Below are 72,089 nucleotides of genomic sequence, written 5' to 3' on the forward strand. Positions count from 1 at the left end.
AGTCAAAATCATTCATGAAGTGGACACTTTATTAGGTACACCTGTTCAATTGCTTGGTAACACAAATTACTAATCAGCCAATCACATGGCAGCAACTCAATTCATTTAGGCATCTAGATGTGGTGAAGACGACTTGCTGAAGTTCAAACCAAGCATCAGAATGGGGGAAGAAAGGGGATTTAAGTGACTTTGAATGTGGAATGGTTGTTGGTGCCAGACGGGCGGGTCTGAGTATTTCAAAAACTGCTGATCTACTGGGATTTTCACAAACAATCCCTAGGGTTTACAGAGAATGGTCCGAAAAAGAGAAAATATCCAGTGAGCGGCAGTTGTGTGGACCACCATGTTCAGGCTGGTGGTGGTGGTGTAATGGTGTGGGGGATATTTTCTTGGCACACTTTGGGCCCCTTAGTACCAATTGAGCATCATTTAAACGCCACAGCCTACCTGAGTATTGCTGCTGACCATGTCCATCCCTTTATGACTACAGTGTACCCATCTTCTGATGGCTACTTCCAGCAGGATATGCACCATGTCACAAAGCTCAAATCATCTCAGACTGGTTTCTTGTACATGACAATGAGTTCACTTTACTCAAATGGCCTCCACAGTCACTAGATCTCAATCCAATAGAGCACCTTTGGGATGTGGTGGAACGAGAGATTCACATCATGGATGTGCAGCCGACAAATCTGCAGCAACTGCGTGATGCTATCAAGCAATGACATCTTTATTCCAAAGACCATCTAGATCAGGAGAATACACAGGAGACAAGTTAACAGCAGTGTTAGCAACAACAGGAAAAGGGTCAACAGGGTCAGGCTGAGACTTAACACCATCTCTACTAATGTAAGCCTTAAGCATGTTAATGTGGCACACACGAGTCTTACGCTTGCGATCGGGAGTAGAAACTGCATAATTTGTGTCATTCAACTTCTTCTCAATCTGATAAGGTCCAGAAAATCTTGCCTGCATGGGTGAACCAGGCAGAGGAAGCAGTACTAAGACCTTATCACCAGGCTGGAAATTACGCTGAAGACTACCCTTGTCATAGCGAAATTTAATTTTGGACTGGGCTTCAGCAAGATGAACTCTAGCTAACTCCCACGCTTTGTGTAGATGCTCCCGTACAGTACTCACATAGTCTAGCACAGACTTACGAGGAGATTCCTTAGCTAGAAACTGCTCACTTAGGAGTTTTAATGGGCCACGAACTGAATGACCAGCTCAGCAGGGCTAAATCCCAGGGATTCTTGGACGGTTCCCCTCACAGCAAACATCAAAAACGGCAAACCCTCCACCACCCAGTCTTTACCAGTCTCCATGCAGTATATACGCAAAAGAGACTTCAGAGTTTGGTGGAACCGCTCCAGAGCTCCCTGTGTCTCTGGATGATATGCGGTGGACAACTGGTGCTCTTTCTGGTGTAACTCTTTCGTTACCTCCTTAAATAGTTTAGAGGTAAAATTGGACCCCTGGTCACTTTGGATGACTCTCGGCAAGCCAAAAACTGAACAGAACTTAATGAGCTCACGAGCTACAGTTTTAGCTTGGATAGTCCGCAGAGGAACAGCTTCAGGATAACGAGTACTAGCACACATAATCGTTAAAAGATATTGATGTCCCATTTTAGCTTTAGGCAATGGTCTCATCTGTAGCACGTGGACCAAAATCTCTGAGGAATGTTTCCAACATCTTGTTGAATCTATGCCACAAAGAATTAAGACAGTTCTGAAGACAAGGGGGTCCAACCCGGTACTAGCAAGGTGTAACTAATAAAGTGGCTAGTATCACATATTGGTTTCCCCTTGGCCTATATGATAAGAAAAAAAATCCCTTTCTTCTTATATTACTTTTTTTTTTTTTCATTAAAAATTATCTCGTAATTCTGAGATAATTAAGTCATTAATTCAGAAAAACAGAGCAAAAACTTTTTTCATGAAAAATTATCTCGTAATTCTGAGATAATTAACTCGTTAATTCAGAAAAACAGTAGATTTTTTTTCCTCAAGTGAATGCAATACGCTTCCGTACTACAATACGATTTAACTTCTACTGTTAATAAAATGTTGGTAGGCTAGCCTACTATGAGATGGTTATACTATTCAGATGGGCTCCCTGTTATTATGGTATGTCAAAAAGTGTATATTTTTAAATGTGGTTGTTGGTACATTTTACCAGTATTTACCATACTTTCAAAACAAAAATTAAAATAGGAAGAATATGCAATATGAAATAATAATAAAAAAAAATTTTTGGTTTTCAAAAAGTATTTTTCCAAAAGGTAGCTACATCTGGAAAACCGGGGGTCGTTTTATAATCGGTCAGTACTGTAGTTTTCAAATAAGCCTAAAGGACACCCCTGGCCTAGGTTATAGTGACAGTGTGAATACAGTGCAGTTGTTAAATAGTTTTTCCGACAATGATCGCTATTTAAAGTTTTCTGTCAGTATGATTTCTTTTCATATATGGTAAAAAAAAAAAAAATTGTATGATAACATTGAAAAAATGTGTCTTGAAAATACCAACCCTAAAATATTTGCAGTGCATTTCAGCTTTTATTTAATCGCGTTTATTGTGTATGAGTTTGACCTCGCTCCTCTCGGCTTGCCGTACCGACCGCGCTCAGCTGGAAAGTGTTTGCGGAAGTTTGACTTCATTGCTCGGGCTGAGATTGAGCCGCACCTGCATTCTCGGTTTCAGCGAACTTGGTTTAATTAAAGAGAGATCATGGATTTAAACTCGGAATCTGTGAAGAAAGTTATCTCTAAGGTGAGTAACTCGTGCTCGCTCTCCTAATCTGAACTTTAATGCTGATGATAGACACTGGTTAAACCTGTTTGAGAAGTTGAGTCACTGTTCACTGCCCAGCCTTTACATATGGATTATTTGTTTTCTTACCAGTATAAATTTCGTGATGTTGCCATTGAAGAGCTACAGAAAGTGTCTCGCCTTCATCCTGATATGAAATTAATATCTGGGACATACAGTAAGTCATTCTGATGATGAAACTAATTAATCTGGTTTACCCAGAGAGAGTCCTTCCATTTTATATTAAAATACTGCATCAAATATATTAGCTTATGATTTTATATAATATAGATTATTGTATGCATCATTTGTGATCATTTAATTCTGTTTAGTCATTTTTGCAATGTATTTTACAGCATCTAGTGACAGTTTCCAGAAGGATCTGCTCAAACTGGTTGGTAACATCCCAGTCGGGTATCACGGTGAGACGCTATGCATGTCTGGTTTATTTGAACCATGCTAGAAATACAGTACCGTAGTTGGTAATTGCTCAGAAGAGCCTTGATTTCTATGTGTGTGTGTGGTAATGTATTCACAGGGCGTGCTTATAACCTGCCCATCCTGCTGTGGCTCTTGGATTCCTTTCCTTTCACGCCTCCCATCTGCTTCCTGAGACCCACGTCCAGCATGCTTATACGGGAGGGTAAACACGTCGACTCGAAGGGCAGAATACACCTGCCGGGCCTGCACAACTGGGACCATGTGAGACAACCTCAAGCCCTTCTTGATTGAAATGATTTACAGCATATGCAAAATAGTTTAGATTCAGTTAATTGATTATCTAATTCCAAAAATATTGTTTAATTAAATTGAATTTAAAAAAAGTAATACATTTATTGTGAATTTATTTAAATCATATTTTTATAGATATTTTTTATTTTATTTATAGATAAATATAAATTAACTTTTTTTATGCTCACCAAGACTGCATTTGTTTGATTAAAAATACAGTAAAAACAGCAATATTGTTAAATATTATTACAATAATAATGCAAAAACATTTTCTGTTTTAATATATTTTCAAATGTAATTTGTTTATGAACTGAATTTTTCAGAAATAATTCTAATATGATGATTTTCTGCTCAATTGTTATGTTACTTTTGGTACTTAATTATGATGAATAGTTCTTATTATTAAAATTATAACCAGTTTTTGCAGCTTAATATTTTTGTGGAAACCATATTTTTTGAAAACGGTGTTTATTCAAAATAGAAGTCTTTTGTAACATTATGATGTCACGTGATTAATATAATGTGAATACAATTATTAATTTCTTTAAATTTTTTTTATTCTTTTCCAAAAACTGAATGATTTCCACAAAAACAATTAAGTAGCAAAAACAGTTTTAAACTTTAAAAATAATATGAACCTTATAATAAGCAGCAAATCAGTATATTATTATGATTTCTGAAGGATCATGTGACACTGAAGACTGGAGTAATGATGCTGAAAATTCAGCTTTGATCACAGGAATAAATTACATAGAAAACAGTTACTTTAAATTATTATAATATTTAAGAATATTGCTGTATTTACTGCATTTTTGATCAAATAAATGCAGCCTTGTTGAGCAAAAATATGAATTATTGCACACTTGTGACTTGTTAGTGTATAAATAAAACAAATAATAGTAAAAAAAATGAATGTGTTGTAGCCAAAGTCATCTGTGAACGGGCTCCTGGCAGAGATGATCACTAAGTTTGAGGAGGAACCTCCACTGGGCACCAAATCTTCAGCACAGGGCAACGATCCCAACAATCTGCTGGCCTACGTGTCAAATCTCACCCTTAACGAAGGTTGGACATGAAAATATGCAGCTGCGCATGTAGAGGACTGCTTTAATGAATTCAGATCATAATTGATCTGCAATTGCTCTTATAGGTGGAAATCCGCTTGATCAGGAGGTTAAGGTCTCAGTGATTGGCGGAGGAGATTTGGCAATCGCTGCTGTGTTGAGTATTATGGCAAAAGTAACTACGTATATGCCTTTTGTTTGCTAGAAATAGCTTATGGCTATGAAATTGCTTTTTTTTTTTTTTTGGCCAAGCTGTAACGTCAAACTTTCCGTCATAGGCCTGTGTTGATAAACTGGTTTTGATTGACATGCCTGAGAGTTCAACCAAAAGTGGCACAATGGATTTGGAGATCTTCAGTTTACCAAAGGTCGAGGTCTCAAAAGGTGCATTTCTTTACCACTTTTAACACATTACCACACTTGCAAAATATCCTCAATTTTACTATGGAAAGTTTACTTCTGAATTATTAAATCTTAATCAAGGGTGAATCTCACAATATATGTCCACGTCTGGGTCATATTTCACCCCAAAATTAAAGGAAACAATACAGTGCATAAGAAGATTTTTATTTATTTATTTTTTGCATTATGATGATCATTTTCATGACACTTAGACATTTTCAAATTCCCATTAGTGTTATTTTAGTATTATTTATATACAGTTTTTTTAATACAGTTAATTAGCTTTTATTTGTATATTTTTACTTTTATTTTTTTTATTTTTTAGTAATTGCTTATTTATTTTTAAAAAATTTAGATTACAATAATATAAAATTATATTTAGATTTTGTTTTATTTTTATTTCAGTTTTAGTTTTTAATCTAATATTTCTATTTTATATGCATATACATATATATTAATTTTATTTAGTGGTAACTTCACTGTTTCTCATTAAAATATTACAGACAATATTTATTATTTTCTTAAAATTTTTAAGAATTTTTTTATATCAAAATTACATTAATATCCAAATTACACTCTAGAAATAATATATTAATTTTAGCACTCCATGATTTTAAGATTAATAGTAATGTATTAGATATATTATTATAGTTTGTTTATATTTAGAATTTCATTTTATTTTAAGTTTTTTTTTTAATTAAATTTAAAAGTTTAGGAATTTTGTGTTTTGTAATTTGTTATATTATAAAAAGAGGTAGTAAAAATGACAAAACAAATAAATAAATTCTAGGTTTTATGATTTATTTGTTAGATTTAGTACTTAAATTTAAAGGAAGTTAATAAATGTTGCCTTAACAGTCAGATGATTTTTTTGAGAATATATTTTTTATATATTTCAGCTAATTATTTTAAAGCAAAAAAGTCACATTTTAATAGTTTGTTTTTGTTAATGATAATAGCCTATATGATCCCAGATGAAGATACAGATGTCACCACAAAGTCTTTACATATATGCAGCTCATACTCAAGCTCTCACACACAGCAGCTGGTGACGGTGTGTTTCTTCTTCATGTCATAGACCTGTCGGCCTCGGCAGACTCTAAGGTGGTGGTGATCACAGCGAATGCCTGGAGTGATGAGCAGTCATATTTGAGTGTAGTTCAGACTAATGTGGACATGTACAGAGGCATCATCCCTCATCTCGCCCAGCTGAGCCCGAAAGCCGTGCTGCTCATCGCCTCTCAACCAGGTTCGCAAACACAAACTCATCATCTGCTCGCTCATCTTCTGCTTAAAGACGACAGGAATTCAGAATTGGCCCTATTTATTTCCTTTATTAATAGTTCTGTTCTTATAGTGAATGTTTCACAATTTAATAAGCAATCTAAAATCGAACAGACAGCAAAGTCTTGCTTTGTAGTCCATGTATGTGACCTCTTGACCTCTCTGTCCACAGTGGACATCATGACACATGTTGCCTGGAGACAGAGTCATCTTCTGCCCACTCAGGTTATCGGTGTGGGCTGTAATCTGGACTCGGAGAGACTGTCTCATATCATCAACATTTCACTGGTGGCGAATAGCACAGGCAAGCAGGCCTGGGTCATTGGAGAACTCTCTGAGAACAAGGGTGAGTCGATCACAAGCACATTCAAATATCTGAACAAACTCCGTTCCTGCTGGTCTTAAACTCTTAATTTGCCCTTCCTCAAATCAAAGTCTTAAAGTAGGAGCAGAAAGTCTTAAATCGATAAATTCTAGGCATTTAATGTGACATGCATGAATATCAGCGTGTAAACGTGTTTGACACAACATGAGGTCGTAGTTATTTTTTAACGTGCGAATATTTACATTTAGTCATTTAGCAGACGCTTGTATCCAAACGACTTACAAATGAGGACAATAGAAGCCATCAAAAGAGCAACAACATGCAAGCGCTATGAAGTCTCGGTTAGCCTAACGCAGTACACGTAGAAAGGTTGTTTTTTTTATCAAAGAAGAAAAGTACAATAGAGAAAAAAATAAAATAAATTTGGACGGAAATTTCAGACTCGGTGTGCAATGACCTTCATTCTAGATAAAAGTTGTTAAATTGCTAACAATTTGTATCATGGTCATATTGATAGTTTTCACATGACGTCACCCTTATGACGGGAAAAACGAAGCTTTGCTCCACTGACCGCCAGCTATTTTTACGCAGATTGCGTATCAAGTAATAATAGTAAAATGCAGATATTAAAAGGCGAGATTCAGTGGACACCTTATTGATGTATATTTTGTACAGGCAAGAGGATGAAGCTAGAACATAAACGCAATGTGCAAAGTTTCACATTAAATGGTTTCCAAGCATTAAACGGAAAACACTGAACCGTTTAACGGACTGCGTTCATGTTCCGGCCTCATCTGCGTGCCTGTGTAAACTATGCTTCATTAATGTGGTGATTACCGAATTTGATCTTTTAATATTACTGTTTTAAATATATTAAGGCACTTTAAGTGCTTTTACAATGTTTTGTCACACTGTTTATGATTGAGCGGGTGCTTAATATGGAGTACAAATGGACAAATACCTCAGAAATACCTTTGTTTTATTCTTTTGAGAGCTGATCTAAATATTTGCGGCTCAAGTGTGCATTCATGTTCTGAGGTCAGAGTCTGGGTTTAAACATGAAATGTGACGGCTCTCTCTGCTTGTGTACCAGTGGCATTGTGGGGTAATATGGAGCCGGGAACTGACCAGCTACAAGCGTTAAGTCCAGTGTCCAACTCCACCAAACCATTAATGGACAGGTATGGGTTTAAATGATCAGCATCCAGATATTTTTCATATTTCAAAGAATGAATTGTTAGTTTGAGATTTGTTACTGCATTATGAATTGTGAACTGTTTGATATGTTCTCAGGGCGTTAGAGATGCTCAAAGGCAGAGGTCAGAGGTCATGGTCAGTCGGGTTGTCCATTGCTGACATTATTCACAGCATTGTAACAGACAAAAAGAAGATACACTCTGTCACAACGCTGGCTGAGGTAAGTTTATAGAATATGTATTCAGTAAGTATGTGTGTTTAGAGGAGTGTTTCTCAGCCAGAGCAACGCAGGATGAATTCAAGTGATTTTCTATTCAAATATCACTTAAATTAAGTTATAAAATTAATTTTTATAAACAGACAACATCGCAACATGTAAATGTTGTTGTTGTTGCTTTATCACAGAACATAGTTCTTGAAATGTCTTGAAAGTAATTTAATATATTATGTTAATAATAAAAACTTAGACATTAAAATGTCCATTATTGCTGAAGTGAAAAATGAACGTATTAAAACGATGATCGAGAACAGTGGTTCCCAACCTTTTTTTCAGGGGACCCCCATAACATGTATAAGTTTTAAAATGATAAACCTTACATTTCAAACTTAAAACCATTTATAAGAAAAGAGATGAGCCAAAATGATGAATGATTATATTATTTAATCTAATTTTTAGAACATTAGGTCATTTTTATCAACCGGTTAAATTTACAAATGTGCATTAACAATTTGGTCTGACTTTTGCGTCGATTTGAACAATAACAGGAAACAGGCCAAAGTGGGCGAAGATAAAAATCTTTGTCATCATTTCTTTCTTATTAAAAAATAAGAACAAAGATACACATTATAAATACACATAATATACAAATAAAACAAACAGTGCTTTATTTTCAGGTACAATAGGTGTATTTAGCAGAGCATTCAAGAAACTGTATGAACAAGTATAAAAATAAAACACTATATAGACTGATTCATAAAGCAACTGTATTAAAAGTTTTTCAGTCAAGAATAGCGAGGGATTTTTCTCTTTGCGTTTTGTTAACGTTAAATGAATAGTTCCCCCAAAAATAGGTTGGGAACCACTGATCTAGAAGTTAGTTTACTGTAATATAAATGTACTGTATTTATTTATATATATATATATATATATCTTTTTTTTTTTGAATCTACAATTACTATAAAATGAATTCCATATGTTTAAAGTTATGCCAAATCTGAAGTTGTTATAACAAAAATTTTGTATCCTATAAAGTTGTATTTAGGCATTATACCAAAAATAACCACTGGGTGACACCCAAACTACATTGATTTATTTAATATGTATAGATTTCTGTCAAAATATTACTCGTCACAAAATAACCACCAAATATGGAACCTTGAGCCTCAGACATTTCCAATGATATTTTTATGATTATAGAAAGACTTGATTGTAAAATAGTAAACTTTGTAATATTACACTTGACTAGGGGGAGGAGCCTGTTATAATATTTATAGTATCATTTCTATTGTAACACAATGTTAGACTTTAAAACGGTTTTCAGAGGATGAATTTGGAGTGTTTAAGCTTTCAAATGATGATTAATAAAATATTTGATGGGTAAAAAAGAGCAGACAGTTGAGTTAAAGCATTAAAATGCAACTAACATTTGAAAAGATTTTGAAATTTTAGATTAAAATGTCTAGATTGACAATCAAATTTTATAAATGCAAACCCTTTAAATCAGTAATAGCATAGGAGCCACTGAAACAGACATGAACATATCAAAGAGGTTGTGAAAATAAAACACTTTTTGTAACTTAAACCATTTTGATTTTGAGATCATCTAAATGCAAGCCTCTGTTGTCTCCAACATGTGTGCATTTCCTTCTTTCAGGGTTGGGGTGGAATCGGTTCCAAAGTGTTCCTCAGCTTGCCTTGCGTCCTCGGGGAAAACGGCTCTACCCGATTACCAGGGGTGGCCATGGGTTCAGAGGATGAAATGAAGCTGAGGGAGAGTGTGGCGTGTCAGGTCAACCTCTTCATGCAGCTGAGATTGTAACTTGGGTACTAGATGAAACCGCATCTCCGCTACAAGCGGTGCATTTTCTCTGCAAGCTCTGTTACAGTCGCAGCTTTAAGACACACTATCAATTTCTCACGGAAGGTAAAGATGCACTTTAGTCCTTCCTGCAATACTTGCTTATCTTATATTCTCACAGCAGCCCCTGTGAAGTGACAGTCCTCCATCTGACAGCAATAGCACTGAAGACTTTCTCTTGGCTTCCTGTGAAGCATTATGCATATTATTATTGCACTTGTTTACAATACAATCTATGTATATGCAATCCTGTTTGTTATATGACTTATAAGTGGTTATCTGTGAGAATAATGCATCATTGGTGCCTTTATGAAGGTTAAATTATGGTAGAAAGGTAAAATGAATGGCTTCAAGTGATTGTTAAATGCTGTTACCAATCAGGTAGATCTGTGATGTAGGTTTGCTTTTAAATCAATTAAAGGGCATGGGTTACTGATGTGCTTTCATGCAAGTGAATTTATATTAATTTATAAAGAAATATACCTCTGAATGTGAAATTAGAATTGACAACAGCAATAATGTAAATATTAAAATAAACACTCCACTTTATGTATTGTCTCATTGTTGCAACAAGGAAATCAAAAAAAAAAAAAAAATATCAAATGAGCATGGAGTTCAAATAGTTCAAACATTAAACTAGGTTTCAACATACTGAACATCAAGACCATTTAACCTGAGAAGCATAATATAAATGCAATTAAATATAAGCTCTTAATACAAACAAAAAAAGTGCAAATCAAACCTGTTCTATTTACAATTACACAAAGCCATAAAATGACCTTGAATATACAGTTTCTTCATTTTAACATTCAGTGTGGTGGCTGTTATTCCCAGTATATAATTTTTGACCAAGCTGTGCTTCGTTATCTTCCACAAGATGGTGCGAGAGGGCAGTACACAGCACTAAGGTTTACAGTTAGAGGAATTTCTTTTTTGAGCAAATCTGAGACCACTGAAAGGGCATTTTTCAATGAAATCAGGGAACTTATGTCAGTGTGGAAAGATCCTTATTTACATTTCCACAACATCTTCATATTTAATGTGCATCGTTAGATGCATTTTCATAATAAAACCTAAAAGAAACTTAAAGAAAACAAAATTGCACCAACCAATAAAACAAAGAAATAACAACTGATCTAATTGCGTGGGACATAATATCTCCCAGAAAACACAAAATAATGGTGACTGGCACGTTTTCTGTGGTGACCAGTGGAAATATCAGTAACTCAAATACTAAACATAGTAAAGATATAATAACTGGTTGCTCCATTAGCTAAATGGTTATTCAGATAACTGCTACAACTATAGATGCTTCACCTTAGAAAAGGGGATTCCAGTACATAAAATTTGCATGGTACACTGATAAAACACACATTCTAGCATCCTGTTTAGATCTGTCATATATAACACGCATTGCAACATAGGAAATATTTGCAACACCTATAAGATTGAAAAATGTTCACTTGATATCATCGAAGCACAAAAGTCCAAACGACGGAAACATGCCTTCAGTTCACACTACTTAAATGTGACTCCAGCAACTAATGACTTGAAACATGCATTGGATAGAAGTCTGAATCAGAGTGTACAGGAGAGAGGTTTGTGGGTCGGGATTTTTTGGGCGGTAGTCTTGGGAGCTGTGACCGAGTCCTATCTTGTTCAGTCTGGTTTGGAACCACCTGATTGCATGAGACTGAAGATACGAGGTTGGGTTTATCTGCAAAGTCAGAAGGAGGTTGGGGAAAAATGCAGTCTGGACTCATCCAACTGTTTGCCTCCTCAATGCGTGGAGGGAGTGGTGAAGAGTCAGGCGTGTAGAAGAACATAGATGGGGGTGGTAGAGGAAGAGACATGGCATCTTCTGGGGGAAAGGGAAGGGTGGTGTTCATGAGACCCAAGTTTGGGTTTGGCGGCAATGTGGCCGCCATCTCCAGCAGCATCTCCACAGACAGATCCTCCTCTTCCGAGAGGTTGTCGTAATGCGAGGTGTTGGACGGTCTCCGGTCACCTGATGACGGCGGGACATACAGGTTGACCGGAAACTTGCTTAGCTGCCGATAGGATCTATACGAGGAAGGTGACGAAGATGGATCTTCTAAGATGAGATCCAAAGGTTGGGTAATTGGTGGTGGAGGTGGAGGAAGGCAGAATAGGACATCCTCTTCTGAAGGTGAAAGCTCGACCCCTTCTTCGGTACAGGGAAGAGGTGGAGGAGGTAATTCTTGGAAATTCAAAGAGTGGAGACTGGAAGAATCTGTTATGGGTGGCTGGTACGGAGGAGGCCAATCTTCAGACACCGCTGATAGGGGTCTACTAACACATTCATTCTTCAACGATAGAGTCTCTGCTGAAAACAGTGCAGATTCTGGGTGTAGTAGATGATCTGGTCTTTGCACAGGTGCACTGTCTTCATTCTTCACCGTGGTCCCTGGTTCTTCAGGTGTAGGTTGTGACAGTAAAGAGGTGGAAGTTGAGTGGGTGTGCTTTGAAAGAGGGGAAGATGAGGTAATGGTAGGGATGTGTTTTTCTTTGCTCTGCTTGTGGGTGGTGGTGTCTTCCGTCTGAAGCTTGGTTGAGGTTTGACTGTTGTATGCTGATGGTGGTAAGGGTACGCACTCAGTCTTGATTACTGGAAGCAGAATCATTGGACGCTCCTCGCCCAGGGGTATCTTTGGGAACTCATCTCTCTTGGCTACAAGTCAAACCCAGAAATGAGAGTTGTTATAACAGTCTAGAACTGCATAAATCCACAGTACACTCTTTAGAAGAAAGTTTCTTTCAAGGTTCAGCAAAGAACACTCTTTTAATCAAGGACCATTTTTGTTGTTGAGTTGGCCATATGGGTCTTAATGTTACATTATAGCAGGGGTCATCAACTCTGGACCTCAAGATCCACTTTCCTGCAGAGTTTAGCTCCAACCTGGATTAAACACACGTACCTGCAACTTTGTAATAATCAAGAAGACCTTGATTAGCTCATTTGTTAGTGTGTTATTAGGATTGGGGCTAAACTCTGCAGGAAAGTGGACCTCGGGACCAGAGTTGGTCCACACTTTGCAGACTCCATAATAAAGAATAAAGGCCTCCTGTAGTGAATCGATGCGTTATAAAATAAAAATAAAATAAAAATACTCATCTAAAACGATATAAACAGTTTCGAGTAACTTCTACTATCTGTCATACACGTGTTCATGAGAGACTGTCTTTTCGGCGGATGACGTAGGACGCCGGCGCAGTGCATGCACGTTTGAGTCTCGCAAAAACCAACATTTGTTTACAGGAGCAAAGGAAGCAGAGTTTCCTTACTTTACCAAAGGAAAACCAGTCTCCTTTTGGCTTATATTGAAATCCTCCGTCATTTTTCATTAATCTTTAATCGTCGTTTTGTGCTTCTAATTCGTGACCGGCGTTTTGTTTTGTTTTCTCTCCTCATTCGTCACTAATCATGCAACGCCGATGTCTTACGTCATCCGCCGCTTATGACAGTTAGATGAAGTGAGAGAGAGATGTAGATTACATTTGAAATATGGATATTTTTCTTACAAAAACGCATGGATTCGCAACAGGAGGCCTTTATTCATCCCCCGGGGCCTTGTGAGGCTTTTTTTTTTTATGGATTCGCACACTTTATTTTACGTGTTTTGGACTGTGTAACAAACACCCGCTTACTGCAATGATAGAGCTTAAAAGTGCCAGGACAATTTTTAATATAACTCCAATTGTATTTGTCCGAAAGAAGAAAGTCATATACACAGAGGATGGTTTGAGGGTGAGTAAATAACAGGGTAAATTTCATTTTTGGGTGAACTAACCCCTTTAATTATTCTCTCTGGTATTTGCTCAGAATGTTCTCATTTACAAGAAAACACATTCTGTATTTTACCTGGAGGAGGGAGGTCAAGCTTCATCCTGCGGAGTTCTGACATAGACGACTGTAGGTGCTCAATAACTGCATCATCGCTCATGCTGAAGGAAGAAACAATACGCTCCTGCAGGAACTCCCTCAGGTCCTCCAGACACATCTTCAGAAGATGCTCTGACAGGAAAAGAATTAGGCTTTAGACTTAATAAGCTTCTAATTAAACTCATCTACACTACCCAAACATGAATATTAAAGAACTTCTGGCTGATAGAAATCTAGGCAGCTGATTTACAACCACAACAGGTTTTGAGCGCTACGGCCCAGTTTAAACAGTTTTAACATTTTACCAGAAACTCCCCTTTAAAATGTATAACCATAGAAAATTACTTCCTAGTCAATTAGTTGACGCTTCTATCCCAAATGAATGGCAATACACTTAATCCAGTGAATGTATCTTGAATAACCCTAAGTTAAATTTCTTGCTCAAGGGTGAAATGGTGATAATTTATATATCACCCTATGTGGCATCTGCACCTACAAGCTTTCAGGAACCTGATCTTTAACCACTATATGGTTCTATGCTGTACCTACTGGACATGGTGACAGCTCATGTTGGTCTTCAGCGATCCAGAGTGGGATTCTTACTTACTTTTGTGCAATTTGAGGAGCGTATAGGCCATGGCGGTTAGAACTTTTTCTCCTTCTAATATGTAGATGTCCCAAAGGCGCAGGGTGAGTGTAAAGGGTGTCTATATAGTAGAAACACAACAGACTCAAATCATCAACCAGCTAAGCAGAGCTCCCATATGAATAAAACATTGACTCAGGATTCTCTAAAGGGTTCAGCCCAACCATATGAAACTTTTAGCAGATGATGTTTCCAGTCTTTTTCACATGAAAACTCACTGTATGCGAATAACGTAATTCTAAGTAGCAAAATTTGGACTCTATTTGGATTCGACTGGTGAAAAATTATGTTCTGTCGAGGCAAGGCCACTGATAGGGTGGTAAACAAAACCTTCTGTCCAAGGCTTGGACTGGATCAAAGCGAGGTGGTCCAGAAAGAGCACAATTTCATAATTTACCTACACCTAAAAGGTCCATATTTTAGAGTAGTAATAGGTGTCCTTACAGTACCACTATGAACATTTTAGGGGTAAATAAGCTACAAAGATGTCTCTTTAAGGGTACTTCTCCAGTGACAAGCTGCTTAATCCCTAAATATACAATATTTGCAATTTTTGGAGAGTACAAGGATCCAACATTGATTTGTTGAGGTTGCATTGTGGCACTTTTGTCAGGGACTGGAAAACCAGTTCGGACAGACCTGTCTCTTATATTCATACAGGACAAAGTGAATGTTTGTAACATTTTATATTTCATTATGATTTAATTGAGACCTTTTACTAGTGATATAAAAACAGTGAAAATGAAAATGATGCCTCACCCTGTCAATAAAACACTGAAGGAACCATTTGGTTGTGTAGATACCAGTGGACATCTGTTCCTTATCCTGAGTTGAAGAAAACATTGGAAAAACTGAGAAAGTGTTTATATTTTGTTAAAGTCAAACAACCTGAGGTTAAAATAAGAAATCTAACCAAGTGTTTCCTGAGTTTGGGAAGGAGTTTGGACAGTATTTGATCATGATGAACCTGAAAACGTAGGAGTTTGGGAAACCCTGGGATGAAGAATCCTTTAAGAATCCACAGAAGAAGACAGAGATGTATCACCAATTACAGAGTGTACTACAAAAACAAAGATATCTATTCATCTACACAGAGTGAGAGAGAATTACTCACCATGCATGGCATGTTTCTGATTGGTCAGTAGCTGTGATAAGGCCCAGAATGCATCTTCCTCATTCATGTACATGAGCAGAATGGCAGCGATCTGACTCATGCCCTGACAGTAGCTCACCTCCTACACAAAACCACATAACCAGATAGACTAAGTACACATTTTCACAAACTACTCAACATTCAGATATAAATAAAGAATGGCCGAAGGATTAATAGTGCTGGTTTCACCAATTACAAAACAATAACTTCAGTACTTTTCTTGTCAAGAAAAAGAATATAAGATGAAAGTGGTAAAATTCAAAGTCCCCTGCTTCTCTCCATCTCTCTCGCTCACTCAATCTCTCCTTCCCCCCTCCATCGCCCTCCTCTTGCCCAGTTGACCCACTTTCTACTAGACAACATCAGGAAGGAAAAGGAATATGGTACCATTTCCCGTCTCTTTGAGACCGACACACTCCTTTTTTTTACAAACAATGAAATTTATGTGCATGTGTCCCAGCGGTTTTGACAAACATCCTGTCAAACTATTATAAAAAAAAAAACATCTCTTCCATTTGTCTTGTCCATCTTCTATATCACCTATGTTTAGGGTTAATTCCCAGTAGGTTCCCAATAAATAAATTAAATAGCATATCATGCAATTAGCACTGGACAGATGGCCTCTGTTACTGTCTAAAAGACCCTGGTCACCCATAACCAGTGGGCAACATCAGAGTCACTGTCTCTGGATTAGTCTGTCTCCAAACCAGATACTGCGCACACTAGGCATATTGTTTCCAAACCTAGTGAGCTGCCTCGCTGTCTACTGCCTATATAGGCAGCTAACTTCTAAAGCAGCATATTAAGCCATTGATGAAATCTCATAAGTGATGATTTACTATAGGCAGCACACACAAATCTCCACAGTAAATTCAACTTGCAATTTTCAACAGTTTGAAGTTAGCATGTTGCCAAGCTAACAATAAGCATTAGTCTATTGCACAATACTCCAACAGGCAAAGATACAGCATAAACAAGTATAGGATTAAATAGTGCAGTTTTGCTGTTTTGAGAAGTGTAATATTCTGTGAATATTGAAAGTGTTGAATGAAATCAATATTCTTATCAATAATGTTAGAGAAGGCCTATGATGGTTTGCTGGTCTTCCAGTCAGGTCAAACTGAGGACAATTTCATAAACTTAGCCACCATGACTGTCTTGTACCAACTAGCATTTGCCAAGGGGTTATAAGTCTTACTTTTCCAATACAAATAAGACCAATCTACCTTTTCTTAACTTTATTAAAAAACGTTATGACTAGTCTCGAAGAAAAAGGCTAGTCAGAAACAGACTATGATTCCATCTAGTTGATGGATATTCTAATACATGCATTGTTTTTATTTGTTTCCTTGCAATGAGGCACATGTTTCTGTGCGAGTCTGTGTTCAGAAAGACTTGAAGTTTGGTATTTTGTGAAAGATCTTCAGTCGTTTAGTGTATAATGCCCAGATTTTCTCTGTAACTATTTACAAAGTCGCCAAGTGTATGATGCCTAGTGTTTTACAACCAAGTTTTAAAAGACGTGTAATCCATTCTAGCTTTAAGTTTATTCCATTATTAACTTTAAGCACATACATTTACAAACAAAAGGTATTATGGGCAATTTAACTCAAAAACCACACATGCACAGTCTATCATCCGGGTTTATAGTACCTACTATTTTTAACTTGACACAATTATCCTAATCTTAACCTTTTATACAGTACAGATGGTATTCAAATTGGCATGCAGCCATGTCTTTATTCACTGATACAAATACAAGTTTTATTTTCGGGTTAAGGTCTATAGTCATTATATTTAGCTTAACGTAAGAACAATAGAAGTCGATGGGAAGTCCCCATTAGTGCAGTAATTGTGCGTGTGTGTTGACAGGGTGGGACACCGGACGGCCCTTCTTCCCCTCTGCCCTGGTTCATCCAGCACATGCCGTTCTGAGTTACATAACACATTTACACACAAACATCCAAACTCCATCGGTCTCTTACCGTGTTGTAGACCGAATACGCTGCCAGCACATGGAACAGGGCTTGCTGCCTGTAAAGGACAAAAAACACAGGTCAAACAAACTGTTTCCAATATATTACATGATGGCTATAATTAGGATTTCAGTGTATGCAGTAACCAGGTCAATGACATGACGCTAATATGTCTGTGACTGGATCTAGTAATTTATTGAGAAATACATTAAAAGCCCACTTGAATCTTGAATGAGACTCTATAAAAAAGTTGTTTTCAATTTCTAAATTACACTATTTTATGATTTTTTTTGTAAGCGCATAATGTCAAAGATGGTATAATCATTGTAATACTATGGAAGCTTGCTTGCTAATGAATAAAAAAAGGCAATTGTGACTTTTTACACAATAAACGATTTGTCTATTAAGTAGTTTTTCCAACTTTTAGATGTCATAAGAAATATTAATAATAATAATATTAATATTTTAAAAAATTATTTGTGAAAACAGTGTGGTATAACTCGTGGCAAGTCGGCAAGGTCTCTTTAAAAAGGGTCAGATTAATTGTATCTTTTCATGAGATGGCAAGACAACTTCACGATATTCATGCTAATGTTGTTTATGCCAACAGAAATTACGAAACAAATGCTATTTATGTAGTACATCTTTGATCACTAATGAGTCAATAAATAAATATATTTTGGCTAAAAATCTGTAATCTTTTTCAAAAATATACGAACCCAACATGAATTCAGAGATTAAAACGGTTAAAAATTTGTCCTTTTTTTCCTATAATGGATCCATCTTTGTCATTAACCCAACAACATTTTGTCCAAAAAGCACTGAGGGTCCAACCCAAATCAGCAGAGAAACCAGCTCACAGTAGCAGTAAGAGTCCATTCATGCATAATCAGGAAATGCACGTTAATAATTCATAACGTCTGCAGATTTGAGAAGATTGAGAAACCCTTCATAACAGACCAGAGGAAAGCAGAATTGTGACTTGCGTGTTGTAGAAACTAATTTAAGAGCAACGCAAACACAAACAACAGATGTGTTCCTCTTATTAGCTGTGCAGCGCTAATATAAGTGTAGAAGTCATTGCTCAGAGCTTCCATCCGCCAGATACCCTATGCAGAGAGGCTGGTGGTTGATCTACGTCTCTTCTGGGTGTGCTGCCCATGCAAACCACATGGCTGAAACCTCTTCATGCACTTTGGTCTACAAGCCTCTTTCAATTTGTTAAGCAAGTGGGATGACACTATTAAATGAGGGGCATCTGGTTGACATTTTGTAAAAAAAAAAAAAATAATCATGTACTCATTTGCTGTCAAATTGGCGGTTTAAAAACAGACAAATAACCTAAATGTTTCTGACGTCTGTCCATTTTTAAGAGGATATACAATCCCAAGTAGATCTTTATGATTGTCCTGTACAAAAGGAAATCTTTTTTTTGTTTTTTTTTCTCATGACACCGTGGGAGAACTTTAGTTGTTATGGACAACATCAAAGTATATATTTATTCTAGGCATAGTGGTAACGAGTCACCGGTTGTGTCATTTCCTGTGAGGCTGCTCACAGTAACAGGAAGTCGAACAAAAACTCAGGTCACAAAGAGGAAGTAGCTCTTGTTTTGGTTAAGTTTACAAGGTCTGATCACTTCATTTCAGAACCATCTCAACTCGAAACTCTTTATATTATTTTGACTCAAAGTCTGCTTGCCAAACAAACCTAGAGTCAAATGAAGATAAGAAGGGCTTGTGTATGCAGGAATTTGTGAAATATCTTACTTGACCCCAAAGCGTTCCATGAACATGATATGGTTTCTGAAGGTCCTGTTGACATCCAGATCAATCTGCTTAATTTCTGTTGAATACTTCTTGGCTTGTTCCTTCATTTTCTGCAACAGCATTAAAACATTTTTTTTGTTTTTGCATCAGCCGCACCGGAATCGTAAAAAATAAAAATAAATCCCAAACACTCCCCTATCTGCCATTGGTCCCACCCCAAACTCCTGACACTGCTCAAACAAGTGGAGTAAATATAGAAATATACTCAGAAAGTAGGGATGCACCGAATGTTCGGCAACCGAAATTCGGCCGAAAAAAGCAAAAAAAAAAAAAAAAAAGTAAAAATACCAAATAAATTGTACTGAACAATGACGTGATGCAAATAGAGGCGCACACTAATGCAGCAAACATGACGGCAGTGTGGAAGCATTTAAAACTGTCAGAGAAAGAGGCAAAAATCATTACAAGTACCAACAGCGAGAGACTGTTAAGTACTGCATCGCATGTCTTCGATGAGACGAGGAAGGGGTGATTGTTGCTGGCTACTGTATGATGACTGAAATAGCAAAATGGCCTTAAACAATTAGTAAATAAACTGCAGAATGTTGTTTTCTAATACACGCACGGATTGCATGCATTAAAGCGCTGCACAAACTCACGGCGCCACGGTTCAAACTCCAAAGAGCGAAGAAAATCTGCACTGAAACCGTTTTACTCGTCAGTTGCTCAGTAACATTTTTATGAATTTTTACAAAGCAAAACTTTTCTGCTCAGCAAGGCCACATTTTTTTGTACAGTAAAAATTGCATGCCTGATTCAAGAAGGGAGTCTCAAAAAAATGGCCAAAAAATATTATTTTACTTAATAAATATTTTACTTTTATCAATTTTATTGTATTATTTTATTTAATTAAAAAGTTTAAGTTAAATTGTGCTTTGTTGGTATAATGTCTGCTATAATGTTAAAAAAATATTCAGTGTTAAGTAAATATTTTTAAATTGTTGTTTTGTAATTGATTTTTTCTTTGAAAAGCAAGACGGGATAGCAAAAAGCACATTTTGGCTATTTAATTTATGCGATGGTGAAAAAATTGGCAAAATGCATGGGGGAAAATGCATGTTCGGGATTTGGTATTCTGCCTTCCACCTGTGTTTCATTTTGTTTGGTTTTAGCTTTGGCCTCGGCAAAGAATTTTAATTTCGGCACATCCCTATCAGAAAGTCAAACTACAAATGGCTTACTAATGGTTATCTCCACATATTTATTTATTTGTGTTAACATTGTCACTATAAACTGTTGTACAGATAGAGCTGCATTAACTTTTCACAGGAAAAAAACAACAGTATATAAAGTACATAAGGTTGGAACAACCAAAATTATCATTTGGGATGAACTACCGTTCTCGTTCTAATTAAATCCACAGTGAAAGTTTTTAAAACAATGCATGTACAATAAGGGTGATTTTACTTCTGTATATTTAGAAAATTAGTAGGTGACTGATTGAGTGCACACTGCATATCGCTGTTACTTGAACTATAGTGCATCTAAACCAAACCATCAAAGCTGCATCTAAATTTTCATTCCGGAACCTTGATAGCTACTGGTTTCCATTTAAGCGCTACACTTCGGCTATTTACATTCGTCAGAGCAGCAAACAAGTTATAAATATTGCAGCAGCACCAAGATATATTTAGAAATTCAGATACAGATACACGTTCAGTTATAAATAAAACTCTTGAGCTCTAAAGATTCAGAAATGACTGAAAACAAATATAAGTTCTGGTACCATGGTAATAGAAAGTAAACAAGATGGTCATTCAAAAGTTTGGAATCCGTAAGATTTAAAAAAAAAAATGTTTTTAAAGTTTTTTTTTTGTCTCCTATGCATTTATTGGCTCAAAAATACAGTAACGGTAATATTGTGAAATATTAATTTAAAATTGTTCTCTATTTTCATATATTGTAAAATGAAATTTATTCTTGAGATCAAAGCTGTATTTTCAGCATCATTTACTCCATTCTTCTGTTTCACATGATCCTTCAGAAACCATCCTAATATGCTGATTTGTGGGGAAGTCGTGGCCTAATGGTTAGAGTCGGACTCGTAATCGAAAGGTTGCGGGTTCGAGTCCCCGGCCGGCAGGAATTGTAGGTGGGGGGAGTGAATGTCCAGCGCTCTCTCCACCCTCAATACCACGACTGAGGTGCCCTTGAGCAAGGCACCGAACCCCCAACTGCTCCCCGGGCGCCGCAGCATGGCTGCCCACTGCTCCGGGTGTGTGTTCACGGTGTGTGTGTGTGTGCATTTGTTCACTACTCACTGCTGTGTGTGTGCCACTTGGATGGGTTAAACGCAGAGCACCAATTTCGAGTATGGGTCACCATACTTGACAATACATCACGACTTAACGACTTAACCTTACTGCTCAAAAAACATTTCTGATTATTATCAATGTTGAATTGTATTTACAATATTATCAGTGTTTTATTAAAGATCCTTTGATGAATAGAAGTTCAAAAGAACAGCATTATTTGAAAAAACTAATTAACATTATACATGTCTTTACAGTCACTTTTAAGCAATTTAATGTGTCCTTGCTGAATAAAACTATTAATTTCTTTATTGAATTTTTCAGAAAAATTGCTTCCCCCAAACCTTTGAACGCTATATATTTCAGTTAATCAGACTTTTGGTTTGCGATATAAAGACTGTTCAACTTATTGCAGCTTATTCTAGCAACTTTTATTGCATTTTTTTATGTAATACCTTGGATCTTATGCAATAATTGTCAGCAGAAAACAAAACACGTCTGGCTAATTTAAACCCAAACAATCACACAGGACAAACCAAAACCCAAACAAGCGAGCCACTGAATAAATGGACATCACACAGCCACTTTTTCATTCAAAAGACCAAATGGAGCCCAAACACATCTCACAAACATGATTCCTGCAAAGCTCCTACCTCGTACTTCCTGTAATTCGCTTCTTTCACCTTTTCCACGTCCAGCAGCAGAGCCCAGGCCTGACCGCGCAGCTTCAAGGGAATCCCCTTGTATACCCGCTTCATCATCTGAAAAATGCACATGGGAAGAGGAAACAAACATATGGAGAGATTTATTTTTGGGTTTCCAAGTTTCCGGATGTGTGGGCCCAAAAAACCCCTGTAACACACAGCAGCCTTGAGTGGCATATTATGGGAATACAATGGCAGCAACAGCATTATGATAAGAGACAACAATATTCAGTTACTCGATATGTTAATGATAATAAAATACACTATTTAATATAGTTCATCAGCCAAACTATTTTAAAATGGCTTCAAATGTGCCTCGTCCAGTTAAAACTGGAACGATCACATTTATGTTACCTTTTCACTCCTGCAGTACTTATCCCAACTCTTCACCATCTTAACCCATTTTTCCTCTCTTTCAACCTCCTGGAGTTTGTACTAGGGAAACAGCACACTGAATGTTAGCCTTAAATCTAAAATATTCGTAAAACAAAGAGGACATTCAGCAAGAACACCATAATTCAATGGGCTAATTTCTCTAAACTGTATTTTGCCATTAAAATATTTGACAGTAATTTCATGTGCAATGAAAGCTGATAGCCTAAAGTCACCTTCTCCTCCGCCGCGGTCGGTATTGGCAGTTCCGCTTCACTGGAAAAACAAATTACAAAGGGGAAATGATTGTTTAACCTGTTCAAGCATTACGTGAATCAGAAGCTTCATTCAAATAACATGAGATTTTACTGTGGATTTATGAAAAATAATCCTGACAACACTGTTCTAGCAGTCACAGTCGACTATTACCCAAAATACACATAAAAGCCATATTATTCATAACAAAGTTCACACATATTCTCTTATGAAACTGTTGAGCGTTTAACATCTTCAACTGAAGACAGAGGCCATCGTCTCGCTAATCTAAGTGTTAAAACTGTCAAGACAGGCGAGACTTACTGCAGGAAACCGAAGCGGTCCGTGACCTTGTAGATGCTGTAGTCGGCATCCTCCCAGGGCTTAATGTGCACACCCTCCTGCCTGCCCTGCAACCAGCCCAACAAACAAACTGAGAAACTGGAGCAAAGGCAAAAGACCTTCAAACCAAGAGATGACTGGAACTCTTAAAGGAATAGTTCACCAAATTTTCTCCAGTCCAAAAAGTTGTCTTGTACGAATTAGGAGAGAAATATGCTCATAAAGCACAGTTTATAAGTGAAAACAAGTCTAAATCAGTTCTGATATGGATTTTGGACTTTTTCACTGAAGGAAACATTATTATGGATTATTATGGCCAGAAGTGATGGTTTAAAGTTAAAATGCCTTAATTGTTGATTTGCTTCTTACAAATATGCAGCTTTACACTTCACAAAATGTTAATTAATGGACTGGAGTCTGAATTACTTGTGGATTATTGTGATGTTTTTATCAGCTGTTTGGACTCTCATTCTGACGGCACCCATTCACTGCAGAGGATCCTTTGGTGAGCAGGTGATATAATGCTAAATTTATCTAACTCCGTTACCATGAAAAATCTTTGAGGAGTACATTTTCAGCAAATTTTTATTTTGGGTTAACTATTCCCTTTAAGGAAAAACATTTGAAAACACCCGACTTCTTGTATAGAACAATTCAGATCTCCAAAATAAATAGAGATGACACAAGAAACCCCCAGAATCTACAATTTCTGCTAACAGAGTATATTTCTGTCTATCCCGAACATCTTATCTAAGTTCCACAGCCTTATCTAAAGGTATCTGAAGTACGCTGAGAACTTCCAAGTATGCAGACTGTAGTCAGTATTTGAGTGTAGCAGCACTGTTAGCATGACATCCAGCTGTTGTCTGTCAAAACACTTCCTCCTCAGATTTTGGCTGTGTCCGAAAGCTAAAACTTTCTGGTTTTGCAAGCTGTATGCATGAAGGCACAAAGGGCTGTCCAATGTTCACACAACATCCTGTCTACTAAGATCTGGCCTTCCTCTGGGTAAGTTTTTGAGAATGCACTTATTGCTTCAGAAAAATCTAGTTAAGGTTAAATGGTATATTCAAGTTTTGCATAAACTTTAATATATTGAGCAACCTTAACTAGATTTTTCTGAGGCAATATGTTTTCATGATTTCTTCAAGTAACGTTAACATATAGAATTGTACAGTGTGCAGCACAGATGTACCTTCATTGTCCCACAACCCACATGTGCAGTTTACACACAATAAAAATGGTGAAGCGATTAAGAGCAGAAGAAACTAATACAGAGGTGACGACATTGTAGTCACAAGATATTTACATTTGAACTTGGTCTTATCTAAATCCCATTTTAATTAGTTTCAGATGAAGGCCATCTAAACCTGTTTCTGGAGAGCCACTGTTCTGCAGAGTTTCGTTCCAACCCTAATTAAACAAACCTGAACCAGCTAATTAAGGTCCTCACTGGAGACTTCCAGGTAAGTGGGTTGGAGCCACACTCTGGATACTGGCCCTCCTGAAGCAAGACTGGACACCCGTTTTAGATCATTAGACGTTTTATGTGGTACCTTTAAACAAAACTGCTGTCTGTGAAGTCATGACTGCAAGGCAAACTCATCCACAATCTATCCAAAAATTTACCACGACATGAACCACAGCAACTTTATCTACCAATTATAACATCAGCATTTCAGTAACGTCTCACATAAGTTGTGTGCAACATTTCTAAGGAAATCTGTTCCTTGCCAAGAACAGCAAACTGCTGTAACTTTTGGGTGGTGTAGTCTAGTGGTTAAATATCTGGGATAGTTGATCCATGAGCTATCACAATCGTTCCCTTGAGAAAGATACTTAACTTTAGGCTACTTCAAGTATTGGCGTATCCCAAATCTTGGCATCTCCAAGAGGACTGTCCTTGTGTGTAGTGCAAAAGAATCTGATTAATGACCACTTACTACTTTACTTGGGCTACTTTGTCAATATGCATTGCTGTCCATGTCAACCGTTCAAAGATCAAACCTATAGAAAGCCAGAAGGTAGACAACTGAAAGGATGTAACTTGCCTTCTCATATTTTCTGATGATCTCAGCCCGTTCTTCAGCTATTAGAGTATCAATGTCCTTCTTCATTTCAAAATCTGGAAAAGGAACAAAACAAACAGAAGACTGAGTAAATTGGCTCATCTAGGCATGTGCAAACTTGTTCCTTAGAGGTCGCTGAATATGATGCTTTACTAATCCCCTACTGAGCCACCTTCAGGTCTGCTTGGCTAAAACACATGAAGATGATCAGAGGCATCTACATTCCACCAATATTACAACATTCATCCAAGTTCTGCCTGAAGCTGACAGACATCCATGTGAGGTGGAGATGCACATTCAACACGAGCCAAAAACAGACAAGTGCTGTGATGTCAGCTAATTCTTTAAGACAACATTCTTGTCAAAAACTCACACAGTGCACAAGAACACCAGGATTTAAGTCACATGGGCAATCCATCAACTATTACACATCGCTGTGCAGGCCAACAATTCATCCTTTACCTTTTCATGTAGATGAACCAATGTGGTCAGTTTCATACACAAACCCAAGCTTTGATGGCAATTTGATATTTGAGCAAGTACATTTTCGGTCACTCTTTAATTTAAGGTCCAATTCTCCCTATTAACAAATCATTAACTATGACTTTTGCCTCAATAAATTCCCAATTTGCAGCTTATTAATATAGTTAGTTATTAAGTTGAGGCATTGGGTAGAATTATGTAGAATGTGTGCTTTATAAGTACTAATAAACAGCCAATATGTTAATACAAGTACATCTAAAAAAAAATTGAATATCGTGAAAAAGGTCAATATTTTTTGTCCCTCATTTCAGAAAGTGAAACCCATATGTTATATAGATTCATTACACATAGAGTGAAATATTTCAAGCCTTTATTTCTGGAAATTTTGATGATTATGGCTTACAGATAATGAAAACCCAAAATTCAGTGTCTCAGAAAATTAGAATATTACATAAGATCAATAAAAAAAGTTTTAAAAAAAATTTTGTTTTACATGAACGTGAAGTAGAAAAGTTTAAATTAATTCGTTTTGGCTTGTTAGCTTCTTATATTTTTATTCTTGCTTTGTTCTGAGTTCTTTCTACCGTTAGATTTGTTGATGGAGTGAGGGGAAATAAAATATTTTTTTTATGTTTCTTCAATATTTTTGGCTGACTATTTTATTATGACATGAACAGGCTATGTTTAACTACGGGCACGATCGCTTGTGTTTTTTGTTTTTTTCCCCCTCGTAAAAGTGGAAACAACTTGCACTAGCCTACTCCTTCATTTATGGTCATATATGAGTAATACATTATTCAAAACTATTCAAAATATTTATTTTACTTGTGTACATTCACAATAAAAAACAAAACGTACTTTTGTGAAATAAAGGAAAACTGCCGCTTTCTCAAGAGTGCATCACAAAAATGAACCGAAATTCTGCACATAGGCTGCTAATTGCTACAGGTTTTTTTCTTTTGTTTTGTTAATTCTTTAATTATTTAGAAAAATATATTTTGCATATGGGCCTGTTTCTTTTATGCATAATAGCTTATGTTTTTCTCCGTTTGCAGAAACGCTGCAGGTGCTTCCCGTTCATGTTGTTTATTCTGCTTTTTGCGTGTATAAAACGAATCCCTGGAAAACAAATTTAGGTATTTGTAATGGCTCAAGCCACCTATCAATTTAAATTTAATTTAATTGTAATTTAACAATCTTGTCGGTTAACGGTTAATATGGCTTAACGACCGTCGGTTAGGAGAAATAAAATAACCGGAATGAACATTCATATTTCCTATAAAAGTTAATCAGAAAAATTATAATAATACAACTGCAACTGTTTATGATCATTGCTTGATTATCAACAGTGGCCTATCTATCTAGTCTATAACAAAGTACGAAAAAAAACGTAATAAAAATTATTTTATGTAGGCCAATATAATTTAATATAGGCTTTTTGTGTTTGTTACAGCAAGATAATCTGGTTATTTCAGGGTGAATGAACCACTAATAAGTTGTCTGGAAGTCAATTTGAATAAAAATGCAACTCAAAAGTTAGACCAATTAGATTCTAGAAAGAAAACGTAAATATTTCTCTCATTGTGTCTCCTCTTGTTTGAGGAGTCAATTAATCGTGAAGGAAATGTTACTTAGTCCTAAGGACCTCTGTGGCAACACCATGGAATCAGAAATTGACAGAGCAGGACTTTTGCAGCTGATACTCGCCACCATGTGTTGAAAACTGCCGAGGCCTATTAGTTCTCATTCTCTGTGGACAGGTGGGACTCTTACAAAGTCTACAGTTCACCAGACAACTGTTCTGCTGAGACACATGGGCACCTTTCTCTGTTTAACCACCTGTCCCATTTAGATCGTATAAATGGAAACCCAAATTTCCCTTTCAAACGTCCCTTCACTCTCAGAAAAAAGGGCTAAAATTGTGTCTTTATGGGTACAACAGCTTGTCACAAGGGCAGTGCCCGTTTTACCCCAATGTGTACATTAAGGGTACATATTATCCTACTACTTTAAGGTACTAATGTGCACCTTTAGAGATAGAGAATGTGCAAAAAACAAGATTTTGCACCCCTAAAGGTTTTTCCTGACAGCATTTTAAACTTCTTAATATGTTAGCAGGATGTTTTCTTCTGTGAAATGCTGAATAATGTACAAAAATAAACAGCCCATATCCCCTTTCACTTTCATTATATGTAAAACATTGGAGTTAGCCTACGTTATTCAGAATTTCTTCATTTGTGTTCCACGGAAGAAATAGAGTCATACACTGTACAGATTTTCAACATGCAGGCTAGGTAATTAAATAATGAAAAAAGGACTATCCTAATTCTTTCTGCACGTAATCATCAACCTCTTGAGAAGTCAAATGAGCCACAATAAACAGATCTCAGGCTTAAGATTTGATCTTGTGCTAAAACACCTTGATTTCTGTTACTGCTGTAGCGAAAGGCTTCTTTGAGAAGCATTAAGTCTCCTATAAGCTGACCAGAGAAAACAGATCACAGCTAGCAAGAGATGCAATCATAATTGATTTACCGCCGTCTCGTCTATGAGTCGGGGGAACTTAATAGCCTAACAGAAATCATGGGATCAAAAATGTGGGCCACTACAAGTAGGATTACTAGTGATGTCTGTATAAGTGTCCATCCTTGTGCAATAAATGGTTAAAACTATGAAACATTTTTCTTTAGGCTTAACAAAATAAACCAGCTTAAAGGCTGATCAAACAGGCTTATTAATGTCCAAGCAAAGGTTAAAACAGGGGTAGGCAACGTCAGTCCTGGAGTGCCGATGTCCTGCAGAGTTTAGCTCCAACCCTGAAAAAAACCTCACCTGCCTGTAGCCCTAGTAATTCTGAAGACCTTGATTAGCTTGTTCAGGTGTGTTTGATTAGGGTTGGAGCTAAACTCTACAAGACAGCGGCACTCCAGGACTGACGTTGCCTACCCCAGAGTTAAAGCCAAAGCTGTTTCAAATTTCTCATGAAACTAAAGAGACTGAAGTCACCCACAGATCTTAACAAATAACCGCATGCTTTCAATTATAGGTCTGCTGTGATGCAGTCATTCTTCTTAGAGGTTTCAGACAAAACCAGTGGTGCAATTTAAGTGCAATTATCTGAGACGCTTAAGGTCTAAGTGAAACAAAACTTTTGTTAATGTTAACAAGTTCAACTTTTCAGAAATGTTTTTTACCCATCAAACTACTGGAATAAAAAGACTTGAAGGTTTAATTTTTATTTACACAACTACAAAATGCATCATGCATCACTTCTTTAAACTAAATGCAAGCTCTAAATCCACAGTTGGATCCTGTTGAAAAGACCATGTGATGTTCAGCCAAAGGTGTACAGGTGTGTCACCACTACCAGGCTGATGTTTGCACAGCAGGAGCGTTTCCTTTGAGAATACAATTAATCACAGACCAGCGGCAGGAGGGCAATGGAAAGGTGCTGATGGGGAAAGATCCTTAACACTGATCTGTGCTCAATTCAGCAGTTTTTACTGGCAGTAGCCAATATGCAGACATGCAACAAGAGCCATATACATAGCACAGACACTACAGTTTACACTGAAGTGTGAATATTCACCTTTCAATGCCAAGACAAACTCCTCAAACGATGAGCCTACATGACAGTTTAGCATGTGATACACACTATGAAATATCCCTGGGAAACAAACAGTGGATTTAATAATTAAACACATAATGTCACAACTTCCAAGTCTATATGCCAATATCCTAAACTTCTGTGCATAAGCCTAACTTAAACTCAACCAAACCGAGAGTAATTACAGAAAAAAGGAATTAAGAATAAACATTCTTATATTAATATATTTGTATAGTACAAATTCTTCCAGTTTGTTTGGTTTTTGTAATTTGAAGAGTTTTGAAAATTTGAATAAAAACTCGGTCATTATTTACTCACCATTACAAACCCATAAGAGTTTTCTTCATCCTCACAAATTAATATATTTTTAATGAAACCTGAGAGAGTTCTGAAAGTCCATTATAGCTAAACGTTAATGCTACGAAAAGTTCATATGACGTTCAGTGGAGGACAAATGTCTTAGGTATCATTAAAAAATGTCTTCATTTATGTTATCATTTTTGGGGGGTGAACTATGCATCACAAATAGACTTTTATTATTATGATTTATTTATTATTATTAATTTTATTATCATTTTGATTGGTGGATCATGCTAAGCCTGGTGCTTAGACACAATGAAAAACTGTTGATTGTGTGTTGCCCAAGTCTAGCAAATCAACAACAATGGCAATGGTCCGTTTAAATAGCTCAGCCTATTTCCCCCCCGACTCTTCAACAGGGAAAACTCAAGTGGCCTTCTCAACTCTGGATACCAAAGGAAAGGTGTGAGGTGTTAAGAATTTAAGAGTGTCTGGAACGTTTGGCATCTTAAAGTCACAAACTTTTCATCAGATCCACCATAATGAAAAATAGAAGACCAACAACAACTTCACTGAACTACAGAGAAACGCTAACCATTTTGCAGAGCTGTCCACCAAACTTGTTGAGATGCTTTACAAACATTAGAAATCTTGCAGCTGCAGATATCCAAGCAACTTTAAAAGGTCGAAAATGAGCCAGATATGATTTTTTTGGCGATGACAGCTCATTTCCAGCCTGTGTAAAGAGAGTGACTCACAACACTTTTAAACTACAGTATTTCTAGAAGCGACACAAAAAAAAAAACCTATTATTAGACGACAGGCTACGACATGTTACCTTCTTCCCAGATGATCTAATAGAGTACTGCATAAACACAATACAAATCAGCAGTCTGCAAAACATGTTCATAGTCATAATTCAACTTTCAGCAGCCATAACGCTCCAACAATACGACAAACAAAAGCTCATCTCAAAGTGTCTCCGACACAATTATCCTCTTTCTGAGGTTACACATATGAGCAGCAGGCCAGACATGTCAGTGCGACTGCGGTTCATTAGTTCTCACTGGAGGGTTTCAGAAACAGAAACACATGGTTTCCGCAGGCCCACTTCCTCTGGTGAATGGATTTTAGCTCAATGCAAAAAGAACATCTAATCCAGTGACTTCTGGCAACACCTTGTATGCTATAAGAGGGTTTGAGGACACAGTGAAGTGTTTGACATTAGGTAGCTAAACACAAGTGGAAACCGGCGTGGGCCACACCTTGCGCCATGAAAGAAGGTAAGGAAGTAGGCTGCTGACCACAATGCATCCTGTCCTTCTGAAGTTCAGGGTTTCACGAAACAGTGTCTCATGGGAACAACCAGCGAATGGCATAGTGCATTGAAACTAAAGCACTATTTACCTTCTCATTTCCATTCTGAAATCAAGTCACATTTCGTATATTAAATATGTCTAATTTTTACATTATAAAGTAGTCTAAATGGCAAAATGTTCATTTGGGATACTGAACGTGATCCGAGATAGATTTGTTTACATGCAAAAGTTCTCAAACAGACACGTATGACTGATTCAATTCAGTTTGTAAATATATGCATGTAAATATAATTGATAAAAGTAACATCAATCGCCTTCAAATGTGTTGCAACTAAAGTCAATTGAAGTTTATTTACAACTTTTAGCTATATTTGAAAACAAGACCAAGTTATTCTAGCGTCTAGACAAAATAAACACTCCCAAAGCAAGACTTTATCAGACTTCAGTAAGATCAATACACTTTCATCTGCGTTGTTTTCATGCACGGATGTAAACATACTCTCATCGGCAATAAAAACAGCATTATAACCCAAAATAAATGTTTTACCTTTGAAAACAGACGCTCTGCGCTGCACAGGCTGTTAGTAAATAACATGTGTGCTCATAGTGAAGCCGCTCAGTGTGGACGGAGAGACTCCTGTTTAACTCTGACTGTGACTGAGAACACGAGCGCACGCGCAGGAGCGCATCACAGCTCAGAGTTCAAAAATAGTTCCACTGTAAAGGAAAGAGCTGTAACATATTTTTATTAATTTCATTAAACAATTAAATACAGACGTGTATTATTTTAATATACACTATTATTATTATCATCATCATTAAATGTATAAAATAATACAATGCATGATTCAGATAAACATTATAATATATTAACGCATTACACATAATTTTTTATTTTATAATATTGTATTTTATGAAATTATAAAACAATTAGAAATATGATTGTTGTATAAATTATTCAAGTATTAAAATGTATTGTTAGAATTATTTAAATAAATTCCTATCTGCAGTTCATGGTGATAGTAGTCTTGTTGCGACCTCTAGCGGCCATCAGAGCATGCATGTTTCTGTCCAACAATAAGGTTAAGGTGTATAAGGTGTAATAAATATCAGGTTTATGTAGGTTTAATGTTAATGCATGGCATATCTATTCCTTTTTGTGATTTGCTGCTTTGCTGTTTGTTAGTTTGTCTTTTCTAAAAATGCTAAGCACCAGTTTAATATATATTGTAACATTAAATATTAAAATGTAATTAAAAATATATGTTGTGGGAATTGCATGAGAAAAAAATGAATGTTTTCGGACAGACAAGACATATTTGTATTGTTGTTCCATGTTTCAGCACAGGAGGGTTTCAAACGACTGTCAACAGCCATGCTGAGAACAATGGTTTAGAAACCAGACTTTGGACAGGGATTTGTGTCCTTGTCTGAAATTTGAGAGTGAAAGTATCAAAATTATAAAAGTAATAATAAACAATCTTTTTATTAATCTAAATCTAAAGGCAGCTTAATGTTTTACTTTACATATTTGTTCAAAAATATTGGATTTATTTGATTTTTTTATTTTATTTTATTCATTTTTTTTTACTTTGATTTTGGAAACCGATCTACTGAAAGCTTGTAATCCTTTTACATAGCGCACTAAACGTCTTCAAGTGAAATGGCTTGCATAGAACGTCTACGCTGACTAATTTTCTGGCTGAAGAAATGTCATTTTTAATTATTTAATGAGGAAACTACTCTTGCTAGAGTAACCTCTTTATACCTCTGAAAGGCAGGTGTCCTTTTATTTAGATTTCAAATAAGTAGTGATTACATTTTTTTTAAATAAAACAAACAAACAAAAACTACTTAAAGGAATGGTTCACCCAAAATTGCTGAAAATTTACTCTGGCCATCCAAGATATACAGTAGTCAACATTTGAAGTGGATCAAAAAAGTTAATCAAAAGACAAGAACGCAATTTTTGTTTTAGGTTTTACGACAACTTTGATGAAAAGTTTTGATCCACTTCAAATGTTGACTACTATATAGATGAGTTTGTTTCTTCATCAGATTTGGAGAAACTGAATGGGTGCCATCAGAATAGGAAGAAGCGTTATTATGGAAACATGGATTGGGGTTTAAAGTTAAAATGCCTTATTATGGATATTTGTATTATCACGTCACAAGATTAACTGATTGGCTGGAGTGGTGTGGATTACTTGTCTGTTTTGGTGCAGGTAGTACAAATATGTCAGTGTTTGGTTGATTAGTATTAGCAGCCCCTGCTGGTAGACAATGAAACTATACCATCTGGAACCAAACGGCATGTTTTTCTATTTATTTCTATTAAAAAACAACTGTGAATTCTGATAAAATATATATTGTTTTAGTATCAACATATGTATGACTATTGTGCTTTATTTGGCTAATTATATATGCACATTTAGCTCAGTCTGGTTGGGTTGAGGGATGAATGGCACTGTGCTCCTCTGCTGCCTGTCATGCGCCGGACAGCTTGTGACAGGATGAGCAGCCTGAGGGGCCGAGTGTGGCGTCTCTGGCTGGTCTCAGGAATATAGTGACATTTACCGGTTACTCTGCATCCAAAACCAAACACGACTGTGTAATGATCACGCTCATTCTGCCTAGAGGAAATGTTTAATTCTCAGAGGCTTCGTTTTCATAGTTCATAAAGCTTAATGGAGTTCTCAGTTATGTTTTATCTAAATATCAATATTATTTCTAATGTTTCTTTGAAAATACCCCAGAAGAACAACATAGACAGAAAATAGCTATACAAATACAAATAGTGAAGCTCAATTAAGTTTGAAATATATATTTAAAATTTCCACCAAGTTTTCAAAGAATTGAGCAATGTACAGTAGCTTAAAAAACGAAAGAGTTAACTACAAATAAATACTATTTGTATTTAGCATAATCATTAAAAAATAGCCATTATGTAAGAACATTTAGTGAATTTAACTGATTTATTTAATACAGATCATTGGCATGTTTATGTGTGTATCTGCAGTGATAAACTGTGTTCCCCAAAACAAGGTGCACACAGCGGCACCCACTGTGCTCATTATCATCTCATCAGTGTCACGGTGAAATAGCCACCATTTACATCAAGAGCAATTGCATTAAAACACAAGATGATTCAAATGATAATGCCACATTTCTATCTCTGTTTGACACAATGATCTATAAAACTGCCAGTGCTACACGTTCCCCATGCAAACCAGCGCTGACAGAGTATCCATTCCTGCTATGAAGAAGCTTGTTTGCTGTGAAGGGTGTAATTTCCAAACAAGATGGCGTGATATGCATGGCGTTTTAGACAGACAGACAATAGGAGACACCTGTGACAGGCAATGGGCCCTTTAACAAGCCCACGTCATTTGCCCTTCTGTGCCCCCTAAACCACATGTGGCCAAAAAACCATGTCACATCCTAAACATCTGCCTGATCAGATAGCAAAGTGCATCATTTGTGTGAAAAGATGTTTTTGGGACACATTTTGGGATAATTGGGGGGTTAAGGGTTTCTCTCTTGATTGAGACAAAGGGAGAGGGGATGTTTGGTGTTTGCTCTAAACATGTGACGATGGTTGATACGTCTTAATTTGTGCCCCAGCAGGAGGTTAAGCAGCTAGTAGAGCTCTTTACCATATTTACTTCAACTAGTTAAAATGATTTCTGAAAGCAGTCGAATGCAAGAAATTGGACCAGTCGTAGTGTAGTATGCAAATATTACGTGGATGTCATTACTGGAGGTTAGATTTTGAATGGTGAAAATTCTAACAATTTAAGAAATCCTAAAGGATTTCAAAATTTTTGTATGCGATTTTTCGTATTCGTCATCCTTCAGTTTTTGTTATTACAGACGAAAGTTTCGGAGGCCGTGTGTAAACGTGATTGACACAACATGAGGTCGTATTTATTTTTTAACGTGCAAAAATTTTGGACGATGACTTCAGACTTAACAACTTTTGTTATGTCGAGATCACGAGAAAATTAAGTCGTGATAACGACAAAACAACTCGTTATGTCGAGATCACGAGAAAATTAAGTCGTGATAACGACAAAACAACTCGTTATGTCGAGATCACGAGAAAATTAAGTCGTGATAACGACAAAACAACTTTCGTTATGTCGAGATCACGAGAAAATTAAGTCGTGATCACGAGAAAACAAGACAGAAAAATTGTAATAATGCATGGCCGCTTAGAACTTCCGTACTGTTTAGACTTTGAATAGCAAAAATTGTAAGTTAAAAATTTTAACTGTTAAAGTAATTCTATAGACTTTAAAGTGTGAAAATTGGTGAAAAGTAAGTAATTCTATAATGAATTCCTTGTTGGTTAGATTTTAAATGCTAGAGTTCTTACAATTTAGGTAATTGTAACAATCAGTGTTGATTTTTAATGCCGAAATGCCGAATATTTATGTAATTCTAACAATAGATTTAACACAGTTGGTAAACGTTTTGAATTTATTTGTTAGTTAAAGGTTTTTTTTTTTAATTAGTGAAATTTTAGTTAGTCATTTAGATTTTGAATGGCAAATATTTTAACAATTAAGTAATTCTACAGATGAATTCCCCATTACTGCTTAGAGTTTGAAAATTGAAAATTCTAATCAGTTATATAATTGTTGATTCTGAATGCTGAAAAATATAAGTGTTTCAGTAATTCTTAAGTAACAACATATTCGTGTTCAAAAATTCTTCAAAATTCTAACAATGTAAGACATTCTAAGAACTGATTGTTGTCAGTTAAATTTTAAAAGGTGAACATTCTAACATTGTAATTTTATTACATTGATAGAATGATGGACATTCAAAAACTAACCAACAGCCATTACTTTATTGCTACCTTATGCTAAATATATTTGCATAATAAATTGTAATAGGTTTTCACGTAAATGCTCTTTTAACCACCTTTAACCCACGATCATATTAGACTTTGAGTAAAAAAATGAATAGGACACTGTAACAGCTGTGATATCACACAACTTTATGTAAATTCAACACATACCAAATAATAATAAATACTAAATGTAAAAATATACGATCTACTGCAATGCTGCAATCCTGTGGATTTAAAGTTTGCAAACTAGGTCATGCCTTGATGTATTGTCCTTTATTTGGTCACACAGACAATTTCACAGGTCAAAGTTCACCAAACTTAAACTTAAGATAACAGTAAAATTTGCATGAGATTGTGTTTCCGGTCTCCCAAACTCGCATGCGCAGGAATGGAAATAATTGGAATGAAAATTATATGACACTTGTTTTCTGCCAGCAGAAAATAAACACTACAGTTTCTCTGCAAGCGCCAGGATTTCCTTCAGGAAATGCAAATTGTTTGTTGATTTATGTGAATGAATTGGTAAAGTTGAGGGTTGCGCATTTGATAAACAGCACTTCTTCATTTCATTGGGAGTTCAAGAAATGTCAGGTTCCTTTGTTCCAGGGTCAGGTCAGGCAGTAAGTACGCAGTTAGACTGTCTCAGATCCCATAAATACATTTGGCTCTGTTGACTCCCTGATGCTATAAAGGCTGCAAAAGCCCTCGAGCGCTGGTGTCTGCGTGACCCTCGACTCCATTGGTCAGAGATGAGACTGAGATTGCACCAGGCCGCCCTCTCCAGTCCTCCCTACATATACAAATGGAGAGGGGGCTACAATGAATGTCAGCCCAATTTATGTTTACTCAACTAAAATTGTTGATGGATGTGGAAAATCGAAACCGTCTGGCAAATGTTTCCCACCCTGTATTTTCACAGTTTTTATATCTAATGGTGGAATCGAGTTGGACTGAAGTGGGAGAACATGAGAGATCGCTTTATTGATACAAACAGACTGTGGAGTACGGACCGCCTGTCCGCGCATCCCCTGGTCTCTATTAGGTCCTCTTCAGCCTAACTCTGCAGTAATGGTTCCCTGGGAGACTTGATGAGCCCCCAAGCCACTTGTGTAAGGTTAGGAGGCCGGCGTGGACGCGTGCCGCAGCTGCAGCCATTATCCAGAGGAAGTGGACGTCGTCAATGAGCGCTACAACACCCATTGCTTCCACGTCACAGCCACAGACTGCCATGTTTACCGAAATGGCATTGATCCAGCCTTATGACGGCGTCGGCTCGCCGGTCACGCCGCATTTCAAAGGCAATTTACTCGCATCTGCTCCGATAAGCAATTTCAGACACAATGTCTTATTTGTGTTGTGTCGTCTCACACATTTCATGACAGAAAGCCTTTTATCGCCACATGCAAACATCATTCTGCCCTCTGCTGTGGAATTGATCTGTCTTACCTTGTAATTTCTCACAATTTTTTAGTCACTCAAAACTGTCCGAATGCAAAAAAAGAGTAAAGAATATTACCTAGAGACCTAGTGTCCTTTCTGTAGGTATGATTCAAAACCATGAATAATCTGGAGTCTTCCTTTTAAAGGAATAGTTCACCCAAAAATTGAAATCCTGCCCTCATGCTGTTCCAAACCTGTGTGACTTTGTTAAAATTACATAAAAATATATTTTGAACATGCATACAATGAAATTCAGTGAGGTCCGATGTTGTTTTGGAACTACTGGCTTTCATGGACAAAACAGTTGAAACGTTCTACACTATATTTTCTTTAGTGTTCCATGGAAGAAAGACGTTTACATTTTGGGGTGAACTATCCCTTCTACCCAGGTGGGCTCCCCATGTGGTTCCCAGTTGGGTAATTAATGGGAAATGTGTGCATGGGCTCAAAATGGGTTAAACATGGACCCTATTTGTTTTATCAAATATACAAGTGCAAACATAATTAATCCCATATAGGGTGATTACATGGATATATTGTGCACATATGTGTCTTTAAAGTTATTTTTGTTGTTTTGACACTTGGATTACTTAATTTAATCAAAATCGAAAAATTCCCCTCATTTTTTTATAGTCTATGATTCCAACACTCATGCATTTCTACACAATTTTCCACTGACATTTAGCCAAAAAAAAAAAAGTAGAGTATTGTATTTGCTGAAAAAAAAAAAAAATTGGAGATGACTGCTTATTTATTGCAAGAGCTTAAATATGGAACTCTAATGCTTTTTATGTGTTTTACAGGAAGCTTGAAAATTCAAGAAAAGAGGCAGAAAAGTCAGTGTCTAAGTGGCTAATCGGTGACGGGAGGAAAGCGTTCTGCGAGGTCACGTAGTGGAGAGCAAGATGGGTAAGTCTTAAGATATTCTTATTTTTAAATGGAAGTACAATCTTTAAAAAGACAAGAATCATCTGTTTTAACTAAAAAAGTGGCACAGTGGTTGATTAATTGTTGTCTTTTCAAAGGGCCGTTGGAAGAGCGAGGACAGCGGATTGAGGAGCTGCACTGTTGGTTGGTTTATTTGTTTGTTTGTGAAATGTATTTTAGAGTTTTCAGATATAATGTTATGCCAAATAATGTCTGTCAGGAGCTTCACTTTAACTTTTTTTTAAGATACTTATATTTTATAAAGTTGTAAATATACAAGTTGTAATGGTCATGTTCAAATTATTCAAATGAAACCTTGCTTAAAGCATGCAGAATACAAGTTATGAAGTTTTTACAAGAAATAAAGTTTTTCAGGAGCTTAAAATTAATAAGACCTAGCTGGGTCCCATCACTAACCCATGTAGGCAGACTCATGTAGGCACCAAGTGGGAGCTACCTGGATTACCTATATGGAGCCCATCAAGGGCCCATCATCAGCCCATCTGGGCTAACCCATGTAAGGCCACCATGGAAACTGAGGACAAAATTAGATGGGTCCCAGTTGGGTAGCCCAGGTGGGCCCCAGATATTGGCCCAGTTGTAACCCGTATGGGCCCCACATGGGTGTGTTGGCTTAGATGAGTCTCGATTTCTGCTGCGACATTCAGATGGAACCGAACACCCTAACAACCACATGGCACATCTTAAAGTGACAGTTACTCCAAAAAATAAAATCTTGACTTCCGCATGTATAAAAAAGCCAATAATAAAAAAAAAAGCCAATGGCTACCAGCAGCTGTTTGGTTATCAACATTCTTCTTTTTGGTTCAAGAGAAGAGACTCATACCGGTTTGGAACAGCATGATGGTTGGTAAATGACAGGATTTTAATATTTGGGTGAACTATCCCTTTAAATACCATCACACCAAAAACACAACATTTTGAGACTTTTCAAGAGCAAGCATCACCACATTTTCTTCATAAAACTTAAAAATCTTCTTTTACTTGAATCCTTAGATCATTTTAAAAGCAGAATAGTGTATTTTTGGCTAATGTCTATCAGTTCATGACTCGAGGGAAAAACTCAACAGCAAAATCAATTCCTGCCGTTCTTAAGTGCTGTGGATTTGTCTCTGTGAATTATGCAAAACAGTTTAGCTCATTAAAATTTCAAGAATGATATTAAAGAACATTTTCTTGTTGTTTTTCCCCGTTATCATAAAAGATGATTTTGATCACAAGAGGAACGAGATAAGACCGAGGAACACAAGTGTGTGTGTTCAGTGGCAAGAAAATGTCAGAGTTTAATTAGGAGGTGCGTCTCTGGGTTTAGGGTGTTCGTAATTATCACATCCAGCTCCATCCTCGCCTGCGGCAGGAGCTACACATGCTGCCATTACCAAAGGTAAATTCAATAACACGCTCACTCGTGGAGAAGGTTTGGGACTAATGGGAGAGGGGAGGCAGTGCTGTTGGACCAAAATATCCCCTCAGGTGAGAGCTGTTATAATGAGTGCAATACATCCCTTACAAAAAAGAAGTTTATTCAAGTGTGCTATTAGTATACTTCTTTTAAACTAAAAATAGGAAAGTGTACTTGTAGTCTACTTTTTATGTACTTCTCAGAAATATACTTAAAATGACATTTAAGTATACTTGACTTATCCTAAAAAAATAAATAAAAATAAAAAGTCTAAATATATTTGAGCTATCCTTGTGCGCCTAGGCATGACAAGGCAAGTTTATTGATATGCACATTTCATACACAGTGGTAATTCAAAGTGCTTTACATAAAAGGAAGTAAAATAGTCATTAAAAAAAATCACAACAATAAAAACAAGGAATTAAAAGAAATAGTAATCACAACAATAAAAACAAGTGATTTAAAAACAAACATTCTCAAGATTTGTTCAAACTCTTCTGCACTAAGTGAAAAGAAACCTTCCAAAACACCTAAGTATTCCACTACTTCATCCCTTACTTACTTTGACCATATCATATTTTATCATAAACCAAACAAATAGAACTCAGAGGTCCTACTTTAAACTGTTTAACCAGCACACTTGTCTTTCTTTGCCCACATTCTCTTTACCATCACAGCACTTCTTCTGTTTAAACTTTAAAATGATATAAAAATGTATTTAAAATGAATTTAAAACAGTTAAGAATGGAAAATTATTATACATAAAACATTGTGAATGCACTCGACTACTACCCACAGCAAAACAAGGGTTCTGTGCTGAATGGGTCCAGAAATATAATGGTGCACATGAGTTATATGTCTTGTGAAGATAAAATATGACACATTTTCTAAAAGTACCATCATTTTGATTCAGACAGATTAACAGTGGCATATACCAGCGGCACTGGAGGCAAAAAACAAATCCCTGTTAATTATTAATTAATTTAATTTAATTTATGAGTTATATGGTTATTTTTGTCAGCATTTTTTAAAATAAAGTACAGTATCAGATGATAATACCGTACTTAAATATGGATATATTGTGATAGACATATGAGAACACCATATTAATACCAAAATATATACTGCAAGGTAAAAAACAAAAGAGAAAGAAATAAAAATACAAAATATCATGGTACAGTCAATAATATTAATAAAAATAATAATAATAATAAACTTTATTTGTATAGGACCTTTCATACACTGTAAAAAAATAAATAAAAAAAATAGATTTTTTCCAAGTATTTAAAGATTAATTCACTGTGTTATTAGCTGTTAATTGCAATTTTGAAGTGAAAATTATTTTTGTGCAGTGTACAAGAAATGCAGCTTAAAAATATATAAATAAAATATTGTAAGTCATTAAACATACAAATAAAGATGGAATACACTTTATAATTATAAAAATAGCACAAAAGGAATTTTAGAAAAGTAATATTTGGTTTGGAAAGTTTTTAACCTAACTTTAATAATATTTAACTAAATATTACAAGTTTAGCGAAATACATGTAACATAATTAGTGAGTTGTACATGTCCATAAATAAATGAATAAAAAAACAATAACAACAACAACAAAACAGACACATTGTACTACCATTGTACATGGAAGACATGGAACATGTCTCTAACACCAATTATTAATATGAATAAAATACAAACTAATTATTACATTATTTTTTAAATTATTTAACCATAACTTTAAACTATGTAAATTTTAATATATACACGCATTAGACATTATTTAGGAGATATATGTTTTTTTTAATATTCTGTTGTGGGCTTTTCTCTATCTAAGTCTGCTTAAATATAATCTTCCACTTTGGCTATACTTAAAATAGGCGGCAATTCAATCACAAAAATAGTATCATCTCATTAAAGTCAAAATGAAAGGTTTCAGAAAAGTAATTACATAGTACGCATTACTCCATAATAATGTTTCAAGAACATTGTGTTGTTTCCTTAAATCCTCACTGATAAAACTGGCATCATTCATACATAATGAGCATTAAACGGACAGTTCACCCAAAAATGAAAATCCTGTCTTAGATTCCTTCTTCTGCTGAACATCAAATAAGATATTTTGAAAAATGCAAATACCCAAACTGTTGCTGATAGCCATCGACTTACATATGGAAATAAAAAAAATTAAAAAATACTATGTCAATTGCTACCGGACAACTGTTTGGTTGCTTGCATTCTTCAAAATTTTATTTTGTGTTCAGCAAGAAAGAAACTCATGCAGATTTGGACCAACTTGTGGGTGAGTAAATGATGACAGGATTTTCATTTTGAGTGAACTATCCCTGTCAATGTATTCTCATTTTGTGAATTTTCAGTTTTTAAAGACACAAATAAAATTACAGTTACTACAGAGCATCAAACTCAACTGCAAGGTCCTTTTGGGAACTTTAGGCTGTCATGACAAAACCGCAGCTCAAACCACCTCTGACAAATTACATGTGCAAAAACTGACGGAGGTGCACTCTACGTGATTAGCCGTTGTGCTTGACAGCTGTATTTTGACACATTCAAGCGCAATTATGCCAACGGGTAATTACATCCACACCATAACCAGCAAAACACAGATATGGTTTTGTTGCTTGAAAAGAAGTTTTCATGCACTCTGCTTAACAAAAGTTAATTCATCTATCCATCCATCCATCCATCTTTTCAAGTAAGATTCTTTCCTAATTTATATATTTAATACATTCAATTTAAATTAAAGGCTATTTTAACACTTTCAATATATATAAAACAAAACGTTGATTCAATTGATTCAAATCACAATTTTGCATTATGTTTAGATTCAGTTTAAATTCAGGAATTGAATAGAAATAAAAACAAACAAACAAACAAAAAACATTCTCAGTTCACAACCCTGATATGAAGTACCAAGTCCATCTAATGAGAATTTGTAAGTATTATACAAGTGTGTGATTCTGAATACATTTTTACAATGACTTGCAAAAACCTCATGATTTGTAGGTAAATGTCACCATGAAGATCCACCTTTTTTTCCACGAATCTAGGTCCAAGGTTAACGATTTTGCTGTCAGAGACAAATTTCTGATAGCCTATAGGATTCCAGTGGTCATAGGGTAAAGCTATGAGTTGTTGATCACCCAGGGCGATATTCATACAGTAAATAAATTTGCGATAAATTTAAGCCTCCACTGTAGTTCTCTCAGTGTCTTAAAATACTCATAAGACTGAATTAAAAGTATGCTTGTGGTAATTTTTTTTTCTTCCATTTTTAGGCCTGGTAATAAAAATTACTGTCCACTTTCATTGTATGGAAAAGAGCACCTGGGCCATTCTTCTAAATGTCTCCTTTTGTGTTACACAGGCTTGGAACCACATGAGGGTCAATGCATGATGAACATTTTTTTTTTATTTTAACCCTAAAAGCTTAAACCCTCAAAGTTGCCTTTAAATATGGTAAAGAATGCAATTTTTAGTGGAGCAGGATCAAATTTGCCCCTTACAAAAAGTGTGTCTAGCACAATCAACAGGTGCCACAAGAGCTTTTTTAGAGCTGGTGTATCTGGAAACATGATTTATACATTTAAACCACAGTGAACAAGACAGACCTACAGCAAGATATGGCATCCAAAGGTTTCACAGACCTGATATACTACATAAAACCTGTCACATTCATGCGTTATTGTCAGCATTTGATTGAAAATACTCATTGTTATGGTTATTAGGTAATACAGTTGATTATATTTAATAGAATATTTATTTGCTGTCCCTCCCAATTTGTGCATTTAATGACCCCTGTTGAGATGAAAGGTAACATTCAATGAAGAAAAAAAAAATGAGAGAAAGAACGAATGAAGGAAAGAGAAAAGAATTGTGGGGGACGAAGAATAATCGGCCAGCTGTGAGCGTGCTGCAATTACTCTGTCTGAAGTCTAACAATTATGCTGCGGGCCCCTTCAGGAGGAGGCTAACATCCAATCAATACGTAATTGTGATAATTGTTGTCCCTGTGCCGGTGTGGGTTCTTCTGTAACTTACAGAAAAGGGGAAAAAATGAATAAACAGTGCACATTGAATGCCAAAGCGATGTCACCTAGTTCGGTACGGCATTTAGAACAAAGACGCTCAATTTGCAGTGTGGGAAAATGGGCCATGTGAGTCAGCGCATCAGGTGGTTCATGGATAACCATTGTGCTTATATCCGTCAGTTAATATCCATGTGTCGTTCAGAGCAAACAAGGACATGTTCCCAAGAGAGGTTTCTGTAGAGTATATAGATACTCAGTGGTATTGGACTACAGCTTTGAATCTCAGATTGAATCCTTGTACATTACTTGGACAATTACATTACATCTCCTTGTGCAAACAAAATCTCACTGGATTATTACAATTAATGGCAAAATGAATGTTTGGAAATGTAAACTGATATTTCCTGCTGGCACACTACAGCAAAATATAGAAATAACTGACTTAAAACCACTTTTAACTGGTCAAAATACTAGTGTTCTAATAATTTTGGCCACCACTGTGTGTGTGTGTGTGTGTGTGTACAGTATATACTATATATATATATATATATATATATATATATATATACTGTATATATCCCCCCTATAAACAGTTCTACAGCAGATATGTTACTTTGAAATGTGCATTCCATGTCTGAATATCTGTTTTTGTTTTGGTCCACCCACTGCCAATTAAACCAATAAGTGGGTTGCCAGTTGGCAGAAAAAACAGCATATTACAGCCATGGAAGCCAGCAAATAAACCGGGTCAGTGATAGCAGATTCTACCTGACCTAAAAGGCCTCAGCATCCATCTAAAAAGCTCTATACGATTAAAACATGGATAAATCAACTCATATACTCTCATCGCCTTCCATTGTCAGTTGCACTTGTTCCTGTTGCATTTCCTCAATCTGGCAACCTGCATGTGCATCGAGTCTGAGCCGAGGAGGAGGCAGGAAAAACAACTCTCTACAATATTTTGAATTTGGACTGCAGTACCCATTTCAACTGCTATTTGTCAATATTACATAATGCACTTTTAACAAATCGGTTGAATAAATGATTCAATGACTCATTCAGAAAGTTTCTGAATTTAAAATAGTTTACTACTATATACTACTCATACTTTTTTTCTAAAATAGATGGTAGAAATAGTAAGAGTAATATGCTAATCTTTTATTCTGAATTCAGGATAACACTTTAGTGAACACCATTCCCTATTAAGTAGTTGCTTATTAGCATGCATATTACTTGCAATTTGGCTGTTTATTATTACTCATAAAGCAGATATTGACCATATCCTAGATCCTTTAACCCTACCAATAACTAAATCCCTCATAACTATTACAACGACTGCTTTACTATCAATAATGAATTATCAATAATAATTCAAAACTGAATATGTGTTTGCTAATCTAAAGTGCTCCCGCCAGTTGTCTTTTGTGAATTAATGGATGAATCATTGTTTTTTAGTATCAGTTGAGTTAGTGATTGTTAACTATGCCATTTGCTATGTTTCATAGGATTGTAGTTCTTTGCCTTATTAAAAATGTCAAGTACACAGTCTTGTACCTTGTGTCTTTTTGCTTACTTTTCAAATATTTATTGCTTGAAATCAAAGTTGTAATGTTGTGATTCAGACTTGGGAAAAATGAATGGAAAAAAGCAACACGTTGAAAAAGTGCATGAGCACTTATACACTCTATTACGATGTCAGGTGTGTTCATATCACTTTGGTCTTAGCAGGATGGAGATATACCTTTTCCATGATTTTTTTAAATGTTTTTATTCAATTTATGAAGGTAATGTAAACTTGTATTTTGTAGTATTTCAATTTTATTTAATCAATTTCAACATTAATTATATATTTTTTTCTTACTGACCTCGAAACTCTAAAATTACAGAGTTGCCCACTCATAATTACGACTTTGTACACTGTAAAAAAAATAAAAATAAAAAACAAAAATGCTGTAAAATTTACAGTAAAAAAAACAGCAGCTGTGGTTGCCAGAATTTTACTGTAAAAAATATGGAAGCAACATTTTAGGTTTTAACTTAAATTTACATTTAAATACTGTAATTTCCTTAACTGATATAATGTTAATATACCAACCCATTGAAGTACTGACATCTGTTTTGTACCTTTGTAATACACTGATAACCACCAAAAGCAGGTGGTGATGAGAAAGTCACATGACGAACAAAAGCCCATCATAAACAGCTTTTAAATATTAACATCTACAGAATCATGGTAACACACATCGAACCGAAATAACATCAAATTTGAAATGTAATGCAGGGAATTCTGGGAATGTCAATTTATTGTTATTCGCTGTAAATTATTTGTTCTTTTTCACTTCCAAAAACGGTATACCACCGTAAAATTGTCCTAAACAGTTTTTCACCGTATATAGTAGGGGAACTTACTGTTAACCATTTAACACGTTTTTTTCTGTAGCATTTTTACAGTTTTTACCGTTAAATTCACGCTCATTTATTACAGTGTAGTGTCGTTCAGGTATATTCAACTTCTTCATAGGATCTTTCTGACATGACTTTAACACAAACAGGCAGAACTAATTTGAGGACCAGAACTAAATGTTGTTTATTATAAAAACTACAAAGTTTCATGATTATCTGATGAACATAGGTGGCCCCCATTACATTATTATTATTTTTCACTTGCTAAAGCCACAGTATGAAAACAGCAAACACTTAAATTCCTGTTAGACCTGTTATCCAAATCACTATTCACTGCCTTCTTATGGAGAAATCATTAGAGAGCCTTCTTATGGAGAGATCATTAGAGATCAGAGAAGCACAAGTTCCGCTGCGTTTCATTCTCAAACTGACTGTGAACTGTGCAGAAAATCAGTGTGCTTTCTTTTAATGTCACCATGCGTTATCTTTTCCTGTCCTCTGCCCCTCCCAGTAAAGGACAGTCTTTCGGCGCATGGCCCCGAGGGTACATAAGTACTCTCTAGCATTTCATCTCACAAACCCCCAGCACTCAAGTGCCTTTCCAGCTGTTGCTGCTGTGAGGCCAAAACTTCTGGTAATCCTTTTAGCGTCTGGACCGCAGGGCTCTGAATATCATGACTTTAATCAATTTACACTTCAAACTGTTCACGGCTCGAGGGAACACTTGATGCTCAGGTAGAAGACAGACAACTGGCAGGTTTTAATCGCAATTACATTTGCTGAGGAAAATGACGATGGATTTTCGGTTGAGCTGATAAAGTGACTCAATTTTCCACAGTTGACTTTTGCTTCCTTTTGTTGGAAGTGAAGACATTTTGCCCGTCACATGTTTTTATGGTGCATTAAGAAGAGCTCTTTTGCAGTTTTTATTTAGATAAGTAATTGATATTTCTGAATTCCATACCATTTTAGTGCCTTACAACTCACTATCTAAGTTGCAAATTGATTTGTATTCAGCAGGGTAACAGATTATATTTAAAAGTAACCAGCTCTAGCTCATGTCATGTAACATAAATGTTAGACCCTCAGGGTGACTGGATAATGTTTAAGGGTCTGGGCTGCTAAAACAAAGGTTGGAGGTTCAATCTAAAGTAGTAAGTCCTGTTCTATCATCATGCCCTCGACTACAGCTTGCTCCAGGCTGACTGTCATTGCAACTGGTGCATTATAAGCCACTTTAGATTAAAAATGGTAAATGTCAAGTGTCTAAGACCTATAGATGAGTAAATAGACCTGTATGGGCAAGGTTTAAAAAAGGGAAGTGAAACAGTGCTTCTTGTAAAATGAATTGTCATGGAGATATTAATGAATTTGTAAACATCACAAAACAATTTACTTTCAGCTGTTTTGTACACTGTAAATTGAAAATAATAGACTAATAGGCTTTCCATAGACTTCTATTACTTTTATACTGACCAAAAATTATTGTTTATCCCCTAACCCTGAATCTACCCCTTACAGAAAACCTGTTTGAACTGTTACATTTTCAGATAAACATAATTTACTATTTTTTTTCCCTCATGTCAAATATTTCAGGTTTTACTGTCCTTGTGCATATAAATGTAACATAAACAAGAACACACACACACACACACACACACACACACTATGAAAAACAATTTAAGAAACAGGAAATAGGGTAAAAGGTGTCACAATTTTTTTTTGACCTTCATATATTGATTATGAATCATATACTGTATATAGAGTTGTTTAATTCATTTTATAGGAAGTCATACAAAATTTGGAATTTTCGAATATTTACTTAAAGCTTTATATTTATTCATGTGTAAAACTTTATACCTATTCTTGTGTAACCACACTAAACATGCTAAACGAACTGGTTTTATGCTGGTTTCATCACCGACTTAACCGAAATACATTCATTTATACCAACAAAACAAATCTTTATGAGTCAAATCAGGTAAAAATGGCTGTTTAAGGTAACAAATGCAAGTCACCACACCTTTTACAGTGCAGATTGTTCATTCATACACGAATAATTGGCAAAGGAAATGATTTGGCAATGTAAACAGACAGTTACGTAGCAAAGTCCGAATCAAATTATGAACGAATGTGGTGTGAGGAGCTTCAAGATGTTCAATGACGGAGGTCAGTTTGACGTCAGTCAGGAGAAATCGTCTCTATAAATAAGAGGGAAAGAAAGCTACAGATGGAAGTAAGTGAGCAGCAGTCCCAAGAGAGCACAAGATACCTTCATCTGCTCCGATATGCCGAATTCAAGCAGCTCTACATCTTCCACAAAGAGCATCCGGAGAGCTGCGTCTGAACTCGAGCGATCCGATTCCATTACGGTAAGAGCCTTCCACTACATTCTTCACTCGTGTTCATTTCAGAGTTAAGAATAAAAATAAAGAAACAATAACCTGACATCCCCTCTTTGTCAATTTCGAAATATTTTATGATAAAAATGGAGATGCTTTTAAGCATTAAACTTCACGGGAGTTTCGTCATGGAAATAAATGTACTGATTATGACTTAATTCATACAGGTATGCAAATACAGTAATCCCAAAATGATTTAAGTATGTTGCATTATCTAAAATGTATGAATTTGATTTCATTAGAAAATAAGATGCCAAACCAAGTGCCATTTTTTCTTAAATTAGCATTTTAAAAAATAAAAATAAAATAATGACATATAGACATCGTGAATAGAATTATACATTATCAACCAATCAATGCAAAATCAGATCAAAAACTATAGAATTCATGAAGCTAGCTCCTCATTTGCTTGCAGGTGCCACTTAGTTTGATGTTATATAATGCAATTAAATTCATACATTTGAGTAATATTTTGTGAAATAACTTTTCGGATATTCTTGAAAATAGTGTAGCATTTTTGATGCAAGTCCATCCCTACAGATGACTGTTTTGTTGTGCGTAAATGGACTCTCCGTTGAGATTTGCGCACAGTATTACGCGGTGATCAAAAGCTATGGAAAGCAGTCTATACGTGCTGTGTCATCGGCGCATAAGCAAATGATTAAGTCTGAGCTATATGGCAGGTTTACATAGACTGCATTGAAGTTCTTATGCGATTTTGGAGATGTAAATCACCTCCAACCGATGTCCAGAAGGTAAGCAGGGCTATATTATTATTATTATTATCATTATTTCTGGTGTAGCTAGATCTTTTAAATGGATAGAAATGTTTAGTCTTAAATGAATCGTGCTCTTCTCTTTGACAGTCTCAGAAGTTTGTGGGAAGGCGGCAGAGTTTGATCGAGGATGCGCGGAAGGAGAGAGAGGCGGCCGCCGCGGCGGCGGAGGCTGCGGGACTCAGCGAGCAGATCGTGTTTGAGGAGAGCGATGGAAAAGCTTTGCTCAGTCTCTTCTTCTCTCTGAGGAGTTCAAAGAGTCCAGCGCTATCCCGCACTCTTAAGGTTTTTGAGGTAAGATATACTGAAGCAAATCGTAAAAGACTGATCTTGGAAATTCTATATTAGTAAGAATTCTAATGGGCTCAAATAAGAATCATGTGTGAATCACTTAAGAAAAATAAAAACAATTAAAAATAAAATCAAGAAACTGAAAACAGCTAGTTTTTATTCTCCTTGAATTATATTTGTTCTTTCAGAAATATTTCAAAACTATGATTATTTTAATTATTTTTTGTTTTGTTTTTTACAATTACTTAGTCTGTTTTGAAATATACCAAGAAAACTGTTTTTGTGAAAGAGAAAAAAATGGAATGCAAAATGCAAATTAATTATGTTAATATCAATTATTAATTAATGTACTTATCTAAATAAGAAGAATATTTTTTTCTTGATATATGCTCTTGAGTTACATAAAATGCAAAATAAATAAATCATCTATTTATTCATTTATAAGGTAAAATACTTTTCTAAATATGTAGAAGAGAATAAAATATTCTTAAGTAACAGCAAAATACAAAAAAAGAAAAAGCACATTTATTAATTAATTGTTAATTTTATATTTATTAATATTTTATATGATAATATACCAATATATGTGTATTCTTACATTTATTTATATGTATTTCAATTATTTGAAAATCAAATGTATAAATAGATTTTTATATATTAGTATTGCAGAAAGTACATCAAAAGATAAAATTGCAAGAAAAAACATAAATGCAAAATACTCAAATATTAACACAGATATTCCAATCATATTCAATAAGACTACACCAAATAATAATAAAAGATATACATATGCAGACATATACATTTGTCCATACATACATAAATATATATCCATACACATTCACAAATAAATTAAATTATGAAACATACAAGTGCAACACATTCCTGCAGCCTGAATATTACACATTTGACAGTTCACCATAAATAAAGAAAATCCTATCATTACAGTTTTCTTTGAATAATAGCATTTCCACAATATGTGCATTCATTTATTGTATTTTCTTTTAAATCTTATCCTGTTGTTCAACTACTGAACACCACAGACATTTGAAGCCAAGATCCACCATCTTGAGACCAGACCGAGCCGAAAACCGAAGGATGGTCTGGAGGATCTGGAGTATTACGTTCAGTGTGAGGTGCACCTGTCAGACGTCAGCACACTGGTCAGCTCTCTCAAGAGGAGCACAGAGGATGTCAAAACCACTAAAGAGGTCAAATGTGAGTCTATTAAAGCAGAATGTTGCTCTGTTGTATCGCTTGCTTATCTGAATGTCAGTTACGCTTAGCTGTTTTACTTTTGTCTTTTTCCAGTTCATTGGTTTCCAAGAAAAATCATTGAACTGGATAAATGCCACCATCTCATCACCAAATTTGATCCGGATCTGGATCAGGATCATCCAGTAAGTGTTGGATTAGTTCTTCTCTACTTCTAAATAAATGTACATTCATTGACCTAAAATTTTTAATGTATTTCATATTTAACTCTTTCCCTGTCAGCGCTTTTAAAAAGATTGCAAGCAATTTTGATCTTTTTGACAAACTTTTCATGGCTCCCAGAATATTTTTTTGTACTGTATGAATATCTGAGAATGTATGAATATGTCAAAAGAAAGAACAGAGCCTGAGCAAATCGTTTAATTCGAGCTTCATGCATTCTAATTTTATCAACACCAGGTAAGTTTCATAAAAAAAAAAAACCAACAACACCATTTTGACCAAAAAGCTGAAACATTGCATTTTGGCAAAAGACTACGTCTGGATCGGATTAGAATGATGATCAAAACATAGATGGAGTAGATCCATCACCACCTTCAAAGCTGCAAGTCCTAAGCCTTCCTGTGTTGACATTTCATTTGATAACGTTAGGCAGTTTTGATTTATATGCTGTTTATTGTTTGATGATCGCATTATTTTACATGCATCTGCTTAAATATGCGATTGCTTGTTTCTGCTTCTTCTTCACCGTGTTTTGATCTAGAGATTCAGTACTCTTTCAGAAGATGTGTAATAGCGCCTCCTACCATACAACAGTGAAAAGTCACAGAAAGCTTTTTTTTCAATGCAACACAACCTCAAAGCAATTCGTACATATTTGACAAGGTGGCTAATTCGCACAAATTCGTACAGCCTCACTCGTGTGAATTCATATGATTTGTTAAAAATCATATGCATTTTACGAGGTGGCAAATTTGTAGGAATTCGTACAAAGGACCACACCCTAAACTTAACATCACACAAACCGTACGAATGAGGTTGTATGAATTCATACGAATTAGACAAGTAGTAAAATATGCACAAATTGGCCATGAGATAGGGATGTTCAATGGTGGGAAACGAGTTGAACAGCCTCAAAATATTTAATTACAAGCACTGGTTTGTGGTTTATTTTTCAGGGATTCACTGACCCCCTTTACAGAAAACGACGGAAGATGATTGGAGACATTGCCTTCAAATTCAAACAGTATGTTGCAACCATGTTTACCATGCAGTATTTGCTCGTCTGGACATGTTGGCACAGATATTTGATTGACAGTTATCTCTCTTTCCAGAGGAGAACAGATTCCCAGAGTAGAGTATACGGAAGAGGAGATCCAAACATGGTGCGTTCAACTGAAATAACCAAACGACCCCAGATGAAATGCAGCCAGAGATCCTCACATTGTGTTTTTCATTCAGATTTCTCACATGCAACCTATTGTGTGTGCAGGCGTGAGGTCTACTCCACCCTCAGGGATCTGTACACCACCCACGCCTGCAGTGAACATCTAGAGGCTTTCCGCTTACTGGAGAAACACTGTGGCTACAGTCCCGATAACATCCCTCAGCTGGAGGATGTGTCCCACTTCTTAAAAGGTACCAATCTGATTATAACGCAGCCAGAAAACAGAACAACCCCTTAAGTCATTGAGCATTCTATTTTTTTTTTATAACAAATCACGTTTGTTACTAGAAATGTTCTTAAGCACTGCCAGTAAGAGAAAAGTAATAGAAAACTGTAGCAGTATGTTAAAACCCCTCAGAACATCTCAGCAACTACCTAGCAACACCTTGACAACCACCTAGAACACCTTAGCGACCTCACAGAATTGCTGCAGCAACCACCCATTAACTATGTACCAACACCTTAGCAAAAATCCAGAATATGCTAACAATCACCTAAAACACTTTAGCAACCTGGCAGCCATGCCACAGCAACCACTCAGCAATTTTATCCTGCAGTACCACCCTGGCAACCACCCAGAACACCTTAGCAACCTCATAGAACACCTTGGTAACCACCCAGAACACTTTAGTAACCACCTAGCTACTACATATCAACACCCTTGCTACCAATAGTCCTTACAGCCACCCAGAACATTCAGATAGCAACGCCCTAGCAACCCACCCTGAAATTATTAGGACCTGTTTAAAACAGCTTACGAACTGCATAGCAATGCAATAGTTAGCCACTCAGAAAACCTGCAAAACAATGTCAAACAAATCACAGAGAACACCCTAGCAACCACATACCAAAACCCTGAATACCTAATATGAAATAATATGAAAGCTATGCTACAGCAACCAAGTAATGCCATAGCAACCACCCAGGACACCCTTGTTGTGAGCATTTAGAACACCTGCATAGCAGTGTCGTAGCAATCACAAACAACACCCTGGCAACCACTAAGAACACCCTAGCTAACACTCAAAACAATAGGAATGGTATATCACTTCCATAGTAACCACTCAGAACATCTGCATAGCAATATCATTGCAATCACTTAGAACCACATAGCAACACTTTGACAACCACCTATAACACCTTAGCAACCACAAAGAACACCTTAGCATCCTCACAGAACACCTTGGCAACCAGCCAGAAGCAACCCACCCTGAAATTCTGTAGTAATAGGAATGTGATAGTAACCACCTGCATAGTACTGTCATACGAATCATCCCTAGCAACCACATACTAACACTCTGGAAACCACCAGAGTGTAATACGCTAACAACCACTCAAAGCACCATAGGAACGGTATAGCACTACCATAGTAACCACTCAGAACACCTGCATTGCAGTGTTACAGAAAACACCTGAGCAACCAGACAGCAACACACTGGCAACCACCCAGAACACCATAGCAACCACCTAGAACAATGTAGGAACGGTATATAACTGCCATAATAACCACACAGAACACCTGCATAGCAGTGTCATATGAATCATCTAGAACACCCTAGCAATCACATACTAACACTCTGGAAACCATCCTGAATACCCTAGCAACCACCCAGTACACCCTAGCAACCACCTAGAACACTGTGGGAATGGTATAGCACTGCCATAGTAACCACTCAGAAAACATGCATAGTAGTGTCACAGAAATAAATTAGAACATTTGAGCAACCACATAGCAACACCCTGGAAACCACCCAGAACACCCTGGCAGCCATCTAGAACACTATAGGAACGGTATAGCACTGCCATAGAAACCACTCAGAACACCTGCATAGCAACGCCATAGTAATCACTCTGGCAACTTCATAGCAACACCCTGGCAACCATCCAGAATGTTGGTGGTGAGTCTCTCTCTCTCTCCGTCTGTACTGTTTGCAGAGCGCACAGGGTTTCAGCTGCGTCCGGTGGCAGGTCTACTCTCTGCTCGGGATTTTCTGGCCAGCCTGGCGTTCCGTGTGTTCCAGTGCACACAATACATACGACACGCTTCCTCCCCCATGCACTCGCCTGAACCGTACGACACTTCCTGTCACACTGTTTATGTTTATGAAGACATTTCCTGTTTATTATGCATTTGATTTACATCCAGACATCGGCAATCTGCTTAGTAATGTAATGTTCACGTAATTGATTTTTTCCCTCTCCAGGGATTGTGTCCATGAACTTCTCGGACATGTACCGATATTGGCTGACAGAACATTTGCACAGTTTTCTCAGGTAAAAACATCAACTGTATTTACATATCTCATATTTCCTTACATATTCGATTTCTATTGCAAATTCTATTCTCTCAGAGTATTGGTCTGGCCTCTCTTGGAGCTTCTGATGAAGATATCGAGAAACTGTCGACAGTAAGTACAAAACATCCTACATCTTTCTGAAACGCTGCTCTAGTAACAGCACTGAATGTGTTTGTCCTGCTGTGTGTTTTCAGCTGTACTGGTTCACGGTGGAGTTTGGACTGTGTAAGCAGGCAGGGGTGCTCAAAGCATACGGAGCAGGACTGCTCTCGTCTTATGGCGAGCTGGTGGTGGGTGGCAGTCGGTCATTTTTTAAATCAATTATTTTGCTGCTTTTTATATTAAAAGTATTTGACGTTTACTGTCACCCATTTTCTCAGCATTCTCTCTCAGATGAGCCAGAGCGACGGGAATTTGACCCAGACATTGTAGCTGTTCAGCCATACCAGGATCAGACTTACCAGACTGTCTATTTTGTGTCTGAAAGCTTTTCAGATGCTACAGAGAAGCTGAGGTGAGCTGCATCAAATAATCTATTGCTGTCAGTACTGTGGGTTTGGCCATTATATAGATAGCTATCAGTGAAAACAACTGTTATTTATAAATCTATATATAAAAGGTGCTAAAAAAACTAAAATAAAAGTACTGCAAGTGATTTTTGTGTATGGTGATAAAACATACAGCACAAAATTACAAATTATTTTTAAACATGTAACAGCGTACAATTATATTTACAATTATTCTCAAAATGAAAAACAACAACAATGTGTGTGTATATATATATATGTCAAAATATAATTGATTATAATACTCCATAAAACAAATTATAATAATTATTTGCAATTGACTAATTAAAACTATATTTATTTATTTATTTAAAAATGTATCTAAAATAAAAGGTACAGTAAGATATTGTATGTAATATATGTATGATGATTAACATATACAGCACAAAATTACATTCTCTGAACGAATGGATTTATTTATTTATTAAATTAAAGGTTCTAAATGATATTTATTAAATACATTTGCATTTTATTCTTTATTGTTTGCAATGAAATAATTACAACTGTTTATTTATTTATTTATGATGGATAACATGTCCATTAACTTTTTTTAAATGAACAAGACTTTTGGTTCAAATATTTATGAATGTATAGGGAAAATTGTATATTATCAATTTTAAATTGTCTTGCAATGTGCAACTACATTTATTTTACTTATAATTGTATTACAATTTTCTAAACGTATTTCACAAAGATTAAAAAAAGAAGGATTTATGCATTGTATAAATGTTTATTTATTGTCTTATTTGTTTGCAGTGAGATAATTACAGTTGTTTGAATGACAATAATTATACTTGTTTATTTTTAAAACAGATCATATGTGACCCGCATCAAGAGACCATTTTCTGTGCGGTTTGACCCGTACACAGACAGCATAGAGGTGCTGGACAACCCTCTGAAGATCCAGCAGGGGCTGGAGACCATTAAAGATGAACTGAAGATTCTCACGGATGCGCTGAATGTGTTGGCTTGATTCTGTCACGAGGAGCCAATCAGCTGTCCCGTTCCTCTGATTCATATGTGACGGTCTCATCGTTATGCTGTGCGTTTATGTCTACATGGTCGCTGTTGCTTTTAAAACGCTGAGTGCCAACCTCAAAACCTCACGTTGGTAGTTCATTCCAGAAACCTTAAAGGGAAAGTTCACCCAAAAATGAAAATTCTGTCATCATTTATTCACGCCTACATGTTGTTTCAAAGCTGACTTTCCGTGGAACATAAAAGAAGATATTTTGAAGAATGGTGGTAACTAAAGAGTTTTGATTCCTGTTGACTTTCATTGTATTTTTTGTCCATATAATGGAAGTCAATAATAACCAAGACTTTGGTTACCAGCATTCTTTAGAATATGTTCTTTCAAGTTCCACAGAAGAAAGAAAGGCTTTAAATATGTCATATATTGGTAACCAAACAATTCTGTTAACCAAAAAACAAACAGTGTAAGTCAATGGGAGCCAAAACTGTTTAGTTGCCAAAATTCTTCAAAATATGTTCTTGGTAGATATTTTAAATGTTGGTAACCAAGCAATTCCGGTTCACATGCATTAACTTTTAAATTTTATGGATAAAATCATATAATGGAAGTCAATGGAAACTAAACGGTTTATTTACCAGTGTTCTTCAAAATATCTACCAAGAAAATATTTTAAATGTTGGTAACCATACAGTTTTTATTCTCATCGATTTCCACCAAATTGACAAAAAAAAAAAAAAAAAAATGATTAAATAAAAAAATTTACAGTTGAAGTCAATAGGAACCAAAACTGTTTGGTGGACAACATTCTCCAAAATATCTTCTTGGTACATATTTTAAATATTGGTAACCAAATGCTTTTGGTTCACATTGACTTCCATTATATGGAAAAAATAAATAAATAAATAATAATAATTGAATGGAGGTCAATGGAAACCGAAACGTTTTGGTTACCAACATTCTTCAAAATATCTTCTTTCATGTTCCACATAAGAGAGAAAGTCATACAGGTTTGGAACGACATGAGGATGGAAAAATAATGACAACATTTTAATTTTAGATGAACTATCGCTTGAATGGATTACTGACCCTGTGAATAAACAGAAACTGTGTCAATATGACATATTAATTTTTTTGGAGGTATATCTTACCCAGTGTAAATCAAGTTATTAAAGCTATTGAAGCCAAAAGTTATTTCTGAAATATCACTAGATGAAGTGCTACACTAAAGCAAATTAAAAATATGTACAGTATATAATCAAATATGTATTATCAATAAAAATTCTGAATCTATAATTATACCAAATATATTCTTAAAATATCCATCAATGTATTGAGCTGATGCATTCTCTTGCAGATGGGAGAAATATTTTATTAATACTGAATACAGCGAATATTCGTGAAATAGTACAGGCCTACTGACTGTAGCCTGTTCATATTTATCTGTCTCCAGAAAATGAAATACGAATGTTGCAATAGTCTATCTCTGCAAAAAATGGCATAAAAATAGAAATGCCATTTCTATTATTTTAGCTTAAATAAGGTTGCAAGAAAACTGTGTGCAAAGTGGCTATGATGTGCTAATATAAAGAAATATGTTTGAAAATATCCCAAACTATACTTGTGGTTGACTTTCTGATGTTATGTTCAGTCGCCCCTTCCATTAAGTCTAAGAATGTTGGTTTCAGAAAACTAGATTGCTATTCTGAATGAACTCATCTGACTGAAACTCCAGTTTATTTGAAATAAAACAACCACCACCAGATGGTAGTCTAAGCATATATGTAGGTCAGGCATTTAACACAAGCACTTTTTGGGTGAGCGGACAGAACAGCATAATGGCTAGGGCTTTTGTAAGGGTCATGTCATGAGGTTAGGAACGGGATAAGGATTCAGATTTTGGATCTAGTTAGCTGGAAAGATCTGCCATTCAAATATGCAACCGACCACTAAATACATTTTAAGACGACGGGAAGAATCCCACAGTGGAATACGTCATGTAGTAAAACATTAGGTGTAGGATATTCCTCCAACTAGATATTCCTGAAGACTGTAGTTTAAATTGAGGTTACTGAATTTAAAACAAAAAGCTATTCATGCTAAATATTAGATATTGCTGACTGTAAATCTCATAAAGTCTCCTGAGCTTTTTATCGATGGCCTGTAATGATTTGTGCTGGACTGGTTGGTCTTGTATCACGGGTAGTCCTATCCATTATTGTACGAGGCAATGTGACTAAGATGAAAACCCTGCTGACTGAATGGAGTGAATGATTTATTGCAAGGCCCTACAGATCTTTTGGGTTTCCTGCTTCCCTCATCTGATGGATAATAGGAGACAGAGGAAGAGAGGTTTAATGTCTCTATAATGGTGCTTCCAGTAACAGAGTGCATTGATAATTCATGCCAGCAGCAGGACCCTTTTTTTTTTTTTTTTTCCGCTTCGTGTTGCGCTATTCGCCCTTTTACCAGCAGAGGCGCTATTTTCACACAAAAAGGAGGTATACTTTTGCAAATTTTTTAATTTTTCACTGACTTCAAGCTATTTAGCAGCAAACACGTTTCATTGGCAAAACCAGCTTTGGTTTGGAAAAGGAGCTGGCAATTTCACAATACAACGTTTCTGAACGCAGACCTCCACGTTTCGTCAGTCTCTTACTTTATTTGACTACCCAACAGTTTTAACTTAAAAATTGTATTTCTATTTATTTAAATTCAATTCTAGTCTTAAAACGAATTTTCATCGAATATCCATGAGAAATCCAAGCACATATTTAAATAAAAACGCATATATTAAAAACATTAGCCAATGAAATCTTAATGCAATGACAACGATTTAATTTACTATTTTACTATATATATATATATATATATATATATATATATATATATATATATATATATATATATATGTATATATATATATATATATATATATATATATATATATATATATGTGTATATATATATATATATATATATGTGTATATATATATATATATATATATATGTATGTGTGTGTGTGTGTGTGTGTGCATTTATTGATCTCATTATAATGCTGATTTAAAACCATTTTAAGAGGTGTTCTAGTAAGGCAGTAGTAGACATTTTGGCCCTGCATTTCATATCAGATGGAGACTATTGTCCATGAAGTATAACATCTGCATCAAATAATGGCTCTTATTGCTTTGCCAGGTGATGGATGACATTTCCAAGTAATTCAATCAAAGCAATTTAAGTTCAATTCAAGTCCAGCTAATTCTTCATTATCCTCTCAGTGCTCTGAACGGGTCAGCCTGTAAAGTGAATTACCATCATTACAGCCACTATTCGTGTGAGGATCGATAAGGCAGGTGGATATCAGAGGAAATGACGGCATCTTCTCTCCTTATCATCCGGGGCACTTTCCATTGTAAAATTTTACACATCGACTGTGCTGTTAGCCTACACAAACTGATAATAGCCTACACTGATATTAATGATTATTTAATTTCTGGAAAAAAAAGTAATAAAAGTAATATTAAAAAGTAAAAGTAATATTTTACAGTATTACTTATTTTCCTGTTTATTTACTGTTTTAACTGAACATGTATTTTTGATTTGGGTTAGAAATGCTGTTCAAATCATTGGGGGAATCAGCCTGCTAATTGCTTGATGTCATTACATTTCACAGAAAATGTTGGATATTTTAATAAGGTGTTATGTCATATTCTCTAAAGTTCATTGACCTTTTTGTGATCTGGAATTCTTGGAAAAGAGCAGCAGGGAACTGCTGGAGATTGACTGACCGCTTCGAGTTGCACCTCCACGGACATGCGCGCCCGAGGGGCGGGGGGTGGAGGGGGTGTTAAGGGGCGGGTTTGAGTATATAATACTTCTCTCAGAGAACTTTTGCCTGTCGCCTGATTTTTGGGACAGCTCCACACACCGTCTTAACACCAACTGGGGAAACTAAACCGACCTTCTTAACCAAATACAACAGTACAACATTTTATTTTTTATTTTTTATGTTGACATGGAGGACCAACTAAAACATCATTCTGTCTGCCATACCTGTTTGAGAACAGACAGTGCCATACATAAGGTAAAGAAAGTCTTTTTACAACCTTTACGGAATCTTGGACATATCTGGATATGAGTAGTTAAGTTCTCTTACATAGAAAAAAAAATCGTTTTTATAGACTTGCAAAAACAGAATCGCATTTTAAAAATCAGAAATTGACACGATCGGATTTTTCTCTCGCACGAGCGGTTCGCGTAATGCATTGGAGATGTTTTTGTCAATCTAAACTGCTAACAGCTCTAAACACCTTGACAGCGCTGAACTCCTAAATAAGGACAATAAGGCATTGTAAACATTAACCCTATGCATTTCTGCAAAGCTGCTTTGAAACTGTGAAAAAGCGCTTTCCAAATAAAAACTGACTTGACACTTTATTCTGGATACGCGCGCAGGAGAAAGACGTTGCGCAAGGGGGCGACAGCAGTTTAAATGAGCTGGATTTAAGGAAATTATATGATGAGTTGTGAGGAATGAGATAGCTGGGTATATTGAGCAGTCTTGCAACTCGTTGAACGTTGTGTAAGAGTGTAAAGGAGGAGATAAAATCTCTTGGATAACAATTGATCTTCTAGCGCTGAGCAGATAATCAAAAAGTCGATGCATGCATGTAGAATTCCAGCGTATTTGAAGAATTGCATTGGCGAATTTAACGCACTGGAGGAACTAATGACAGATACCCACGGACGATGTTGAGGATAATTGATCAGCAGGCATTTATACCTTAAAGCATCATCTTTATGGTGATAAATTACATGCATAATTGAAAAAGTGCAAAGTTGGAGGTCATGCATGCACATAAATTCCCAGAATGTATTAAGAACTGCATAGGAGGACTATTGAAGAAACAAATTACAGTTCCTCAGGATCTGACCAACAACACTGAACTTTAAGTTGAAAAGGTTCAACTTAAGTATTATTATTATTTTAAGTATTATTAATCAACAGATATATAGACCTTGTTAAAACTGACTAGAAAAAAACATGCATGTACAAATAATGCATTAAATACTTTGACTAAATGCCTGTTGTGGACTACAATGCATGCTTTCCAGGTCATGAAGACATGCTTTTCCATACTGTGCATTGACATACTGATTTTGACCATGTGATCAGGCAGATAATTGAGTTAATTGAAAAGTCGATGGCCATGCATGCACACACTGAAGTACTGCATTACTGAATTCAATGCCTTGAGGAAACTAATAATAGTTACTTAAGGAAAACGTTCAGTATTAAGTTCAGGTATACATGGGATCTTCATAAAAAGAGCAGCTTTATACATTAAAAATGAAATGCACACTTTAAAACGGTCTAAACTAACTAAAACACGTTATCTCCGCAGGTCATAAAGATGTACTGGTCCATACGGATGCCCATATGCATACTGTTTTTAACCCTGTCTGCCTTCGAAGTGGCTTCAGCTGAAACGTTATGCGGTGGAGAGCTGGTGGACGCACTACAATTTGTGTGTGAAGACAGAGGTTTCTATTTCAGTATGTACATTTGCACTTCGTATTTTATTTGCTTTTGCTTAGGAGTTGGAAAGTCTGCCAATTGTATGTCGCAAATGACCAGAGTTACGAGCGAAGTCTCGGCAGATTTTGCTGACTGGGCGCATTCTCTCACAATATCTGTGATTGCATATGAAAGGGATGCTAAATGAGCCACAATGGCCTGGTTGTTTACTTGCACATTCCGCCAGTGAAAGTAATAGTACCCAAGTGGCATTCCATTCACCTCTCCAGAAATGTTCCCAGGCTACACTCAATTGAAAAAAAAAGTTGTTTGTCCTCTTACATGGCTGGATGGATTGAGACAGCTTCATTAATAGTTTAGCGTTACAGATATTAACCAATATGTTTAATGCGATACAATAGATACATCTGCTGGTTGTACACTGCTTGCATGCACGGAGGGGGTCGAGAGCACAACTTTTTAAATATTTGTCGTCTTACTCACGCCAGCACTGACAAACAGACAAGGCCTTTGTGTTCTTTTGGCCGCAGAAGCCTAACTACCCCGAAAGATCATTATCCAATTTGGGCCAGCATAGATTTTCCCCCCTCTATCCACCAGATCCACTCTTGTTCAATGTTTCCCATCCTACAATCAAGAACTCCCTTTCAAATCATGGCAACTGTGAGAAGCACAAATAGTTTGCATAATATTTGACTGAAAATCAATTGTTCCTTCCTTTTCCCAGTCCGTCTCCCTCTCCTCCATTACTGTGTTCTGTATCTTCACTCTTTCATGCCAAGTCTGTTATTCTACCCCTCCCCCTTCCTCTCTTTCATGCTCCCTTTATCTCTGCTGAGCTGGCAAAGGACAAGGTCAAAAGGATATCCACCATTTACTCATCCAAACAGAAGCAAAGACTTTTGCCCTTCAACTCTTCCGCTGTCTTATTTGTAGGCTTTCGATTTTCCTTTCCTGGGAACGCGCTGTCGGTGAATTATTCGAAACCGATTTTGAACTGCTCAATTAGACGGCATAACAAGATCAATGCGGGCGAGAAAACAAATAAACAGACTCCATTTTATGCCACAGATTTTGGCGTTATGATACACCGCAGATGCATCCCAGTCAAAACACAATGAACTGATAATGAAATCTGCTTTGACAATAGAATCAGGCCACTGTAGCTTGATTTACATTATTAGTAGGGTTTGTTGAATGTGTTTGCATGTTTAATGGTGACTGTTTAGACAGTTTGATCCAAATCTCCTTCTTGCAATGACAGTCAAAACTAGCTGGTCTGATTTAAGATGGCTAAAAAACACATCTTAAACCAGTCTATACTAGTTTGCTTTTCTTAGCTTGTATGTTGGCTGGTATTAGTTAGTTTTTTTCTTACTTTTCAGCTAGTCAGTGCTGAATGATTAGTTGGACACCCAGGTTGTCACTAGCTTGGCTGGGCTTGGAAACTATCTTAAAACTAGCAAACCTGCTTAGGCTGGTTTAATCTGGCATTTCCATTAGAGTTAGCTAGTCAGACAGCCATTCTCCCAACTTGACTAGTTGACAAAAGCCCCAAACCCATTTAAACATCATCTGGCCCATCTATCCAGAGACCAGCAAATCAGTTTAGCCAAGTTTACAAGGATAGCTCACCCAAAAAGATGAAAAATCATTTACTCACCCTCATGTCCTTCCAAAACTGCATATAATTTTTCTGAGGAACGAGATATTTTGAAGAACTCAGGAACTGTCCAAGCAACAAAAATCAATGGAGTCCAAAACAATATTAGTCCTCAATGACTTTCATTGCATGGACAAAATAATGGTTTGGAGCACAGGTTTGGAATTGAGAGTGAGTAAATTATGACAGAATTGAGTGATTTTGTCTGAAATGTAACCAGAACAATCCTAAAGTGTCTTGAACTCATGATCTTCATTTGTATCTCTGCAGGTCGACCAACTAGCAGGTCTAACAGTCGACGTTCTCAAAATCGTGGGATTGTGGAAGAGTGTTGTTTTAACAGTTGTAACCTAGCTCTCCTAGAACAGTACTGTGCTAAACCTGCCAAGTCAGAGAGGGACGTTTCAGCCAAGTCCCTACAGGTCATCCCGGTCATGCCCACATTAAAACAGGTACGTTGGCCGTGGGAAACAACAAAAACTTTCCAGCACTTTCTCACGCTCACCATCTTGATCGTCCTGTTCTTTCTGCTGAACGTGTGCATCCTGGCATGTGGGTTAAAGAAAACAGTGAGCCAGAGTCAGGAACTAGTAAGCAAGTATTGCCCCAAAACTGCTGACCAAGTGGAAAATTATATGATAGAAGAGATCATACATAGGTTGAAATTTTCCTGTTGATTTGACATTACATACTTGGATTGGGTTACAAAACCAGTGTCTCTCAAAATGGCCTGGATGTTGACTAGATCAGTGGTTCCCAACCTGGGGGTCAACCAGATTTCACAGCGGGGGCACGGGAGCAGATATACTTTGAGGTAGGGCTGGGCGATAAAACGAGAACTATAATTATATAGTGATATAATTTCCCTCGAAAAACCAAGTTCGATAAATATTCAATTTAATGTTTATATGTCAAAAGCGGAACAAAACAGCGCTACTCATTTGAACCGCGCCACACGGACCATATCCGCTCGGTTCAAACAGCGGCGCAGCGCAGAGCGAGCTGACTAGAGCAGATGTGTTTACTCACCGATCACGCAACCATTAAACAGCGCTGCGAGATCCAGTGAGAAGCGCTTGAATTCAGCGAAGAACACAAATGACTGGTATAAACTAGTATCAGTCGATATCAGTCAACTGATATAAACTAGTTTAAATCCAGATAAAACAGTGTTGACAAACAGCAGAACACTGCGTGCAACGATACAGTCAGAAGGCTTTTGAATCTACAAATCGCCATTGTTTACCATAGATTTACTGTAGTAACACTAACTGCACCATGGTATTGTGGCAGAAATGTGGGGCTAGCGTTTGTGCATTTATAATAAATGTATTTAGACTACTGTTTTACATTTAAATAGGCTACCTAGAAACCATATAGTTGCATTTTTACCACAGTATTGAGGTGCTATATCTGTGGATTTTATCATGATGCTACTATGGAAGAACAATGGTTAATTTTAATAAAACTCAAACAGTCAGAAAAATTAAATTTCCCCATATGAAAAAGGAGGTTGTTGCAATTTTTACAGATGTTACTGATTTTGATAATGAACATAAATTTACATCTGCATCCTAACTCAAACTACTACTGTCAACTCAATGTCAAATGTGCATTTCTAAGAGACAAAAAAAATAAAAAAATATATATATAGATTACATATGTGTACATAGGGGGGGCCCATGAAAAAAAGGTTGGGAACCACTGGACTAGATGGTTGTACACTGGGGACAAATTGCCTTTATCCCCCTACTTATTCTCCATTTTGAGTTTTCATTGAGTTTTATTCTATGTTATTATGTATAATATATGTTTAAGAGATAGTTTGACCAAAATTAATAATTTCCTCACCAACATGTTCTTCCAAACCTTTACGACTTTCTTCTGTGGAGCACAAAAGAAGGTATTTTTATGAATTTTTCAACTATTTTTGTCCATACAAAGAAACGCAATGGGGTCCAAAACAAAAATGAACCCCACTGAGTTTCACTGTATGGGCTAATAAACAATGAAACTATTTGGAAGAACATGAGGGTGAGAAACTGATCAAATACTTTTATTTTTTAGGTGAACTAACCGTTTAAGGTATATGAGAATTGGGCAAGAGAAATTCAAGTGGATGCTCAAGTTGTTGTCTTGAAGGATTTTTGGCTATTTTTGACAAAATATCTGCAAAGTCATTTACATTTTTAGTTGAGAAGTTTGAGTTTTAGAGGGTTCTGAATCTCACTTTTAGATATAATCCAGTAGAATCTGTGAGAATTCTGACCTTTCTCTAGAGTCAGTTCCTAACGTTATTGTTATTCTTGCAACAGGAGGTCCCAAGAAAACACGTGACCGTGAAATATTCCAAATACGACATGTGGCAACGAAAGGCCGCCCAGAGGCTACGGAGGGGCATCCCTGCCATCCTGCGGGCCAAGAAGTTTAGGCGGCAGGCGGAGAGAATCAGGGCCCAAGAGCAACTGCACCACCACAGGCCTCTCATCACGCTTCCCAGCAAGCTGCCGCCCGTCCTTCTTCCCACAGAAGACTACGTCAGCCACAAGTGAAAGCAGGATCATTTGCACAGAGTCGATGAAAAAAAGACTAGGGGATCAAAGCTTTTTGTCTCTGACGTCATTTCTGTGGCAGTCCTCAACAACCCTTCTTCCTTCCCCACCAGACGTGCTCACATGCTCTTCCAGTTTCTATTCTTGCGGTTTCGTTCACCAACAAAAAGGCACATCACAAACAAGAGGAACGCAATTCAGGTGAAGAAGCAAAAGAAAGAACGAAGAAGCCGCGGAACGCCAAACGTTTTGCTGGTTTGGAGGACATCGGAGCGCGAGGAATAGCTAGAGCTAGCATGAAAAAACCCATTCCACTGCATTCTCCCGAGACAAAAGTATCTCTCTTTTAGGCCTTTTACATATTAGTTTGCACCTGTAACTATAAAGGGACAGCCACACTGTAAGGAATTGTTGTAAAATTAGATTCCTTTTCCAGCACCTTGTAATCACAAATGAAAAGCAGAGAAGAGTCTGCAAATTGCACATCGCCACGGATTACGTCAAAGTTCTTGTTAAGTAAATAAAAAAGGCACTATTTTTTTATGGACTATGAACGTGTGAACGTGTAGCTCAAAAAATGTCATGGTGCTAGCTTTGGGAACGGACTCAAAGGAGAAGGGGGTTGAAAAGCACGTTTTTTTTTGTTTGTTTTTTTCCTTTGAAACTTTATTAAACTTTCCGTTTTAAGGAAAGTCGACTTTTGAAAGAGAAATCAAGAGCACGAGGGATATCGCTGCCGTCGCAATAAAGGAAGGAGCAGTGTGGGGACGCCGAAGGGATCATGTTCGAACGCCTGGACGTGGAGAACTCGTCTCCTTTCGAGCGTGGCTGCACAAAACCCCTGCTTTGCACTGCAGGAAGAAAAACATTGTGACCTTGAAAAAGTGGGATGTTTGTATTTTCTATGTTCTTTTTCGTGAAAATGCTTCAAGGAAAAAAGGAAAAAAAAAAAAAGCCCAGTTTGGTTTCTGGTACCGTGACATTCTTGTTGTTGCAAAATAGGCTTTGTGTTTTTGTAACGTTATTTTACAGTTCTGAAAAAAAAGGCACAAATATCAATTCAAAGGGAAAAAACGCAATAATGTCAACTAACATATATTTTTAACGTTTATCCGTAGTATTCACATGCTTTTGCCTGAAAACAAATACTTGAATATATATATAAATATATATGAAATTAATATGAAAATATATATTATAATTAGTTTCCAGGGACTTCATGTAATATTCTTTTAGTCTGAGCTGTATCTTGCGTAATGAGCCGCCAAGCTTCTTTTTGTTTGTTTGTTTAAGTTCAAATATTGGCACTGTATAAAGGCATTATTTATTTTGTTATAAAATTATATATTAAAATCGGTCCAAATACAGTAATATACATAGCACTGATGCTCAACTGATGGATTTAATTTTATATGCTCTCTTATTTTCCCATTTTACATGTACATGCTTATTGTAGATGCTTTGTACCAAAAAATATTTCCTTTTTTTTCCTTTTGGTTCACCACAGAGCTATTTTAAAATCAATATTTTAACAGCAGCTGTAGCCTGGATCGCTAAGGCATGTTGTAATACAAAAATAGGCACATACTCAGAAGACTCTCTCTCTTTCTCTCCCTCCCGCATGGCTTTTTAATCTGCCAAATGGATTTCTGTTTGTAAAAAAACAAAAACAACTACAAAAAAAAAACTTGTTTAACTTTCCTCACGAGGATCTGGATAACCCGGTCTCTATATACCGTGATTGTACACAACCCCCTACAGTTTAAGCCACTTTAGTGCCGTTTTTGTAATCGTATCGTAATTTTTTTGGCTTCTCTAAGGTAGTAATCTTCAAAAGAAAGCCATGTTTTGGGGGTCAAGAAGAGTCTCCAGGAAGATGGAGATTTTGTCCCTGGTTCAATGTTTTCTGTTGTTGCTGAACAATTGAACTGCAATCGTAAAACAAAGTAAAAACGAAACCAATATGATGTCACCAAGACCCATTATGATGTCACATAGAGTGGACTGTTTATACATCCCCTCAATCTTGCCATTTTACAACAATATGCCCTAAATCCTCTTATTTCCTTTTGGTTGGGGTGTGTTTTCAAGTCCTCCATATATCTTCATCTCAGTTGTTGAAGGGCTACCGTACTTAGTTACCCTAATACTCAGGAAATATCAGTGGATTTATGTGAAAAACCCAATACAAGGCCATTTGTTTTTTGCAGTTTCTCAGCCAAGCACAAGAAGTCAGTATCGATTCTTGTACGTGCCCCATCTTTATGGTCATTAAATGATACTATAGTATCGCTTAGTACCTTGGAATTTAAAGGTCTAAGTGCCTGCAGTGTATCCCTCTGCCTTGATAATCGAATATTTATCTGATTCAAATCAGTTTTGACGAAGCAGTGCAATTATTATAATTACTATCATTATTTTTATTATTCAAACATCCCATATTTCCTAAGACATTGCCATTTTTCTGTTGTTATTCAAACAAGGCCTGCATCCACTTGTTCTTTCCAAACTGGTTACTTAACTTTCCATGCGAAAAAGGCGTGTAAGGAAAACACATCTTTTTGTGCTAAAAATGAAGGGATCTTTTGTCTTTCATTGGCAACGGTTTAATATCAGTAGCCCACGCAGCCTGTGTGTATTTTAATTGATTTAATAACCTCTGCACGCTAGAACGTCCGAAATGCACAATTCATGTACTTTCATTTTTAATATCAATAAAAAACATTTTATCAAACATGTTTCAGTGTGCAAGTGTATGTGTTTTTATTGCCGGGTTGCATTGTAAATCATTTAGTAGATGTACAGAATTTCCTTGATGCTTTTAGGCTGATCTGCAGAAGGTGAAAGTGTGCCAACGGAAAATAAAATGCACTAAAATGGTGAGCAATTGACTTGGGAGCAGATCCACAACAGCTTCACACATTACACTTTGAGGAAAAAAGGTACAAAAGCTGTCACTGGGGCCGTACCTTTTCAAAAGGTACACTTTTGAACCCGAAAAGAAGTGTATTTGTACCTCAAATGTATATATTAATACATAAATTGTACTTATTAGTACCTAAATGGTACATGATATTACCCTTTGTAATAGTACGACCACAGTGACAGCTTTTGTACCTTTTTTTTCTGAAAGTGTAGGGTTTAACTCCAGCTCTTGTAAACTTTGCAACTAGCAGCGTTCACTCTAACATCTCCACATTCACACGAAATAATGATTTGTCGAAGTCTCTCTGATGTCGCATTTGAAAAATATAATGTTTTCTGTGTTGAGATGTCAGAGCTTTTCCCTTCTTTTTTGGCAGATGCATTATCATCTTTGATATTCAAGTTTGTGTAGATTCTGATGATTGATGTTATCATGTTCAAAAGAGCATCTTGTACTTATTTGCTACAAATTTGCTTATTTAACCTAACAGTGACCTAACCTTCAATATATTGTTTTAATCTTACATTATAATATTGCTTTGTAAATTTTTTTCATATTTAAATTAGATCCCAGAACTCAAATGTTAGGCCCCTACTATATTTGCCTACCTAAATTAAGATGATCATGGTGTTTATATGACAAGCCTAATTCTGTAGATTTGCAAAGGTTAAGTGTAGGCTAGGACTCCAAGTAAACAGTATCTAAATGTAACAGAATGATGTTACCATCTAGACATGACCGATCATGACTTCATCCTGCAAAGGTGCAATAATCAAAGATAAGCAATTGTAGAAAGCAGCTTTAATAGATCTTTATCGCACAAAATCATTTATTACACTGAGTGTAATCTTTTAAAGGACTATTTCACCTGAGACAGACAGTTCTGTCATTATTTACTCACCCTCATGTGTCGTTCCAAAACCCGTATGCAATGCAAACATGGAAATATATTTTATAGTGTCTACATTGGTTATGACACCAAACCAATTCCATTTTTGTCATTACAGCATGATACAGCACAATCTAAACTGATCACTAGCTTGATCGCTATAAACTGCTGGCAAACGCTATCTAAAGGAGTGGTCACATTAGAGAAACTGCAGTGAAATTTCACAGGCATTATCTATTGTTAATAGTATAGAGATGCATGAATCGCAACACACTCACTGTTAAAACCAACTGATCCTTATGTGAAATCTGTGTGGGGAAATTGAAACATGAATTCCTCTTGAAATGGCTGAATGTTTTTCGCTTTTGTGGGCCACAGAAAAAAATAATGTAATAAAATAAAATGACATGAAGAGGAACACTTAACATAATATTTTGCAATTCCAAATGATTCAGTCAAGCACTTAGCGTGGGTTTTGAGGCATAAACTTGGTTGGCGGGGTTTCGTTGGTGATCATTTAGTGATGTGAGGGGGGGTCATCACCAAGTGGTCACCAACAAAAAGTAAATAATATTGTGCTGCTGCAGGTACTTTTGTAGGCAAAATCTTAAAATGAGTTCACATTTCTGGTTCAATTGTTAGTTGATGTTTTTTTTTTTAATTGGTTTTTGCTTAAACAAGTGTCTAAATCGGACTACAGGACATTAAACAACAACACAACAACCAGGTAAACGTATCTTCTAACTAGTCGCTTTTACAGCTTACACGTGTTTATAATCATGCCCTTGCAAACTATAACTACTGTATACTCAGCGAAAATGTCTTTTAAATAAAGCCTGAAAGAGTTGTTGGAAGCTTAAAGTCAAAGTGAACTGGAAGTTGCTACTAACTTTATTTCAGCGTTGTGACATATTTCTAACTGACCATTATATTTAAGCTTAAAATTCATAAAAGATATGTTTATTTGTAATTATTTGCATGATCAACAAAATGTGTAATAATAATAATAAAATGTTGGTCAAAGGAATATGTAATATTCCAAAAGTCAATGTCATCAATGCGGCGACCTATAATATTGGCTGAATTACCCCTCTCCTTTAGGTTGAGTAATGGCCTCTTACAGGCCCACACCTTACTCTTTATTTCACTTTATTAGTATTTACTTATTTACATTTAAATAAACTTTAAATGTCTTGCTTGTTAACTTATTAATTGGTGAGAGAAGCAGAAGTGACATGAAAAACGAAGAGTTAAGTAGCGGGCCATTTTAAGGTGCACTATACCTTGAAGATGAATCAGCTTTGTTAGTGTAATCCTGCCATCTCTTTGCGCGGCACTTCTCTGGGTTGGCCATTTATTGTCCAGAACAGCTGACTAAGGAGTACTAGCTCTTTCTTGAAGCCTTTTAGATTTAGTCAGAGGCTGCACATTAACACACAGAGCACTAGTGTGTGACAGATCAACTAGTGAACCATGGCGGCAGGCAACCTGGCGTGTGTTAGTGAGTACTTTCGTCTGTAACATGCTACAATGATGGCAGCACTCGATAAATCCCCTCAAGACTCCACGTGAATGTCGTTAGAGGATGAGAGAAAACGTTAAATGTTGCAAGACGTTAACCTGCTTGTTTAATTTAGTGCAGCTTGGCGGTTTAAATATTAACAGCCGCTTCCATTTCCCTGCAATAGATTTCAATCGGAGAACAGTGTCTTTACAACATGAATGAATATTTCAATAGCTTATTACGACCACGTGTACTCAGTTAACCTTTGCAAGAGGCTGCTAATACATTTCTCATAATTTTCCATCATGCTGACATAAAACATATCAATTCAATTATATAGCTTAGTGCTGTCAAACGATTAATCGCTTCCAAAATAAAAGATTTTGTTTATATAATATTTGTATGTGTGCTGTCTCTATTTATTATGTATATATAAATACACACACATGCATGTATACATTTCAGAAAAATATGTTATGTATATAAATATATACAGAACACACACATATATAATGCAAACAAAAACCTTTATTTTGCATGCGATTAATCATGACTAATCGTTTGACAGCACTAATAGCAAAGTTTATCTCAAAATTCTCACTTTTTTCACACGCCTGCGATTATGAACACGATATTGCGTAGCTTGTCAGTGAACTACGGCTTTGTGTATTAAATGCCGCTCCATCTGAAAACAGGTAATGGAGATTTACTACTAATTACAGAACCGGCTTTACTGACGAGATGCGCATGATCATCGCATTCGATTATTTGCACAGCCCTAGTTGCCAGTGTGTTTCTAGGTAGCCTATTGATTTTGGTTTTGCAAGGTGATGGCTAAGTTGTT

The 72,089-nt window shown here is 36.2% G+C and overlaps 4 protein-coding genes across 4 annotated transcripts; 3 read left to right on the plus strand and 1 right to left on the minus strand.

The window, feature by feature from the left end:
• Window positions 1-2,599: 2,599 nt before the first annotated feature.
• uevld (UEV and lactate/malate dehyrogenase domains) lies at window positions 2,600-10,468 on the plus strand. The gene is made up of 12 exons (XM_079412325.1): window positions 2,600-2,772; window positions 2,905-2,989; window positions 3,168-3,233; window positions 3,350-3,513; window positions 4,467-4,608; window positions 4,694-4,782; window positions 4,886-4,991; window positions 6,088-6,258; window positions 6,466-6,639; window positions 7,712-7,799; window positions 7,912-8,035; window positions 9,690-10,468. Exons 1-12 carry the CDS (start codon window positions 2,731-2,733, stop codon window positions 9,852-9,854), a joined length of 1,416 nt encoding a protein of 471 aa, XP_079268451.1. The 5' UTR covers window positions 2,600-2,730; the 3' UTR covers window positions 9,855-10,468.
• LOC306866897 (uncharacterized protein) lies at window positions 10,331-31,763 on the minus strand. The gene is made up of 14 exons (XM_079412322.1): window positions 31,652-31,763; window positions 25,378-25,451; window positions 23,309-23,394; window positions 22,966-23,005; window positions 22,712-22,792; window positions 22,307-22,414; window positions 19,342-19,451; window positions 17,582-17,630; window positions 15,558-15,678; window positions 15,357-15,451; window positions 15,203-15,268; window positions 14,405-14,504; window positions 13,777-13,929; window positions 10,331-12,585 (listed from the first exon to the last, which is right to left on the minus strand). The coding sequence occupies exons 2-14, from the start codon at window positions 25,441-25,443 to the stop codon at window positions 11,435-11,437; spliced, it is 2,226 nt and encodes a 741-aa protein (XP_079268448.1). The 5' UTR covers window positions 25,444-25,451; window positions 31,652-31,763; the 3' UTR covers window positions 10,331-11,434.
• A 16,730-nt stretch (window positions 31,764-48,493) lies between these two features.
• On the plus strand, window positions 48,494-56,898 carry LOC306866387 (tyrosine 3-monooxygenase-like; the record flags this gene model as incomplete). The annotated part of the gene is made up of 14 exons (XM_079411572.1): window positions 48,494-48,577; window positions 49,291-49,362; window positions 49,474-49,677; window positions 50,718-50,892; window positions 50,986-51,074; window positions 52,068-52,135; window positions 52,224-52,274; window positions 52,382-52,527; window positions 54,272-54,407; window positions 54,541-54,610; window positions 54,688-54,744; window positions 54,828-54,923; window positions 55,014-55,147; window positions 56,013-56,898. The coding sequence occupies 14 exons, from the start codon at window positions 48,494-48,496 to the stop codon at window positions 56,170-56,172; spliced, it is 1,542 nt and encodes a 513-aa protein (XP_079267698.1). The 3' UTR covers window positions 56,173-56,898.
• Window positions 56,899-60,069: 3,171 nt separating this feature from the next.
• On the plus strand, window positions 60,070-66,988 carry LOC306866562 (insulin-like growth factor 2). Its single transcript, XM_079411825.1, has 4 exons — window positions 60,070-60,256; window positions 61,578-61,728; window positions 63,645-63,826; window positions 65,690-66,988. The coding sequence occupies exons 1-4, from the start codon at window positions 60,188-60,190 to the stop codon at window positions 65,924-65,926; spliced, it is 639 nt and encodes a 212-aa protein (XP_079267951.1). The 5' UTR covers window positions 60,070-60,187; the 3' UTR covers window positions 65,927-66,988.
• Window positions 66,989-72,089: the final 5,101 nt, after the last annotated feature.

The sequence above is a fragment of the Barbus barbus genome (assembly GCF_936440315.1).
Source record: "Barbus barbus genome assembly, chromosome: 48".
NCBI classification, from domain to species: domain Eukaryota; kingdom Metazoa; phylum Chordata; class Actinopteri; order Cypriniformes; family Cyprinidae; genus Barbus; species Barbus barbus.

What these genes read in the sequence shown, in the direction of transcription:
- uevld (XM_079412325.1), top strand. Translation starts at nt 2,731, where the DNA reads ATGGATTTAAACTCGGAATCTGTGAAGAAAGTTATCTCTAAG. An exon ending in ATTAATATCTGGGACATACA is followed by an intron (nt 2,990 to 3,167) that starts GTAAGTCATTCT and finishes TGTATTTTACAG; the next exon opens with CATCTAGTGACAGTTTCCAG. An exon ending in GCCTGCACAACTGGGACCAT is followed by an intron (nt 3,514 to 4,466) that starts GTGAGACAACCT and finishes AATGTGTTGTAG; the next exon opens with CCAAAGTCATCTGTGAACGG.
- LOC306866562 (XM_079411825.1), top strand. Translation starts at nt 60,188, where the DNA reads ATGGAGGACCAACTAAAACATCATTCTGTCTGCCATACCTGTTTGAGA. An exon ending in CAGACAGTGCCATACATAAG is followed by an intron (nt 60,257 to 61,577) that starts GTAAAGAAAGTC and finishes TTATCTCCGCAG; the next exon opens with GTCATAAAGATGTACTGGTC. An exon ending in TCATGCCCACATTAAAACAG is followed by an intron (nt 63,827 to 65,689) that starts GTACGTTGGCCG and finishes TTCTTGCAACAG; the next exon opens with GAGGTCCCAAGAAAACACGT.
- LOC306866897 (XM_079412322.1), bottom strand. Translation starts at nt 25,443, where the DNA reads ATGAAGAAGGACATTGATACTCTAATAGCTGAAGAACGGGCTGAGATC. An exon ending in CGAATTACAGGAAGTACGAG is followed by an intron (nt 19,452 to 22,306) that starts GTAGGAGCTTTG and finishes ATGCTGTTGCAG; the next exon opens with AAAATGAAGGAACAAGCCAA. An exon ending in CCAAACTCAGGAAACACTTG is followed by an intron (nt 15,269 to 15,356) that starts GTTAGATTTCTT and finishes TCTTCAACTCAG; the next exon opens with GATAAGGAACAGATGTCCAC.